At 46.3% G+C, this 72,089-nt stretch overlaps 1 long non-coding RNA gene across 1 annotated transcript; it reads left to right on the top strand.

Annotated features, from left to right (window-relative positions):
- Positions 1 to 34,283: 34,283 nt before the first annotated feature.
- Positions 34,284 to 44,027, top strand: LOC146036545 (uncharacterized). The gene is made up of 4 exons (XR_014460837.1): positions 34,284 to 34,385; positions 34,605 to 34,793; positions 41,838 to 41,901; positions 43,619 to 44,027. It is a non-coding gene; the product is annotated as an uncharacterized LOC146036545 (long non-coding RNA).
- Positions 44,028 to 72,089: the final 28,062 nt, after the last annotated feature.

Genomic DNA, 72,089 nt, shown 5'->3' with positions numbered 1-72,089 from the left:
TCGCGGGGTGCCGCGAATCGCAGGAGGGGGGTGTCACGGGGTGGGGCCGCGAATCGCGGGAGTCACCGAGGGTGCCGCGAATTGCGGGGGGTGTGCTGCAAATCACGGGAGGGGGGTTGCGGGGGGTGCCGCGAATCGCCACAAGAAAGGTCAACACATGTAATTGTTGACATAAGTGTGGCACTTCATTGGTGTCCATGTCGACACATGAGAATGAATATGAAAACATTGAAAAAGTGAAAAATAAATCTTGTCAACCTTTTTCATTGTCGACCATAGCCATGTCAGTGTTTTGCATGTGCCATTTAATCGTGGGGATGCCGTGAATTGTGGGAGGGGGGGTCACGGGGGGGGTGTGGGTGCCACGAATCGTGGGAGGGGGGGGCGCGGGGTGTTGCAGTGAATCGTGGGAGGGTGGGTCACCGGGGCGGGTGGTTGGCGCAATGACAGGAGGGGGGGTCAGGGGTGGGGAATCGCGGTTGGGGGGGTCGTGGAGGGCACCGTATACCTCGCGAGGGGGGGCCCAGGGGGTTGGCGTGAATCGCGGGAGGGGGGGTCGCGGGGTGCCGCGTATCGCAGGGGGGGTGTCACGGGGTGGGGCCGCGAATCGCGGGAGTCATCGGGGGTGCCGCGAATTGCGGGGGGTGTGCTGCAAATCGCGGGGGGGGGGGGTTGCGGGGGGTGCCGCGAATCGCCACAAGAAAAAATCAACACAGAAATGTCAACACATGTAAATGTTGACATAAGTGTGGCACTTCATTGGTGTCCATGTCGACACATGAGAATGAATATGAAAACATTGAAAAAGTGAAAAATAAATCTTGTCAACCTTTTTCATTGTCGACCATAGCCATGTCAGTGTTTTGCATGTGCCATTTAATCGTGGGGATGCCGTGAATGGGGGGGGGGGGGGGGGGGAGGGAGGGAGGTGCATACCCAACATGACCCTCTCCAGGAGGGACACATTGCTCTGTTTCTGGACTTTCTTCTTACTTTATGGATTACCATCACCTGTGCTTAAACACCTTTCTTATCAATTACCCTGTTTAAAACAGGTGATGACAATCCTAAATTAAGATGGAAGTCCACAAACAGAGCATTCTGTCCCTCCTGGAGAGGGTCATGTTGGGAGGTATGTGGGGCGCTCACCTGGTGTGTCTGGTGAGTAGCTGTGTCTTTGCTGGGTAACATGGGGAGGCAGAGGGTGTCTGGCACTGTGCCAGGAGGGACACAATGCTCTGCCGTTGGACTTTCTTCCTAATGTATGATTACCTCCATCTGTGTTGAACAGGTTAATTGATAGGAAAGGTGCTTCAACACAGGTGATGGCAATCATACATTAAAAGCAAAGTGCAGGAGCAGAGCATTGTGTTCCTCCTATGACTGTGGGCTCACTGGGCTGGTTCTCTGTCATGTGAGTCAGAGGCTCCACCCAGCGTTACAGCTTCAGACACACTTTGAGTGACAGATGTAGCCAAATATATAAGAGATTACATGCTCCTGATACATAATGATATTAGCCATCGTTGATATGGTGCTGGGGGTGTCACACAATGTCTTGTGTGTCTCCGTTTCTCCTTGAATTACTATAATGTATTATATATATTATGATTTCAGATCAAAAGGACAGTCATTCTCAGGATGATTATAGCTGAATTAAGTGCTCTGGTTCACTGCATATCGCGTTGGAAATTTCGCTATTTGTGTGCAAATAAAAGTGATTGTGAATATGTGAGTGTGTGATCTCTTTGTTGAAATCTCTCACTTTCTGAATCTCTTAATCCTATTAGTTTTTCACCCATTGTATATGATGGCATCAATATCATACCGTGTAGCATAATGTATCATGGGCATTATGATATGTGCCATAAAGTATTAGTGGTATTTTTGAGGAAAAATAAATAATTTAAGGGGCATGAATCAGAACTTATTTTTTCATTTGGTGACCAATATCTGGGCAAAACTGGGGTGTAAAGTAGTCTTTTTCAGCAAAGCCACACCCCCATCCAAAGTCACCCCTTTCTAAGAGGCCACCCCTTTCTAAGAGGCGCAATTTAGAACTTCACCCTGGGCACCAAATAGGCTAGAAACGGCCCTGCGCACCCGCATACTGTAGTTATCTGGCTGTATCCCAGGAGCCCTGCTAATACCTGTAATACCGGACAGGACGGCTCCTTCCAGGTACCACACAGCCTGTGTTTGCAGCAAGTGACGGTGCACCTGAATATGCTTGAGTCTGATCCACCGGCCACTCTCTCATAGTGTAGCTGGAGCCCTGCCATTCCACTGTGAGCTCCGGCACTCACACTCACACGCACAAAATATTTGTTTACTTTTCTTTTAAGGAGGAGGGCGGCATTAAGTCTAACTTTGTTGTAATGAACCTTAGGCCTCTGCACCTGGGGGAAGTTACCTTCACTGATCAGGTACTCCAGAAGCTCTGCCACGACTGCCGCCGCGTCATCTGTGACCAGAGTAGTATCCGGCTCAGTGGGATGTTCGCCAGACACATTGGGTACGGGGGGCTGCACGCTGGTGTGGTGCTTGGCCACTCCGTTCTTCAGCCTCGCAGACTTGCTTGGCTGTAAGGAGCAGAGGAAGAGACATCATGAGCTGTGACTACAGAACTCTCCGCAGTACAAGCACTTTCTACCATGGAAGCAATAGAACAGATTAGGGCAGTGGAACCAGCTGCAACGTCACCATTGTGAATAAATATATGTATATACTGTATATATACTGTATATATATGAAAACTGGTTGTAATCCAGTTGAAATAGCCTGTCGGGTCTGTTTGATGTTCTAAAGATGGTTGCCATGCTGTAAATTTCTTCAATACACTTAGGGCCCCATTTATCATTGATGGCATTTACAATGCGATCTGGGCGGAATATTACCGCTCAGGATCGCATTGTAAAATGCGATCATTTCGCCCCAATGTATTATCAGCTGTGCGCAGGGACAGGGCTCTGAAAGGAGCCTGTCCCTGTGATACCCGGTGCCGGAAGTCGGGGGGTCTGCGCATGTGCGGTTATGCGCTGACCCCCCCGCGACCCCGCTGACCGCACTGCCGCTCAAGCAGTACGTTATGTAGCCATAGGCTACAATGAGCTATCGCCATATCAGAATGGCAATAGCCCAGGGCTGCGATGCCGGGCTGCCCGATGTTGATACATCGGCAGCTTCGCATCCCCCATAGAAACCTATGGGGGATGCGGCCGGCGGCGCTGCAGGGAGGGATCGCAGCGGGGATCGGAGATTCCTGCTGCGGTCCCCTTTAATACATCTCAGTGCTACTTAATATTTGCCGTGGATTTAACCGCAAATATTACTTGATAAATGGGCATATATGTAATGAGGAATAGGGGTTCAGCGACTTTTATCCTGCACGTATATCAGACTTTTTTAATAAAAAGTAATAAATATTTATTAAAAATGTGCACAATAGCACAGCATGGGTTTTAATGATACAAACAGTATTTGGAAACATAGGATAGAAAAAATATACGATAGAACCAATATAAAAATACAAAAGGTTTTTTTTCCAAAAATATATAAAAATTTTAAGAATTAAGGTATGAGAGAAGTACTTATCTAAAAGGCAGGCCCAACGCATTTCGTCTGGTTGACTTTATCAAGCAAAAGCAAAACATCAGTTTTGCTGTGCCATCGATGGAGGGAAACCATCTGGTTGTCCCCCATCGATGGCAAAAGTATTCAATATAGGCCATGAACCATGGATGATTTGGAATCATCGATATTCGATGGCATCCCTGTACTGTTGTACACATATTGTATACAGAGCACAGGCCGGGCTGCAGTCACAGCAGCTGCTGCAATCTGAGCTCTCAGGTGATTGGCTTATAATTGGCAGCATGCCAAAAGGAGAATCGTTACATTTGCAGAACTGCAGGGAGGGAGCAGTAACTCCTGTATAGGAGGAATCCACATTACATGCAATGCTGACATATCTGAACTCACAGAACACATGGGATAGACATGAGATAATAAGGCAAAGAGGCAAAAATCATACTTTGTCTACTCTCCCAGATAGGCCAGTAGGCTCCCATAAATCCCTAATTGCCCCCAGGACAGCAGGTAAGTCTCCTGCAATGCCTTGCCCCTCCTGCCAGCACATCCCCATGTTACACCTGCCCCCTGCAGTGCACATGGTTTTGTCCATCTTAGAAGGAATTTGTCAGAAAGAATGAACGAGAATAACCCCCATAGTCTGCTGAGCCCCCTTACCCATGCAAAGTGGGTGGGGCAATGACGTGATACATACCTTCAACTTGACCCAAACAAACGCTCTATTCTTGGATGACCATCGGTGTAGTTGCGGTATCGATGGCGATGTTGCATGTAGTCATCGATAGTAGCCATCTACAGTATGTAACTGTGGTTTCAACAGCCAATGGTCATCCCTTTTATGTGACAGACTGGCTCATGGACCAATCAGTACCACGGGCAGGGCATCACAGGTGTTATGTTGCACCATCGATGAAGGCAAACCATCTGATTCTCCCCCATCGATATAAAAAATGTTTCATTCTACATCAGCCATAAACCATCAATCACAATGAATCATCGATGGTGGTTGTCCATCCCTGCTCTTATTTTAGGATTACTATCACCTTTCTTAACAAGTATCTAGTTCAACCCAGGCGACAGCAATCATAATATCAGAGGGAAGCCCAGGAACAGAGCATTGTGTCCCTCCTGGAATGGGTCATGTTGGGAGAAACCCCCCTCTTAGATCCTGCGTTTCCCCTGGTATGAGGGTCACCAGCAGGGGTGCCAGATCATCACTTTAATAAGCGCACATATGAATTACACAGGTCACAGGAGTTCATACCAACAATCATTACATCCAATAAACAGTCAAGATTTTTTTCACACAGTTTCTGGGGCTAAACTTGACAGCTCATTGGACATAATAAAAGTTGGTATTAACTCTGACTCCTGAGACCTGAGTATTTCATATGTGCGCTTATTACATTGATGATCTGACAACCCTGGTCACCAGGGCGCATGGGCAGTTAGTGGCAGTTATAGTCAGGCAGGAGGCAGCTACTGGCAGGAGAAGGAGCACACTGCACACAGCTAAAAATGGGAGAGGGGTCTCCAGGTGGGACCGTGCGACAGCAGCAGAAGTGCTGACGAACTACAAAGCCCAGCAAGGTGGCGTGATAGACGCTTCAGTGCTGATAATGTGAGAGCCTGTGAGGCTAATGGTGAAACGTAAGTGTTACTACACAACATGCCCACATTATGTACCCCCTAATACTACATACAGGTAGCGTCACCCACCCACGTACCCCTAATACTACATACAGGGAGTGTCACCCACCTGTGTACCCCCTAATGCTACATACAGGGAGCATCACTCACCCATGTACCCTTAATGCTACATACAGGGAGCGTCACCCATCCATGTACCATTAATGCTAGATACAGGGAGCGTCACCCACCCATGTACCCCTAATGCTACATAAAAATAATGTCCCATCTAATGGTCACCAGCATGCAAAACAATTGAATTCCCCCATAGAGGTGAATAGCAGTGTTACATGGATGTTCAATACAAGTAAAAAAAACTTAAGTTAAAGAAATTTATATACATTGAGAATAACATTACAATATGCCTATCACCCCATATTTATGCTACATAACTGGACAAATCACCCCCATATCTTGCCCAGAAACACCCAATATCAGGTGAGCTCCCCCTATTACGGCCTGTGATGATGTACAACCCATAAATACTGGAGAACAGCGCACTTACCTTCCTGCTGGGTGCAGGGATGCACATTTTACTGCATAGACAGCCCATAATGTCAGCTGTATTAGGCAAATAATCCCCAAAATTTGGAGATAAAGCACACAGGGTAAAATAAGCTTCTTCTCCTGATGCTGCCAGAAAGTCTTCTGCCACAGAGCCTTTGTGATGTCAGCATGATGTCATAGAACAAGATGGCCGCTATGCAGAAAAAATTTAAGAGTCTCATATTGTGTTTAGGGATAAGTGGTGCAAACCTATGGATTTACAATTCAGCGGTTTGGAGAGAAATTGGCAGGTGGATGAAGGCGATATGTAACCATTTCAATAAAAATGTGTTTTTATAATGGAGGAAAGTTTTATGTCCTATTGACATATTAACAATGTTATTGTTCATGTTGGTAATTTACTGATATATTTTTTGTATAAAAGGCTATGTCCAATTCTTACTTCAGTGTTAATGGGTATTACTGTATATATCTCAGTGTCTTCTAACCATAACATAACACCGTTATACACTCACCTCTATATACTGATAAAACATTGGGATATGTGCAGCAGTTTTACAGTTGGCAAAAGCAGCACAAAAGTAGGGATAATACAGTTACTAAAAGGGCGACAGAGAAATGGGGGCGTAGCCCGAGACTAAAGGTGCCCATACACTAGTAAGGTTTATCTCCAGATCTGGCTGGGTGGAACAAAAACATGGTTATGGATGAGTGACAGTTTGTCAGTTTTCCAGCATTTCCAAGCAAATGGTCAACTCTCATGTGCTCTCATCCATAACCATGTTTTTGTTCCAACCAGCCAGATCTGAAGATAAATCTGCATGTGTATGGCCACCGTTAGACCCTGTGACTCCTCCCATGAGCTGTGAACCCGCCACTATGAGCCGTGACCCCACCCCCTTTTGGCACATTTATATGCTGTTAAGGAGGTAACAAAAATTATTAGTTTTTACTAATTAGTAATTAATATTGCCCCCATGGTAATTAGTTTTACCATGGGGGCAATATTATTTTATGAATATATTGAGGGAAGCAAGTAAATGTATAATCAGAGATAACGGTACTTTATTAGAGTATTAGAGATTAACGGGGCAATATTAATTGATCACTAATGTGGGTCAAACAAATATATTTTTATGATAGGCCAATAATTATTATTACAGAAATATAAATGGTGGTCACATTACCTCTTATATATTTGGCTACATCTGTCACTCAAAGTGTGTGAGTGTGTGTATAACAGGAGGGACACATTGCTCTGTTTCTGGACTTCTCCCTTAATAATGATTGCCAGCACCTGTGTTGAAGCACCTTTCTATTATCAATTAATAACATGTGTGAAACAGGTGATGGCAATCATACATTATGAGGGAAGTCCAGAAACAGAGCAATGTGTCCCTCCTGGAGAGGGTCATGTTGGGAGGTATGTGACTGACTCACATGACAGAGAACCAGCCCAGTGAGCCCACAGTGCCAGACATCCTCTGCCTCCCCATGTTGCCCAGCAAAGACACTGCACCAGGTGAGCGCCCCCCGCCGCCCCACCCACGATTCGCGCCCCCCCCCCCCTGTGACCCCCTCTCCCGCAATTTGCGGCACCCCTCTCCTGCAACCCCCCCCTCCCACGATTCGCAGCAAAACACCCCCCCCCGCGACCCCCTCCTCCCGCGATTCGCGGCACCCCCCCTGCAATTCACGTCACCCCCGCGACCCCCCCTCCCGCGATTTGCGGCAAACCCCCCCCCTCCCCATGGCTATGGTCGACAATGAAAAAGGTTGACATGAGATTTTGAGATTTATTATTCATTTTTTGAATGTCCTCATATTCATTCTCATGTGTCAACATGGACACCAATGAAATGCCACACTTATGTCAACATTTACATGTGTTGACCTTTCTGTGTTGATTTTTTCTTGTGGCGATTCGCGGTACCCCCCCCCCGCGACCCCTCCCGCGATTCACGGCACCCCCCCTGCGACCACCCCCTCCCGTGATTCGCGGCACCACCCCACCCTGTGACCCCCCCTCCCACGATTCGCCGGCAACCCCCCCTCCCACGGTTCGCGGCAACCCCCGGAACCCACCCCTCCCGCGATTCGCGGCAACCCCCTGCGCCCTCCCTCCTGCGATTCGCGGCAACCCCCCTGCCCCCGCGACCCCCCCCCTGCAATTCGCTGCAACCCCCCGCGCCCCCCCTCCTGCGATTCGCGGCACCCAACCCCCGTGACCCCCCTCTCCCGCAATTCACGTCACCCCCCCGTGACCCCCCCTCCCGCAATTCGCAACCCCCCCTTGCCCGATTCACGCCCCACTCCTGCCCTTTGCGGACCCCCGTCCCCTCCCGAGATTCACCGACACCTGCGCCCCCCCATCCGCAATTCTGCCCCCTCCCTCGACTCACGGCACCCCCCGTGCCCCTCCCACAATTCACGGCACCCCTGCTCTCCTCTTTAGTCCCCCGTATGCCCACACACCCCTATCACTACCCAGCTTCCTGCTCTCCTGAACCATAGCTTTCACCACTGGGGAGTCGCTGACACTGTGTTGCCCACATACCCCTATCATGCCTCATAGCCCAGCCTCCTGCTCTCATGCACCCTAACTCCCACCCAGTAGGAGGAGACACTGACTCAGGGCCACCGTCCTGTACTCCTGTACTGCCACGCTGGACCCTCACCCACTGGCAAAAGCTGCACTGTGTCTCCCACTCTCCTCTTTAGTCCCCCTTATGCCCACACACCCCTATCACTACCCAGCCTCCTGTTTTCCTGTGTTGTGACCTCCGCCAGTGGGGAGCCGCTGACTCAAAAACACCCTACTATACTATTGCACACAAACACACCCACAAATGTCACTGTACCATCCACACTATCAATGTACATCTTACTCTGTAACTGCTTTTTAATTAAACAAAACAATACACACCCCCTTCCAAATCATATGCTCTCTATTTAACACATTTCACCTATAACTCAAGTTGCAATACAGGCATCTTTCATACAATTCTAACCATATTTCTCACAATACAAACGTTCACAAATTAAGGGGGCGCAGCCCCTTACGACGGTGTGAAGTGCGCCCGTAGGGCGCGATGAATCACCTAGTACAATATTAATTGTGGCTCCCATCATACAGACTATTATTGCCCGTGATAGCAAACAGATAACATTGGGGCAGATGTATTAAGCCTTAACAAGAGATAAATGCAAGGGTGATAAGGAGAGATAAACATCCAGCCAATCAGCTCCTTACTGACTTTTTTCAAACACAGCCAGTGGCAGTTAGCAGGTGATTGGCTGGACGTTTATCTCTCCTTATCACCGTTGCATTTATCTCTTGTTAAGGCTTAATACATCTGCCCCAATGTCCCTTAATCATTTCTTAATAAATAATATTGCTCTCTGACTCAACTGGGAGTAGGTTACGTACATTTGTAATAAAGTTCCTGCCCTTAGTATCTGTCACTGACAATCGCACAGTACCCTGTCTGTAGTCATGTGAAATGGGTGTAATTCTCAGTATATGTTGCTGACAATTGCACAGTACCACTTCTGTAATCCTCTGCAATAGATTTAGTTCTCATATGGGTTGGGATCATTTGGTCTACAGCATGATGATCGACAGTCATTAGGTCAACACCATTAGGTCGACATGGGAAAAGGTTGACATGGGTCTAGGTCGACGTGGGAAAAGATCGACATGGTTCTAGGTAGAAAGATCATTAGTTCGACAGGTCATTAGTTCGACAGTGTCTAGGTCGACAGTCAAAAGGTCGATATGGGGTTTTTCACAGTTTTTTTGATCGGAATGTCAACGGACACAGTGTAAAGTGCACTGCATCCCCTCGCATCACTCGCTGTGCTCGCAATGCTTCGGGGATGGTGTCTCGCTGCGCTCGGCACACTATTTTATTCTCCCACCATGCCCTAGTGGATGGTAGGGCATGAAATACCGCCTGGTGGCACATGTCGGCTCAAAACATAGTGAAAAACCCCATGTCGACCTTTTGACTATCGACCTAAACACTGTTGAACGAATGACTTTTCAACGTAGCACCATGTCGACCTTTTCCCATGTCGACCTAGACCCATGTTGACCTAATGGTATCGACCATCATGCTATAGACCAAATGACCACATCCCCTCGGTATATGTCACTGACAGCTGCACAGTACCACTCATGTATTCCTGTGCAATGGGTGTAATTCGCATTATATGTCACTGACAATTGCACAGTACCACTTCATGTAACAATGGGGCGGGTGGAGTATACAGCATTATAGAAGTGGTACTGTGCAGCTGTCAATGGTACTTACTGGGAATTACACCCATTATACAGGAATACAGTAGTGGTACATTTTAGGATAGTATGGCCTCCATTTTGGTTCGCAGAGTTGCGCAAATAAAGTATAATACCCGAGTCTGTGTAACAGTGGATCATAAGCGCAGCCATACTAATACACATTCATAATATCACACTAACACAAAATAAAATATAGTTAATTAAAGGTTTAGTATGCTACACATAGTTTAATTAGAAATACACGATTGTTTCTGTACATGTTTGGTATCTTTATGTTCTGTGTCCCGTGCGCAGCATTCCGGTCGCAGCCAAATATTCGCAAGTCCTATGGTTTGATAATTACGGACAAAATACTTATTATATGTACTTTTGCCATGTGTCCTGTGTAAGACAAAGGAATCAAGTTGTAACCAGTTCTTGTTGCTGATTTACGACCCTGACGACGATGCTAACAAACAAAGGACACCAAAGTACCCTCCCCCCTGCACCAATCCAAACCAGGTGCAATACCTTGCCCCAATCACTGAAGACTGGATATTTGAACCCTTGACCAATCGTAAGGGCCTTCTTGGACCCTATAAAATAGCTATCCCTGAACTGGTTCGGTCTCTTTTGCACTGCATCTCTCCCTACATCTTGACCGGGCTAAGTTCAGTTTGAACATAGCGAGCTCCGACCGGACTGCGCTGCGATATTCTCTTTACGGTAACATTTGTATTCCTGTTTGTTCAATGTGGCTGATTATATTATGTATCTGTTTCTGTTCCTTTGTTAGTTTAAAGTATACTTATTATTGTTAGTTAACTGTATCAAGTGTAACACTGTGTTCTTACTTTCTGTAATCCCCTTTTATCCGCTAGGGCAGTGGTTCCCAAACTGTGTGCCTAGGCTCCCTGGGGTGCCTCGGGACACTTGCAGGGGTGCCTTGGATTAGTGGTCTAGAGGCAATTGAAATTATTTATTGTCATTGTAAAAGGCAAAAACATTGCTGGTGGGCTATCAGTAATAAAATATGTGGACACCAGAAGCTAATCCTGTCCCTCACCCATAAATAAACCCATGTATGACATACAAATCAATTTACAGACTAAGAAACTTTTGGACTAGGGGTGCCATGAAATTTTTTTTGATGCTCTAGGGTGCCATGATTTTAAAAAGTTTGGGAACCACTGCGCTAGGGACTAAATACACTATTTGGAGAATCTATCTCCTCACTTTGTTATATCTTTGTCTCGTCTATTATTCGCATCTAGCGATAAGGTATATTACGGACATTGTCCATAAAAAGTATTCGCAGTTTAAGTACTAAGTACTGCGAAGGGATTTCTTATTACTGGAACTGATCCAGCGTGTACAATACACGGAAAAGGTCCGCTACGCTGCGCTACGCTTTGTTTGCACGTAGCTAGAGATAAAGGGTACGCAAGTTACGGAAAGAGTACGTAAACTGCGCATTTCACTTATTGTTCTTCTGGTTATATTAATATCGGTTTTAACAATACAAAGCACAGGCAATACCACAGTACAGCACAGCACACAGCAGCATGCCCCTATATACACAGTCACTATATACAGAGCACAGCCAATACCGCAGTACAGCGCAGCACACAGCAGCGTGCACCTATAGATACAGTCACTATATACAGAGCACAGCCAATACCACAGTACAGCACAGTATACAGCAGCGTGCCCCTATCTACACATTTACTATATACAGAGTACAGCCAATACCACAGTACAGCGAAGTACACATCGGCATGCCCCTATATACACAGTCATTATATACAGAGCACATCCAATACCGCAGTACAGCGCAGCACATAGCAGCGTGCCCCTATATACTGTACACATCACTATATACAGAGCACAGCCAATACCACAGTACAGTACACAGCAGTGTGCCCCTATATACATAGTTACTATATACAGAGCACAGCCAATACCACAGTACAGTACAGCACACAGCAGTGTGCCCTATATACACAGTCTATATACAGAGCACAGCCAACACCACAGAGTACAGAACAGTACAGCACAGCACACAGCAGCATGCTCCTATATACACAGTTAGTGTTCATTCTAGCACCCGTTATCTTTAAAAACCCATGCAGTTCCTCTTCTCTGCCTGGGGTGTCGCTGTCTGCTGTAGTGCTTCTAGCACAGTGTGGTCTGTATATCATCACTGATATGCAAATCAGACATGTGTGAGAAACACCACAGCAGACAGCGACACCCCAGGCAGGGAACAGGAACTGCATGGGTTTTCAAAGATAGCGGGTGCTAGAATGAACACTACACAGTCACTATATATAGAGCACAGCCAATACCACAGTACAGCACAGCACACAGCAGCGTGCCCCTATATACACAGTCACTATATACAGAGCACAGCCAATACCACAGTACAACACAACACACAGCAGCGTGCCTTATATACACAGTCACTATATAGAGCACAGCCAATACCACAGTACAGCACAGCACACAGCAACGTGCCCCTATATACACAGTCACTATATACAGAGCACAGCCAATACCACAGTACAGCACACAGCAGCGTGCCCCTATATACACAGTCACTATATACAGGGCACAGCCAATACCACAGTACAGTACAGCACACAGCAGCGTGCCCCTATATACACAGTCACTATATACAGAGCACAGCCAATACCACAGAGTACAGTACAGCACACAGCAGCAGGCCCCTATATACACAGTCACTATATACCATACCTCCCAACTGTCACGATTACAGCGGGACAGTCCCGATTTTCGGGTCCTGTCCCGCTGTCCCACCCGTGGCAGGCATTGTCCTGCTGCGGGGGGGTGGCAGTTGGGAGACCCCCCAATCTATTCTCGTATGAAAATGAGGTTGCGACTAATTAGCATAAGCCACACCCTCATTTGCATACGCCCGCCCCCTTTCCGGGAGCTCGCACGAGTGTCCCGATTTCACCAGACCAGAAGTTGGGAGGTATGATATACAGATCACAGCCAATACCACAGTACAGCACAGTAAAGCACGCAGCGTGCCCCTATATACACAGTCACTATATACAGGGCACTGCCAATTCCACAGTACAGTACAGCACACAGCAGCGTGCCCCATACACAGTCACTATATACAGAGCACAGCCAATACCATAGTACAGCGCAGCACACAGCAGCGTGCCCCTACATACACAGCCACTATATACAGAGCACAGCCAATACCACAGTACAGCGCAGCACACAGCAGCGTGCCCCTATATACACAGTCAGTGACTGTCAGTCACTATATATAGAGCACAGCCAATACCACAGAGTACAGTACAGCACACAGCAGCATGCCCCTATATACACAGTCATTATATACAGATCACAGCCAATACCACAGTACAGTACAGCACACAGCAGCAAGCCCCTATATACACAGTCATTATATACAGAGCACAGCCAATACCACAGTACAGTACAGCACACAGCAGCTTGCCGCTATATACAGTCACTATATACAGAGCACAGCCAATACCACAGTACAGCACAGTACACAGCAGCATGCCCCTATATACACAGTCACTATATATATAGAGCACAGCACAGTACAGTAAAGCACACAGCAGCGTGCCCCTATATACACAGTCATTAAGATCTTTTTCTGTCTCAAGGGTCAGAGCTATTACAGTTGTCTGACTTTGTGGATTATTATTTTGTGTTTGTGTGTTTATCTGTGTACAGGTGGTGATATATTATCTGTGTATAAGTGGTGATATATTATCTGTGTATAGGTGGTGATATATTATCTGTGTATAGGTGGTGATATATTATCTGTGTACAGGTGGTGATATATTATCTGTGTATAGGCGGTGATATATTATCTGTGTATAAGTGGTGATATATTATCTGTGTATAAGTGGTGATATATTATCTGTGTATAAGTGGTGATATATTAGCTGTGTATGGGCGCTGATATATTATCTGTGTATAGGCGGTGATATATTATCTGTGTATAGGTGGTGATATATTATCTGTGTATAGTTAGTGATATATTATCTGTGTATAGGTGGTGATATATTATCTGTGTATACTGTAGGTGGTGATATATTATCTGTGTATAGGTGGCGATATATTATCTGTGTATAAGTGGTGATATATTATCTGTGTATAGGCGGTGATATATTATCTGTGTATAGGCGGTGATATATTAGCTGTGTATGGGCGCTGATATATTATCTGTGTATAGGCGGTGATATATTAGCTGTGTATGGGCGCTGATATATTATCTGTGTATAGGCGGTGATATATTATCTGTGTATAGGTGGTGATATATTATCTGTGTATAGTTAGTGATATATTATCTTTGTATAGGTGGTGATATATTATCTGTGTATAGGTGGTGATATATTATCTGTGTATAGGTGGTGATATATTATCTGTGTATAAGTGGTGATATATTATCTGTGTATACTGTAGGTGGTGATATATTATCTGTGTATAGGTGGCGATATATTATCTATGTATAAGTGGTGATATATTATCTGTGTATAGGCGGTGATATATTATCTGTGTATAGGCGGTGATATATTAGCTGTGTATGGGCGCTGATATATTATCTGTGTATAGGCGGTGATATATTATCTGTGTATAGGTGGTGATATATTATCTGTGTATAGTTAGTGATATATTATCTTTGTATAGGTGGTGATATATTATCTGTGTATAGGTGGTGATATATTATCTGTGTATAGGCGGTGATATATTATCTGTGTATAAGTGGTGATATATTATCTGTGTATAGGTGGTGATATATTATCTGTGTATAGGTGGTGATATATTATCTGTGTATAGATGGTGATATATTATCTGTGTATAGGTGGTGATATATTATCTGTGTATAAGTGGTGATATATTATCTGTGTATAGGTGGTGATATATTATCTGTGTAAAGGTGGTGATATATTATCTGTGTATAGGTGGTGATATATTATCTGTGTACAGGTGGTGATATATTATCTGTGTATAGGCGGTGATATATTATCTGTGTATAGGTGGTGATATATTATCTGTGTATAGGTGGTGATATATTATCTGTGTACAGGTGGTGATATATTATCTTTGTATAGGTGGTGATATATTATCTGTGTATAGGTGGTGATATATTATCTGTGTATAGGCGGTGATATATTATCTGTGTATAAGTGGTGATATATTATCTGTGTATAGGTGGTGATATATTATCTGTGTATAGGTGGTGATATATTATCTGTGTATAGATGGTGATATATTATCTGTGTATAGGTGGTGATATATTATCTGTGTATAAGTGGTGATATATTATCTGTGTATAGGTGGTGATATATTATCTGTGTAAAGGTGGTGATATATTATCTGTGTATAGGTGGTGATATATTATCTGTGTACAGGTGGTGATATATTATCTGTGTATAGGCGGTGATATATTATCTGTGTATAGGTGGTGATATATTATCTGTGTATAGGTGGTGATATATTATCTGTGTATAAGTGGTGATATATTATCTGTGTATAGGTGGTGATATATTATCTGTGTATAGGTGGTGATATATTATCTGTGTATAAGTGGTGATATATTATCTGTGTATAGGCGGTGATATATTATCTGTGTATAGGTGGTGATATATTATCTGTGTATAGGCGGTGATATATTATCTGTGTATAAGCGGTGATATATTATCTGTGTATAGGTGGTGATATATTATCTGGGTATAAGTGGTGATATATTATCTGTGTATAGGTGGTGATATATTATCTGTGTATAAGTGGTGATATATTATCTGTGTATAGGTGGTGATATATTATCTGTGTATAGGTGGTGATATATTATCTGTGTATAGATGGTGATATATTATCTGTGTATAGGTGGTGATATATTATCTGTGTATAAGTGGTGATATATTATCTGTGTATAGGTGGTGATATATTATCTGTGTATAGGTGGTGATATATTATCTGTGTATAAGTGGTGATATATTATCTGTGTATAGGCGGTGATATATTATCTGTGTATAGGTGGTGATATATTATCTGTGTATAGGTGGTGATATATTATCTGTGTATAAGCGGTGATATATTATCTGTGTATAGGTGGTGATATATTATCTGTGTATAAGTGGTGATATATTATCTGTGTATAGGTGGTGATATATTATCTGTGTATAGGTGGTGATATATTATCTGTGTATAGATGGTGATATATTATCTGTGTATAGGTGGTGATATATTATCTGTGTATAAGTGGTGATATATTATCTGTGTATAGGTGGTGATATATTATCTGTGTATAGGTGGTGATATATTATCTGTGTATAAGTGGTGATATACTATCTGTGTATAGGTGGTGATATATTATCTGTGTATAGGCGGTGATATATTATCTGTGTATAGGTGGTGATATATTATCTGTGTATTGGCGGTGATATATTATCTGTGTATAGGTGGTGATATATTATCTGTGTAAAGGTGGTGATATATTATCTGTGTACAGGCGGTGATATATTATCTGTGTATAAGTGGTGATATATTATCTGTGTATAGGTGGTAATATATTATCTTTTAATGATAATTGAGTCACATTTTAATATACTAACACCATCAGAATATTGGCCCTGATTCTGATTATCTTGCAAAGCAGTTTTCCGCTGCTTTGCGAGCCAACAAATGCCACTTGCCAGGTGTGTGAATGCCCCCTCCCCATGCTGGCTGCTGAATGTCCCCACAGGCTTTGAATAAACATCCATTCGCAGGCTTGTGTCGGTGGCAGAAATCATTAGACAGTCACCAACCATCCAATGATTTCTGAAGCGCTCCCTAACCTAAGTCACTTACTGGCAACCTAGATTAACGGCGCCCTGCTCCGAGAACAGCGCGGGCAGCTGACATCCAGTAACATCACCTGCCCGGCCCCAGAAGGCAGGAAGCCTACCATGTTTGCATGGGGGCACCCAGCGTTTTTGTGGGTACGGCCAGGAAATGCTGGACGTTCGTATGTGACTTTCACGTACAGAATACATACACCTGAGGACTTTTTTGATTGAGTGCTATTCCCCCCCAAAAAGAGTCTTCTGTTCTACCTGTACAATTTATTTAGTTTCTGACTCTGGGAGCACCACCAACCACTATAATTCATGGGTAATAAGATTCCTCACACCCTTGTCAGGGGCACGACTGTCGAGCTAGCGCGACAGCCGTGCCCCAGTCCCGTTCTCGGTCAGCTCGCCTGGAGCTCGGCAGTCAGGATTCAATGTTCCGGCCGCCAAGCGGCGAGAAGGGGGCGTGGCCACGAGATGAGGATGGAAATAGACGAGCTCCGGCCTATTTCCGGCTTTTCACGGCAGAACGAGCCCGACAGCTAGTGATGTCGGGCTCGTTCTGCGCAAAACCCCTGTTCAATGCTGTCGGGGAAGACAGCATTGAATAGGGCCCCGCAGCCATCTCCCCCATCGGGAGATGGCTGCGGGAGGTCGACAGACATTGCATACCCCCCTTTATCTTTCCTTGTGAACTTGGGTAAATGCTGTGAGGAACAGAAAGGGTTTGTGTGTTCTGTGTTGCAGAGTATTGCCAGTGTGCAGTTGGGAATAGGCCAAGAACACATGTACGCTACCTTTGCTAGGTGCATTTAATATATGCTACCCTAGAAACCCCTATGACCATATATACATGTATGGTCACAGCAAAGGGTCCTAGTAGCAACAAGAAAACAAGATTGTCATGTTTCTTGTCCCTTCTGTTTTCCCCCTTGCAGTTCCTAAGCGCAAGAAGAAACATAACCATGCAGAGGAATTGGTGAATTCCAGGGCGACAGTCATCGTTGGACAACATCGTGAGATGGATACCGCCATGGAGGTCCACAAACATAAATGGCAAGAAAGATTCCTGGAAGCAGAAAAAGAATCAAAGCAGTTATTCATCAGATGATGAGAATGCAAGAGCAGCTCAATAAGGAGGCACAGACTATGTATATGGTGCTGCTGGAGCGCTTAGCTACAACACAGACACACCCACAGTACCATGCCCCTCCCCCTGAGCATGCTCATCCCTATTAAAATAGAGGGCCAAGTTACTATGACCCTGCTGCCACCCCGTCACATTCCCAACACTACTCTATATGCAGACTACTGCCCTAAGTGCTGCCAGGACAGATTTGTTTGCCTACTAGTATTATATAGTGGTTTTATCTATCTATCTATCTATCTATCTATCTATCTATCTATCTATCTATCTATCTATCTATCTATCTATCGATCTATCGATCTAACACATGTTCATTTTAGCTATGATGTGCAAACAGTTGTCAGGTTCCCATGAAAACCAGTTGTTAGTGTAGGACTTGCAGTGAAATGAGGTCCCTTGGCGATGGGCTGCAAGCTTAAATGCATTGATCAATTCATGAACTAAAACCCCATTATTTATTTAATTGATTATTTGAATGTTAAGGTGAGTTAGTTTGTTGTAGTGAGTGCTGGGCCCCCTGTGTTTGTATCTAGATAGATAGATATCTTTTTATTATTATTATTATTATTTTATACAGGCCAGATTTTATGTTACGGTGTAGTAGCACTAAAGCTGGGTACACATCTATACAATCCCTGTCTTCTTGCGACCGTTCGACCGACCGTAGACGCGTCGGACCGTCCACAAACAACAGCCGATACGCGCATACACACCTGTACAATTTTAATTGCGATGTCCGATGTACTCCCGTCCAAACATTTGCAACAAAAAGATTGTACCACCGTACACACTCTCTCGATTTGGGCTTTTGACACAACATATATAAACAAATTATCATAATGGGCTGGGTTAAGGGCATAGCAAAACAAAGAGGCGTGAGCACAGAACCTAAACAAAATCAGTGCTGGCTGTGCAGAGAACACACACGTACGTTCATTCATTCCATTTGTTTTCTACCACTTTCATCATGAGCTTGAGAAAAAGAAAGGTTCGTGCTTGCATTCTTGCTGCTATGGCCACAACATTACAGTCTATAAAAGAGGAGCAAGAATCGCGTCAGCCGGCAGGGTGACTAGGGACAGATACGGCGACCTGCTATAAAGATGGGGTGCATGTATAATATTATTAATTTAAATAAACATGGGAATAGGTGAACGCTTCTTGTGCTGTAGGAGAGATCATGCAGCTATGGAACGCCCACATGGGCGTTCCAGCTTTGGCAGCATAGTCGCAAGAACGGCCTGCATATCGATCGAATGTGCGTACACACTGCACTTTTGTACCGATATGGGCCCGTCCGGTCGGATGAAAATTAAACAGCACTGAACCTGCGACCGACCGAGTATGGACGGACAAGACCGTTTTTTGGTCGTTTATCGCTTGTACAGAGGGAGTCGGGACAGCGTACACACATATACAATTGAACGGCCGATCGACCCAGAACGGAAGAACGGCCCGACGATTGTATAGTTGTGTACCCAGCTTTACTTTGCAGCGCATTTTTTTTGTTGTTTGTGTTTTAATATTGTAATTATTTTTTGCTTTGTCTTTTACTATTTGTGTGTTATCATATTTCTGCAGGAACCCTGCGTCAGATGTAGGAAGCCTGGTGAAGTGATAAAGTTGTAACACACAAGGTAACACAGCTCACAATCACCTCCAAACTGTCAAGTTACAGGCGGGACTGTAAAAATGACAGTTTCACACATACAGTAACAGTGATTCAGGTCTTCTTCAGTGGCACCCGCTTGCCAGGAATAAGAATGCACAGCATGCTGTGATGGCAGGCGGACCAGATATTGAGGAGGAAGCATGCAGTGTGCCGCACCGTGTTCTACTTGAAATCCTGTAGTTTACAATCACTGCATGTGACTCCCCACAGTCTCCTTCCTGTGCAGCGGTTGCCACTGAATGGGAACTACACTGCTAGTTGTGTGGCACCAGCCTTAGAAGCTGACTTGCTTCCTGAGCTTATCAACATCACCAGATTTGTCACCCAGGCTTTTAGCACCATTACAATGGCAGCACCTATAGTGCACATCATAGCCGGGTAGAAATCATTAGATGGACTGCGACCATCGAATGATTTCTCCAGCGCTCGCAGACACATCGGCTGCCCCCCGCGCGCACCCGCGTCACCGGACGATTACCATGGGAACACCCAGCATTTTTATGGGAACTCCCATGAATCGCTGGGTGTTCCATGGGGTGTGCCCCCCGCCGCTACCTCATGCTCCCCGGATGCACTGCTAGGTGCGAGTGGGATGGCGAACATGTAGTACTTCGCCATACTCGCTCGCACCCTGTGTCTGCATATGACGCAAAACATCAGTCCCGGTGTGAACGCGCGTGGGATTGATTGAATTAGAATAAGTCTTATATGTGGAATGCAATGCAGGATCCTTAACAGGTTTTGGAAATAACATCATGGAGGATTCAGTACTGAAAAAAGTAATTAATATAAATAAACTTCATTCATGGTTATATATCATGTCTGCACCTATTTGTGTTTATTACAAATAAAATCATTGTTTCTATCTTCAGTATATTAGTGCATCATTTCAGTTTAATAGTGCAACAATCCGTTCTCAGGGTTTAGGTACCACAACACACACTTCAGAAGGTGAGCGCAGGGCCACCCCCATATTCTGCATTACTTTAGGAGTGTGGACACACTCCAGCCCCACAGCCCCTTCGCTCATACTGGTATCTAGAGCGCGGACAAACCCACACCTTACCCTTTAATCGGATCAGGTCAGCCGCATTTGCTTAAGAAGAGAGTTGTCTTATTGGAAACACATACATTTTCAGTATTAAATCACCATAAACATAGATGCAACCTTTCCATCCGCAGGATTTATAAGGTAAGTAGGGGGTATTGGGACCAGAGCGGAGCTTAGCTTACAGTACTTCATCAGTGGAGATAATTACTAAACTTAGTTCTAAGGGATAATATATTACTACTGCATACCTCCCAACTTTCGTCCGGAGGAAATAGGGACACTCGCGCGGCGAAGCCGCGCGAGCGCCCGAAAAGGGGGCGGGGTGTATGCAAATGAGGGCGCGGCTTATGCTAATTAGCTGCGACCTCATTTTCATACGAGAATAGACGCTGTGCGCATGCGCACAGCGTCTATTCTACTAGATTGGGGGGTCTCCCAACTGCCACCCCCCCGCAGCGGGACAATGCCTGCCGCGGGTGGGACAGCGGGACAGGACCCGAAAATCGGGACTGTCCCGACGGAATCGTGACAGTTGGGAGGTATGCTACTGCAAAGTATTACATTAGAAATGGTCACGCAAATTACAAAAACATAAATATAGCCATAATGAAATATAATAGGGTGCGTCTAATTTCTTAAATAATAATACTAACGTATGTACTTGCCTACTCTCCTGGTAGTTGGGCAGCCACCCGAATGGGCAGGCAGATCCGCCGCATCCTATTAATGTGGGCAGGATTATTTATTTATTACCAGTTATTTATATAGCGCACACATATTCCACAGCGCTGTACAGAGAATATTTGTACAATCACATCAGTCCCTGCCCCAGTGGAGCTTACACTCTATATTCCCTACCACATGTACACGCACACATAGACATTCTAGGGTTAATTTTGTTGGGAGCCAATTAACCTACCAGTATATTTTTGGATTGTGGGAGGAAAGCGGAGTACACGGAGGAAAGCCATGTAAACACAGGAAGAATATACAAACTCCACACAGTTAGGGCTTAGAGACAAACACAGGAAAATGCTGGTTGCAATGAGGGGGCGGGGCTAAAATGACATGAATCGCATCCTTTTGTTATTTTAGCTCCACCCCCTTTCAGCAGAACAGTGATTTTGAAGGAATGGGGATGGGGTTTGTGGATGTCAGAGTCCGCCCTTGTCCTGGGAATTGAACAGCAGCGTCTTCTCTGTGGGCTTCTTGGGGTGAGGAGAAAATATAAATAGGTACATATGACACATTAGGAGGTACATTTGATAATGCATCTCCTAGTGTTAAATCTAATGATATTATAAGTCCTACACAGGGGATTCCTGAGACCAAACTCCACAAGGTTTTCAGACTGTGGATGGCATTAATGTTTGTGCTGGTGTAAGACACCACAAAAATAACCAGGAGGTGCAAAGACTCCAGGACCACGTAATAGAGCCAATGGGATCACATAACCATTAGGTGGCCCTTAAGCTAGGATTAAAGGGCCGTTATAGTAGTAACACTACTGTTTGTAAGCAGCTCTGAGTTTATGGCCGATTTGAAGAAGGGGCACGTAGGAGACATCTCGGTAAAGAGACACCTCCTCCTCATACTTGCCATACTCCCCGAGAGAGGGCAGCCAGCTCCGGCAAGTGGGAGGGGGCGCTTATGGGGAGCATGGCCAGGGTGATTGTATTATTGTTGCCACAAACCATCGTGGTGCAATGCCGGTATTTCAAGTATTGCACAGCCAGGGCCGAGGCTTATGATGTCATGTGGTTCCCGCGGGGGAAAAAGGGGGGGGGGGTTGTGGGAGATTGGTTGCAATACTGGGGACTTGCCCACCTTTCCAGGGGGACTGGGAGGCGGACCTGATATTGGGAGCCTCCCGGCCATTCCTGGAGTGTAGGAAAATATGCACCTCCTGTATGTAACTGCGATCCCAACACTGCGACCTGGGATCCAACATCGCAACCAACAGCATTCTCCACACAGCCAGCCAGCTGAGTAAGTGTGGGGTGCAAGGGCAGGAAGTCTGCATGGTGACACACAGACCCCTGGCTGTCCACTCCCAGAAAACAGGAAAGACCTGCCCCTTGTTTCTTGGAGGCGCCCGTTCTCCCCACTCCGGGAAACATCACAAGGTCACAGAATACCGATAATCTGGAACCTGCTAGGTTACCCAGACCCGATTACTAATCCGTATTCAAAACATTTGGAATCTTTTTTTGGGATGTTATTTGGGATGCCTAGTTCATTTACTGCAGTTTCAGGTATGCCACGTTCCCTCTAGTCCATAAATAGGAGCTTCCCGGGTATCTCCCACTGTTGTGCCACGCTGAGCAGCTCAGCCCGTGGCCCAACACTGCGTGCTAAATGCTTATTATCAAATCTTAGCAATGCTTAACAACAGGGTCAGCAAAAGTCAGCAAGTAAGATCTGTATGCTACAGTATATAAATGTAATTACTTGCAAAATAGCGATCGATAACTGGACTAAATCAATTAGAAAACTCAATAACAAGCCTGGGTATTGTAACAATATTCTGTTTAAGATAAAGAGGAAACACAATGGTGAGTATTTTTGGATTTGCAAATATTGACTTAACAGCCTTATTTCAAGCAAACGTTGAGCGTTTTATAAGTGTTGAACGTGACAACCACCTGTTATCATGAAATAATCCAGAGGCCGGCTTCCCCTCTGTCCAGGAACGAGAAGAGGCGCAAAGGGAAAATTGTGGCACATAAGTGTTGCACGCTGGTCACAACCTGTTTGAACTGGTCCCATCAGGCAGATGGTTTAGGTCCATTCCCGCTAAGTTGACCAGAACAGGGGCGGAACTATAGCCGGTGCAGACGGTGCAGTGCACCGGGGCCCAAGGGGTTAAAGGGGCCCGGTGCCGCCATCTGCCCGGTATGTCAAAGTTATGTATTGTTTTTTTTTTAATATGTGGCACTACACGCGTCCACGGCCGGCGGGGGGTATGCGGCCGGGCAGCAGGGGTGTGTATGCGGTTGGGCAGCAGGGGGTGTATGCGGCCGGGAAGCGGGGGTATGCATCCAGGCAGCGGGGGTATGTGGCTGGGAAATGGGGGGTATGCGTCCGGGCAGCGGGGGATATGCGGCCGGGCAGGGTGGCTGTTAAACAGATATATGGATGTAGAGGCAGCAGCGCTCTGTACCTCCGCATCCATTTCCGTCCGGTGACTGTCAGCTGGTCTTCAGTAGCCACAGCAACAGGCAGCCAATCGCAAGGCTGCCTGTTGCTGCTCTCAGTCTCTGAGTCAGACAGGAAGTGATTTCCTGTCTGCTCTGAGGCTGAGCTCGGGAGGACTCGAGGAGGAGCAACAGGAAAACAGCAATGGCAGATGAGGTAAGTTACTTTAATGGGAGGGGAGGGGAGGGCAGTGGCACTGCTGACACACCTCAAATATTGGGGGGCTGGGGGCACAGAAATTAAAATACAATGGGGGACATTTCTAAAAATATGATGGGGCCAAAAAAATATACTTAAAATATAACAGTGAACAGGAGGGCAGAAAAACAAATGAATAATATAATGGTGCATAAACCTTACACCCCCCCCCCCCCCCCCCACACCACCAGGCTAACTTTAACCATACACCCCCTCCCCTGCAGCTCAGCTCTCACTATACACTCCTTACCTCTGAAGCCTAACCTTCATTATACACCCCCCAGTAGCCTAAACCTATCTATACACCCGCAGCCCAATTATTCACCAACCACCTGCATCCTAAACCCACCCATCCCCCCTCCACAGCCTAAACCTAGCCATACACTCCCCTCCGCAGCCTGACCATACACCCCCCTGCAGCCTATAACACTAACCACACACACCCCGCAGCCTATAACCCTAACCATACACACACCCAGCAGCCTATAACCCTAACCATACACACACACCCCGCAGCCTATAACCCTAACCATACACACACACACACACCCAGCAGCCTATAACCCTAACCATACACACACCCCGCAGCCGATAACCCTAACCATACACACACACCCCAGAGCCTATAAACCTAACCATACACACACACCCCGCAGCCTATAACCCCAATCCCACACACATTGCAGTCTATTTTTGGCACACACTGTTCCCATTTTGAGGGGGGGGCCCAAAGCATATTTTCGCACCTGGGCCCACAATGCGCTAGTTCCGCCTCTGGACCAGAACCACAAAAAGCTTCTTCCCACTAGTTGTCCACCAACTGAACAATGCCCAACATGGCTAATATGTAGGGCCTAACTTACAGAGATGCAATGTACACTGTTATGTATGAAATGTATGCTATGTATTCCCCCTTGTGTTGTTATGCGGTGATGCATTGTTCCTAGTATATGCCAGTATAGCTGGCCAGTAACGCTGATTCTGATTGAACAGGAGCATTTTCTGCATGACACAGACCTTGCTTTTGGAGCAGAATAGGGATCAGGCCTGGTAGACTGACCACTATTTGATGACATGGTCAATAAATCGATGTGCTAAAGGTCAACACAAGTTTTTCACGCTCTTTTCTTTATTTATTTTTGTTTAATTGGTATTCGACTAAGACAGAGAGCCATGCGCCACATGTCCGTGATTAGTATTTCTGCGATGATGGACTATCGAGTGAGCATCACAGTAGTGGTGATGGCTCCTCCTCAGATGGCTGTATACTGTATATGAAAGACATACTGTATTCAAGAACTTTCACATATAGCCCTAGAGCAGGCCTGGCCAACCTGTGGCTCTCCAGCTGATGTGAAGTTACACATCCCAGAATGCCTTGCCACAGTTTTAGCATTCCCTAATAGAAAAACTGTGGCAAGGCATGCTGGGACTTGTAGTTTCACAATAGCTGGAGAGCCACAGGTTGGCCAGGCCTACCCTAGAGCATCAGGCTGCAGGGGGAGAAGGCTAGCAGGCAGGCCTTAGGGGGAGGAGGCTGGATGCAGGGGCAATAGGCTGTCAGGCAGGATGCAGGGGGAACAAGGGGCAGGCAGGACGGAGGGGAAACAGGCTGGAAGGCAGGATGCAGGTGGAGCAGGCTGGCAGGCAGGGTGCAGGGAGAGTGGGCTGGCAGGCAGGGTGCGGTGGGAGTGGGCTGGCAGGCAGGGTGCAGGGGGAGTGGGCTCGCAGGCAGGACACAGGGGGAGCAGGCTGGCAGGCAGGGTGCAGGGGGAGCAAGCTGGCAGGCAGGACGGAGGGGAAACAGGCTGGCAGGCAGGATGCAGGGAGAGCAGGCTGGCAGGCAGGGTGCAGGGAGAGCGGGCTGGCAGGCAGGGTGCAGGGGGAGTGGGCTTGCAGGCAGGACACAGGGAGAGCAGGATGCAGGGGAGCAGGTTGGCAGGCATGGTGCAGCGGGAGCAAGCTGGCAGGATGCAGGGAGAGCAGACTGGCAGGAAGGGTTCAGGGGGAGCAGGCAGGACACAGGGAGCAGGCTGGCAGGCAGGGTGCAGGGAGGGTGGGCTGGCAGGTAGGAGACAGAGGGAGCAGGCTGGCAGGCAGGGCACAGGGGGAGTGGGCTGGCAGGCAGAACAGGCTGGCAGGCAGGGTGCAAGGGAAACAGGCTGGCAGGCAGGGTGCAGGGGAAGCAGGCTGTCAGACAGGATTCAGGCAGGACGTGCATGCCGGTTGAGCCCCAGGCCTGTAATATGAAACATTCACTACAATTTCTATTTCATAAAGTAAGAAAATTCAAGTAATACAAGACGTGTGATACAAACTTTTATTATGAAAAATGCATTAAGCCAGCAACATTGTGGAAGAAAATCGCCCCCTTTGATTCCTCATTATATAAATAAATCCTCTATTCCTCAGAATAAGTCCTGCCTAGACATTCATAGGCCCCATAGCAAAAGTTTGTATGGGCCCCCTATTTAGCAACTGTTGGTAATAAATGAATATAGCACATATACCTTAGACTGTAAAGATGGGCCCCCTTCAGCTCTGGGCCCCATAGCAGTTGCACCCCTTGCACCAATGGTAGTTACGCCTTTGCTGCCGGGTACAGAGCAGCAGTGGGGTCAAAATAAAGACTGATTACAAGACAATGTCAGACCAATGAACAACACATGCAGTAGTTACATCACCCAATCACTGTACCAGAATGAGTCACATACTGTACAATTATAAGGAACATCTCATAGAGCAGAGCTGTGGGGGATATACACCGTATGCTCAGCAATTACTGGAGATAATTCTATGTAACGTGCATAGTTCTGCTTGTGGCATACAGTACAATGGACGGCATATTCTCACAGTAATATTCTGTACTAGTACATGTGGAGATTTTTTATCACACCCTATGTTTTTAATGGATTCACTGACACAGAGCAGTGAATACATTATATAGGAAAATCGCATCGCATCGCATGCCATACAATAATGGCATGCGATGCGATGCAATTTCACTACCGTGAATAGCCCATTACGCAAATGCCGTAGTGGGCGCCATGATAATACACAAGTACCTATTGTTTTTATTTTATATCATTTTAGGCTCAATAAAATGTAAAAAAAAAAAACTGATAAAAGATGAAACCAGTATTACAAGTATATAAGTTATAATGGATAAATGGGTGCACCCATAGCACTATGCATGCAGCAGGACGCCCCCCCCACCCCCACCCCCCCCACACACACACAATCCCCCACCTTTTGCAGGAGGCACCATTTATCATGTGATTTGTTGGGAATGATGGTGCGGTTGGTAGAAAGCAGCCTGGCATTGTGCCGGAGCCTTTTCTACCTTTTGCACTGCAGAAGAAATCACAGACGTTGCTTCCACTAAAAAGCAGGTGGGGTGGGTCCTACTGTATGAGGGGGGTACTGCACTTGGGCTCCACAGGTGTTAATGATGAGATCTGTAGTTCTACAATAACGGGAGAACAAGACGCTCAGCTCAGGGCACTGTCAGGCAAACAAAACATTTGTACATTGCTACGGCTAGGAGTGGAGCTGTAAGAATAAGATGAATACCTATGGAGCTGCCATTTATTATTTCTGTGCGCTGGTACACTATACGCTCTCCTGGTAATAGTTCCTGCTGAAGTAAAGGCACAGACATCATCTAACTAGAAGACTACACAGAGAGTAGCGCATCGCTCTCAGGCCGTCTTCTTGCCGTAGCTGTGACAATGCGATGACAGTCTTGAGGGCTAATCAGATCTATCGGCGGTTTCTCCTGGATGGCGCAGCGCTCTTACAGGGCTCAAACTCATCCTGCAGTGACAAAGAGATTGTTTTATTACGTTTACACAGGGTGAAGGTTCTTACTTGTTTCCAAATGATAAATGTATAACAATTAGATATAGGAATATTACATCATAATGTGAAATAAAGTGTGTGTGTGTGTGTGTATACAGTATACATATATAGAGAGAGAGAGAGAGAGAGAGAGAGAGAGAGAGAGAGGAGACAAACTAATAACATTTAAAGCTATATAGATGATGTCCTTATACAGATGGAGCGCCTCTCAGCCAGCGCCGGGGCTCGCCAGATTGCCCCCTCTGGTGAGACGGCGCTCCATCGGACCTATACGCGCGAGCGTCCCAGTTTCCGGGTGGCATGGGGTTCAGTTTCTGGACAGGGGTAGGAGCAGGGAGGTGGGATCGGGCGGTGAGGACTATCGGCAAAGCATCGGTGAGATCCTTAGTAAGTGGATGCACGCGCTTCCCCTACCGGCGGCTGCTGATCCGACCGCTAGCCCCTGCAAGAACCACAGGCGCTCCATCTGTAGTTTGGAATGGAAGTAATGATGAATTTGAAGTATTTATGAATTATATTTATGTGAATAACTATAATCTAAAATTCACACATAATATAAGTGCCAATAGCATAGAATTTCTAGATCTAGTAATAAATACAAAAGATTTCGAGCTGCTGGGACAAATACAAACGCAAACACTTTAAACAGGTAGACGGTAATAGCTACCTGGACTTACAAAGTTGCCATCTTAGTAAATGGAAACAAAATATTCCCCTTTCTCAGTTCATGAGATTACGCAGGAACTGCACTAATGTACTTATGTTTGACATACAATCAAATATATAGAAACAGATTCAATGAAAAGGATATCCAGAAAAGTTAGTCCTGGAAGCCCAAAATAATTCAAAAGAAGCAAATACATAGATCAGATCTTTTGATGTATAATAAGAAGGCAGAGAGGGACAATAAAACATTATTTTGTCCTTTTATCACCCAGTACAGTGACACTGAAAGAGATATTAAAAAGGTACTTTGTAAAAACTGCCATATCCTTAAATTAGACCCGGTACTAGCAGAACATCTGTCCCAACAACCAAACATCATTTATAAAAAAAGCAAGAGATATAAAGGGGGAAATTTACTAAGAATACGAATACGATATTTCGTATTCGTGTTCTTAATACAAATGAATACAAATGTATATGGCTGTTTTAGCCATATGCAAATTCGTGTTCCGGAGGGGAATTTACAAAGCAGTCAAATACGACTGCTTTGTAAACTCCGATGGCGTATTCATTCATATTAATTTGTATTAGTGGGCGTATAAAACCGGCGTGAGGTCCCCCCTACGGCCGTAACCAGCACCAGGCTCAAAGAGCCGGGGCTGGTTTTAAAAGATCAGGGAAACATTTGAGTAGGGTGCCGCTGATTTTTTTTAAACCAGCCCCAGGCCCAACCAGCCAGCGGGGTAATGCCACAGCCGGGGGGAGACTTTTTATACAAGTCCACCCAGCCAAAGTATTAACCCTACTGACCAGTCAGCCTGGCCAGGGGTCCTGGGGAAGTGGGGACCTCCCCCCAATAAAGCCCCCCCTCCAGGAATTACCTGGCCAGGCTCAAGCCTGGTGCTGTCCCCGGTACACCTGGGCGTTGGGTACTGGGCTGATTAAAGTGAAAAAATTAGAATGAAAAACTATTGTCTAAAACTGTGGATCTATGAGTCCCAGCAAGCCTCCCCCACATGCTGGGATTTGGAGAACCACAAGTCCCAGCATGCGTGGCATTAAAGGGCCCGCTGGCACTTGTAGTTCCACAGTAATAGAAATAGTTAAAAAAAACACACACTGAAAAATAAAAGTTTAATACATCCAAATCACACACATACTGATACTTACCTTTCTTGAGCCCGTAGGTAGCCCTGGGTCAGGTGTCCTGGGGTCCTCTTGGGTCCGTCGTAGTCCACGGGATCTTCAGAAAATACCAAACCGCAAGCGTCCCCGTAACCATCGCATAGCGCTAGTTATTTGCTATTCACTACAGGGACCCCGCCGGCCGCAGCCAGCTTTATACACATGACGGCGCCACAGGTACCCCTACAGCACGGACACCCCTGACCGCCCCAGCACTGCAGGGACGCCGGGGCAGCAAGTTTTTTTCCACAGTTCGCTGGGGGTGAGGGGTGAAATGCCGCCCTCCAGGTGCCGGCGCCCTAGGCAAATGCCTAGAGCTGCCTAGTGGTGGCGCCGGCCCTGCTCCTACCTCCAAGTCTGTCTGTTGTTACCCAGTTTGTTTTATCACGGTCTACTATTGTAAAGCGCAACGGAATCTGCTGCGCTATATAAGAAACTGTAAATAAATAAATAAATGTTATGTTTTTGCTAACAGGGGCAATACAAGTCTTTATAATGGGAGCAACAATTAATATTTTATTACTTGACCACCAATTATATTTCTGTAAAATAATAATGATTTTTTGCACACATTAGTGATCACTTCATATTGCCCTTCAATCCAATAAAGTATTGCTACTTCTGATTATACATTTATCTGCCCCCCCCCCCCAATATGTTAATTAAATAATATTGCCCCGATGGTATAACTAATAATGTTTGGTGACTCCTTAACAGCATATAATTGCGCACAAAAAGGGGTGGAGTCACGGTTCATAGGGGCGGGGTCACGGCTCATGGAGGCAGTCACGGAATATAAGCCTTGCGCTACGCCCCCTTTCTCTGTCGCCCTTTTAGTAAGTGTATTATCCCTACTGATAATGATGATTTTGCCAACTGTAAAACTGCTGCACATAACCCAATGTATTATCAGTATATAGGGGTGAGTGTATGACGGAGTTATGTTATGGTTAGAAGATACTGAGATATATACAGGAATACCCAATAGCACGGAAGTAAGAATTGGACATAGCCTTTTATCCACAAAATATATCAGTCAATTGTACAATAACATTGTTGTCAATAGGACATAAAACTTTCCTCCATTATAAAAACTAATTTTCCTTAAAATTGTTACAAATCCCCTTCATCCACCTGCCAATTGCTCTCCAAACCGCTGAATAGTAAATCCATAGGTTTGGAGGTAAAATCGCAGGCAAAGGTGATTATTTGTACATTTCCCTATTCCCCTTTGAGGCCTGTGAATCAGGACAGTTGGGATGTGCGCTGTTCTGCCCCCACTTATCCCTAAACATAATTTGAGACTCTTTTGCTTTAATTTTTTTCTTCATGGCGGCCATCTTGTCCCATGACATCATTATGACATCACAAGTGCTCTGTGTCACAGGGACTTGATCACCTGAGACTCTGGAGTTGTCAGGACAAGACGTGCATTATATGCTCTCTTGATTTATCGCTAAATTTCAGCAGTTACCTCTAATATTATGGGCTGTCTTTGCAGCAAAATGTGCATCCCTGCACCCAGGAGGGAGGTAAGTGCGCTGTTATATGTATGGGTTGTACATTACACATAGAAGATGATCACAGGCCGCAATAGGGGGAGCTCACGCAATATTGGGTGTATCTGGGCATGATTTGTCCAGTTCTGTAGCCTAGATGGGGGGATAGGTATATTGTATTGTTATTCTCGATGTGCACAAATTTCCAGACTTTTACTTAAGTTTTTTTTACATGTATTGAACATCCATGTAACAAAAATGGGGGCAATTCAAGTGTTTTGCATGCCAACGACAGATGGAACATTATTGTTATGTAAAATTAGGGGTACATGGGTGGGTTATGCTGCCTGTATGTAGAATTAGGGGGTACATGGGCGGGTGACACTCCCTGTATGTAGCATTGGGGGTACATGGATGGGCGACGCTCCCTGTATGTAGCATTAGGGGGTACATGGGTTGGTGACACTCCCTGTATGTAGCATTAGGGGGTACATGGGTTGGTGACGCTCCCTGTATGTAGCATTAGGGGGTACATGGGTTGGTGACACTCCCTGTATGTAGCATTAGGGGGTACATGGGTTGGTGACGCTCACTGTATGTAGCATTAGGGGGTACATGGGTTGGTGACGCTCCCTGTATGTAGCATTAGGGGGTACATGGGTTGGTGACGCTCCCTGTATGTAGCATTAGGGGTACATAATGTGGGCATGTTGTGTAGTAACACTCACGTTTAACCTTTAGCCTCACAGGCTCTCACATTAACAACACTGAAGCCTCCGTCTCCCCACCTTGCTGGGCTTTGTAGTTCTGCAAGCCCTTCTGCTGCTGTCGTACATGTAGGTTCCCCCTGGAGATCCCCTGTCCCATTTTTGGCTGTGTGCAGTGTGCTCCTTCTCCTGCCAGTAGCTGCCTCCTGCCCATTCTCCTCCTGACTAACTGCCACTAACTGCCCATGCGCCATGGTGACCAGGGTTGTCAGATCATCCCTGTATTAAGCGCACATATGAAATACACAGGTCCCAGAGTTCATACCAACTCTCATTGTGTCCAATGAGCAGTCAAATTTAGTCCCAGAACCTGTGTTAAAAAAAATCTGGACTGCTCATCGGATGTAATGACAGTTGGCATGACCTCTGACCCCTGTGACCTGTGTAATTCATATGTGCACTTATTAATGGGATGATCTGGCACCCCTGCTGGTGACCCTCATACCAGGGGAAATGCAGGATGTAAGAGGGGGGTTTCTCCCAACATGACCCATTCCAGGAGGGACACAATGCTCTGTTCCTGGGCTTCCCTCTGATATTATGATTGCTGTCATCTGGGTTGAACTAGTTACTTGTTAAGAAAGGTGATAGTAATCCAAAAATAAGAGCAGGGATGGACAACCACCATCGATGATTCATTGTGATTGATGGTTTATGGCTGATGTAGAATAAAACATTTTTGCTATCGATGGAGAATCAGATGGTTTGCCTTCATCGATGGTGCAACATAACACCTGTGACACCCTGCCCGTGGTACTGATTGGTCCATGAGCCCGTCAATCACATAAAAGTGATGACCATTGGTTGTTGAAACCACAAATGCATACTGTAGATTTCCACCATTGATGACCACATGCAATATCACCATCGATGGCAACCACACCGATGGTCATATATAATTAAACTAGTCCAAGAACAGAGCATTTTGTCCATTCTGGAGTGGGTCAAGTTGGAAGGTATTTAATTATATATATCTATACAATCACATACATATACACACACACACACACACACATATACATATTCATCTAGTGGTCGTCCAATTAGCAGTGCTGCTCTGAATCTATGACTGTCACTCCCCTGCACAGTGGGAGGGGTTCTGATAAGTGCCTTGAGTCCTATTGGAGATAAAGATCACAGACCCGCTACTCATGAAATTATGCTGTGACGGGCGGGGCTTTGATTGCCGAAGTGAGCACAGATGTTTAAAGGAAAATCTGGGGGGTTCTAGTTACTGAGTACCCCCCTTTGTGTGCTAGTGCATACCACCTGGTGCCTAGGGACATGGGGGTTTATTCTAGTTCATTCTTTCTGACAAAATCCTTCTTAGATGGACAAAACCATGTGCACTGCAGGGGGGCAGATGTAACATGTGCAGAGAGAATTAGATTTGGGTGAGTTATTTTGTTTCTGTGCAGGGAAAATACTGACTGCATGATTTTACACTTCAATATAGATCTCACTTTGAAGAAAAACCCCACCCAAATCTAATTCTCTCTGCACAAGTTACATCTGCCCCACCCGCAGTGCACATGGTTTTGTCCATCTAAGAAGGATTTTGTCAGAAAGAATGGACTAGAATAACCCCCATGGTCACTTGGTCCCTCCAGCGAGTGTTACCCTAACGACTGTTATATATTACTGACAGTATATGAAACTTAGTGAATATACAGTAAGAAAGCTGAGTGGACCTTCTCTCAGTCACTATACATTGCTATAATATTATTATACCTGCTGACGCCGCTACTAATAGTTATAACAATAAATTATAAGCCACAATGGTGAAGTTACAGCTGGTTCCACTGCTCTGATCTGTTCTATTGCTTCCATGGTAGAAAGTGCTTGTACTGCGGAGAGTTCTGTAGTCACAGCTCATGATGTCTCTTCCTCTGCTCCTTACAGTCTGCGAGGCTTAATAATGGAGAGGCCAAGCACCGCACCAATGTGCAGCCTCCGACCTGCGTGCACCACCCCACCGGCGTGCAGCCTCCGACCTGCGTGCACCCCCCCACCAGTGTGCAGCCTCCGACCTGCGTGCACCCCCCCACCAGCGTGCAGCCTCTGACCTGCGTGCACCCCCCCACCAGTGTGCAGCCTGCCGTGCCCTGCGCCAATGTGTCCGGCGATCTCCCAGCTAAGCCCGACCTGACGTGAGAGGCATATGTAGCAGCAGCGGTGGCAGCAGCCATACATGAAGTGGTGGCATCCTACTTCCCTATTGATGGTAAGTGTGCCCCAGGTGTTATGTATGGGCTGCTTGTTTCTGATCACTTTTCTAATTCTAGTGTTGCTATGTTCAGGCGCACTACAGAGGAGATTGCGCCTCCGCACAGAACTCACACCCTATTACATAGAGCCCATAGACAGTACGGGGTACATATACTACAATGGAAAGAGGTGATGTTGCCAAGGCAATCAATCAGATTCTGTCTCTCATTTTTAGATGATACGAGCAGTGTGAGCAGCAGCAGTGGCTATTCGGGACTAATGTATATGCCCCCCACCAGTGCGCGGCCCCCCTTGCCCGGCAAAGTGCCAGCCAAGCCAGATATCAGACTGGCGCAAGAGACGAATGTGGCAGCAGTATCAGCAGCCATCACGGAGGGAGTGGCATCCTACCTGCCCTTTGATGGTAAGTTTCCCCCAGGTGTTATGTATGGGCTGCTTGTTACTCATCACTTTTCTAATTCTAGTGTTGCTTTGTTCGGGCGCACGCACAGGTGGTGCCAACATTACTGTTATCATTGTGACAGGCTGGTAACTAGTATATATGTAATAAGCTGGTAAATCTGTGACAGGCTGGTAACTAGTATGTACAGTATGTAATAGGCTGGGAGTTCTGTGACAGGCAGGTAACTAGTATATATGTAATAAGCTGGGAGTTCTGTGACAGGCTGGTAACTAGTATGTATGTCATAAGCTGTGAGTTCTGTGACAGGCTGGTAACTGGTATGTATGTAATAAGCTGTGAGTTCTGTGACAGGCATGCAACTAGTATATATGTAATAAGCTGGGAGTTCTGTGACAGGCTGGTAACTAGTATATATGTAATAGGCTGGGAGTTCTGTGACAGGCTGGTAACTAGTATGTATGTAATAGGCTGGGAGTTCTGTGACAGGCATGCAACTAGTATATATGTAATAAGCTGGGAGTTCTGTGACAGGCTGGTAACTAGTATATATGTAATAGGCTGGGAGTTCTGTGACAGGCCAGTAACTTGTATATATGTAATAGGCTGGGAGTTCTGTGACAGGCCGGTAACTAGTATGAATGTGATAACCTGGGAGTTCTGTGACAGGCCGGTAACTAGTATATATGTAATAGGCTGGGAGTTCTGTGACAGGCCGGTAACTAGTATATATGTAATAGGCTGGGAGTTCTGTGACAGGCTGGTAACTAGTATGTATGTAATAGGCTGGGAGTTCTGTGACAGGCATGCAACTAGTATATATGTAATAAGCTGGGAGTTCTGTGACAGGCTGGTAACTAGTATATATGTAATAGGCTGGGAGTTCTGTGACAGGCAGGTAACTAGTATATATGTAATAGGCTGGGAGTTCTGCGACAGGCTGGTAACTAGTATATATGTAATAGGCTGGGAGTTCTGTGACAGGCTGGTAACTAGTATATATGTAATAGGCTGGGAGTTCTGTGACAGGCCGGTAACTAGTATATATGTAATAGGCTGGGAGTTCTGTGACAGGCTGGTAACTAGTATGTATGTAATAGGCTGGGAGTTCTGTGACAGGCATGCAACTAGTATATATGTAATAAGCTGGGAGTTCTGTGACAGGCTGGTAACTAGTATGTATGTCATAAGCTGTGAGTTCTGTGACAGGCTGGTAACTGGTATGTATGTAATAAGCTGTGAGTTCTGTGACAGGCATGCAACTAGTATATATGTAATAAGCTGGGAGTTCTGTGACAGGCTGGTAACTAGTATATATGTAATAGGCTGGGAGTTCTGTGACAGGCTGGTAACTAGTATGTATGTAATAGGCTGGGAGTTCTGTGACAGGCATGCAACTAGTATATATGTAATAAGCTGGGAGTTCTGTGACAGGCTGGTAACTAGTATATATGTAATAGGCTGGGAGTTCTGTGACAGGCCAGTAACTTGTATATATGTAATAGGCTGGGAGTTCTGTGACAGGCCGGTAACTAGTATGAATGTGATAACCTGGGAGTTCTGTGACAGGCCGGTAACTAGTATATATGTAATAGGCTGGGAGTTCTGTGACAGGCCGGTAACTAGTATATATGTAATAGGCTGGGAGTTCTGTGACAGGCTGGTAACTAGTATGTATGTAATAGGCTGGGAGTTCTGTGACAGGCATGCAACTAGTATATATGTAATAAGCTGGGAGTTCTGTGACAGGCTGGTAACTAGTATATATGTAATAGGCTGGGAGTTCTGTGACAGGCAGGTAACTAGTATATATGTAATAGGCTGGGAGTTCTGCGACAGGCTGGTAACTAGTATATATGTAATAGGCTGGGAGTTCTGTGACAGGCTGGTAACTAGTATATATGTAATAGGCTGGGAGTTCTGTGACAGGCCGGTAACTAGTATATATGTAATAGGCTGGGAGTTCTGTGACAGGCTGGTAACTAGTATATATGTAATAGGCTGGGAGTTCTGTGACAGGCATGCAACTAGTATATATGTAATAAGCTGGGAGTTCTGTGACAGGCTGGTAACTAGTATATATGTAATAGGCTGGGAGTTCTGTGACAGGCCAGTAACTAGTATATATGTAATAGGCTGGGAGTTCTGTGACAGGCCGGTAACTAGTATGAATGTGATAACCTGGGAGTTCTGTGACAGGCCGGTAACTAGTATATATGTAATAGGCTGGGAGTTCTGTGACAGGCCGGTAACTAGTATATATGTAATAGGCTGGGAGTTCTGTGACAGGCTGGTAACTAGTATGTATGTAATAGGCTGGGAGTTCTGTGACAGGCATGCAACTAGTATATATGTAATAAGCTGGGAGTTCTGTGACAGGCTGGTAACTAGTATATATGTAATAGGCTGGGAGTTCTGTGACAGGCCAGTAACTAGTATATATGTAATAGGCTGGGAGTTCTGTGACAGGCCGGTAACTAGTATATATGTAATAGGCTGGGAGTTCTGTGACAGGCTGGTAACTAGTATATATGTAATAGGCTGGGAGTTCTGTGACAGGCAGGTAACTAGTATATATGTAATAAGCTGGGAGTTCTGTGACAGGCAGGTAACTAGTATATATGTAATAGGCTGGGAGTTCTGTAACAGGCTGGTATCTAGTATATATGTAATAAGCTGGGAGTTCTGTGACAGGCTGGTAACTAGTATATTTGTAATAGGCTTTTAGTTCTGTGACAGGCAGGTAACTAGTATATATGTAATAAGCTGGGAGTTTTGTGACAGGCTGGTAACTAGTATGTATGTCATAAGCTGGGAGTTCTGTGACAGGCTGGTAACTAGTAAATATGTAATAAGCTAGGAGTTCTGTGACAGGCTGGTAACTGGTATATATATATAATAAGCTAGGAGTTCGGTGACAGGCTGGTAACTAGTATATATGTAATAGGCTGGGAGTTCTGTGACAGGCTGGTAACTAGTATGTATGTAATAGGCTGGGAGTTCTGTGACAGGCTGGTAACTAGTATATATCAGGGTTGCCGACCCTCCCGAAATTTCCGGGAGTCTCCCGAAAATCGGGGCCCCCTCCCGTCCCCCCGGAAGGGTGGGCAACCCTCCCGGATTCAGGGGGACCCCCGCTGTCCCTCGGATCGCGGCATTAAAATACCGCAATCCTCGGGTCTCAGAGGAGGGGGCGGAGCTAAAATGACACAATCGCTCCATTTTAGCCTGCCCCCTCCACGGAGATCCCTGAATTTGCTGGTTTAACAGCATGGGGGCGGGGCTTAGTGATGTCACGCTTAAGCCCCGCCCCCTGAGCGGCTACTGAATCTCTCCTCTCCGGGAGTAAGAAAGTCGGCAACCCTGGTATATATGTAATAGGCTGGGAGTTCTGTGACAGGCTGGTAACTAGTATATATGTAATAGGCTGGGAGTTCTGTGACAGGCTGGTAACTAGTATATATGTAATAGGCTGGGAGTTCTGTGACAGGCAGGTAACTAGAATATATGTAATAGGCTGGGAGTTCTGTGACAGGCTGGTAACTAGTATATATGTAATAGGCTGGGAGTTCTGTGACAGGCTGGTAACTAGTATATATGTAATAGGCTGGGAGTTCTGTGACAGGCCGGTAACTAGTATATATGTAATAGGCTGGGAGTTTTGTGACAGGCAGGTAACTAGTATATATGTAATAGGCTGGGAGTTCTGTGACAGGCTGGTAACTAGTATATATGTAATAAGCTGGGAGTTCTGTGACAGGCAGGTAACTAATATATATGTAATAAGCTGGGAGTTCTGTGACAGGCTGGTAACTAGTATATATGTAATAGGCTGGGAGTTCTGTGACAGGCTGGTAACTAGTATATATGTAATAGGCTGGGAGTTCTGTGACAGGCAGGTAACTAATATATACCGTATTTATCGGCGTATAACACGCACTTTTTCCCCCCTGAAAATAGGGGGAAAAGATGGGTGCGTGTTATACGCCGATATGCGTGCTATACGGCGGTAATTTCACCCGGCGGGTACCTGTAATGCCTGTAATGCCGGGTGTTGCTGTTATGCGCGTTGCTGTCATCCACGGGACGCCTACTAATCGCGCGTTCTCTGCTGCTGCTGCTGCTGCTCAGCGTCGGGTCCTCGCAGCAGCAGCACGCTTAAAACTCCTCCCTGTCATCCACGGGGCGCCTACTAATCGCGTGTTCTCTGCTGCTGCTGCTGCTGCTCACCGTCGGGTCCTCGCAGCAGCAGCACACTTAAAACTCCTCCCTGCACAGTGACTCCTTCCTCCCTGGCTACAGCAGCGTCATCAGCCTTCCCAAGCGCTGGCTGTAGCCTGGAGGAGGAGAAGGATTTCTGTGCTAACTGTGCTGCCCTGCTTCTGTTATTCAAGGTGGATTTTTTTTTTTCTTTTACAGATAATCAATTATGTTAATAAACACTGTAATAAAGTTTTTATTTAGCATATTGGACAAAGAAAGAAAGGGGACTGCTCGGAGGGGAACGCACTAAAGAAATAGAGTCATAAAAAATAACTTTTAATACATCATAATTAATATTCCCACAATTAGCTTGAATGGGAGTGCAGCGAAAAATGAGAGTTTAAAATATTAGACATACACACATATACACACAATGTGCACAAAAAGACAGAAAATAAGTGCTTTAAAAAATGACACTTGAATCCTGACCAAAAATAATGCTCACACAATAATAGCCAAAGATGTGGTGTTATTGATCCAGGAAAAATGTAGCCCTATTTAATAATTGTTTAATCTCCAATTGATAACTGTAAATTTCAAATTTCAACTCAACCTTTTTGTAGTAGCACTGCCACCTTCTGGCAAATCAATGACAAATTATGAATGGTTCAGGGACCTTTCTCACTAAGGACCTCTGATACACTATCCTGTTGCACCATCTAGTGGTGATTTTAGGGATATTATTTCAACTTTTGTCTGATGCAGAGGATTTTCACAAAATTTAATTGGCAGCCCAGAGGGGCATGATTATAGCATGGTAATTATGGTTGAACAATTTGAAAAAAGAGGAGAAAAAACCATAAAGAAATGAGAGCATAAATTGTTGAGGGCTTTCCTAACATCAAGGTTTAAAGTGCTCAGGAGGATATGATAGGCTGAAAATCGGAGTTATAATTATCTCCTTGGATTTTTATTCAGCAACTCAGGCACATTTGTAGGGTATCTGCTACCTACTTCATCCAAGGTGTGGGTAATTTGACACCTGGATGGTCTGATAGCGCCCTTTAAAGAACCAACATCATTTTAACATACATTAATCAGGCTAGTAAGCATATTTGGACAGGTTTAACCCGACACTAGTGTTTCGCTTTCTAGTTCAGCTTTTTCAAGGCCTTGAAAAAGCTGAACTAGAAAGCGAAACACTAGTGTCGGGTTAAACCTGTCCAAATATGCTTACTAGCCTGATTAATGTATGTTAAAATGATGTTGGTTCTTTAAAGGGCGCTATCAGACCATCCAGGTGTCAAATTACCCACACCTTGGATGAAGTAGGTAGCAGATACCCTACAAATGTGCCTGAGTTGCTGAATAAAAATCCAAGGAGATAATTATAACTCCGATTTTCAGCCTATCATATCCTCCTGAGCACTTTAAACCTTGATGTTAGGAAAGCCCTCAACAATTTATGCTCTCATTTCTTTATGGTTTTTTCTCCTCTTTTTTCAAATTGTTCATCCATAATTACCATGCTATAATCATGCCCCTCTGGGCTGCCAATTAAATTTTGTGAAAATCCTCTGCATCAGACAAAAGTTGAAATAATATCCCTAAAATCACCACTAGATGGTGCAACAGGATAGTGTATCAGAGGTCCTTAGTGAGAAAGGTCCCTGAACCATTCATAATTTGTCATTGATTTGCCAGAAGGTGGCAGTGCTACTACAAAAAGGTTGAGTTGAAATTTGAAATTTACAGTTATCAATTGGAGATTAAACAATTATTAAATAGGGCTACATTTTTCCTGGATCAATAACACCACATCTTTGGCTATTATTGTGTGAGCATTATTTTTGGTCAGGATTCAAGTGTCATTTTTTAAAGCACTTATTTTCTGTCTTTTTGTGCACATTGTGTGTATATGTGTGTATGTCTAATATTTTAAACTCTCATTTTTCGCTGCACTCCCATTCAAGCTAATTGTGGGAATATTAATTATGATGTATTAAAAGTTATTTTTTATGACTCTATTTCTTTAGTGCGTTCCCCTCCGAGCAGTCCCCTTTCTTTCTTTGTCCAATATGCTACATGCTTGACTGCCGGGAACAGCACCCCCTTTAGTCCATTTAAGAAAATTTGGGGTTCCTTCTCTAAAAAATATCTTTAATTCTGGTGTGCAGGAGTGCAATAGGCTTCCCAGTGGAGCCACCACATGCTACAAAAGTTTTTATTTAGAAATCCCCTCTTAAAATTAAGGTGCGTGTTATACGCCGGTGCATGTTATACGCCGATAAATACGGTATGTAATAAGCTGGGAGTTCTGTGACAGGCAGGTAACTAATATATATGTAATAAGCTGGGAGTTCTGTGACAGGCTGGTAACTAGTATATATGTAATAAGCTGGGAGTTCTGTGACAGGTAGGTAACTAATATATATGTAATAAGCTGGGAGTTCTGTGACAGGCTGGTAACTAGTATATACAGTATGTAATAGGCTGGGAGTTCTGTGACAGGCTGGTAACTAGTATATATGTAATAGGCTGGGAGTTCTGTGACAGGCAGGTAACTAATATATATGTAATAAGCTGGGAGTTCTGTCACAGGCAGGTAACTAATATATATGTAATAAGCTGGGAGATCTGTGACAGGCTGGTAACTAGTATATATGTAATAAGCTGGGAGTTCTGTGACAGGCTGGTAACTAGTATATATGTAATAGGCTGGGAGTTCTGTGACAGGCAGGTAACTAATATATATGTAATATAATTGTACGGGGTACAATTACTACAATGAAAAGAGGTGATGTTGCCCATAGCAACCAATCGGATTCTGTCTCTCATTTTCAGATGATACAACGTCTCTTGATAGCGCGGACACCAGCTCTTTTACGAGCAGTGACTCCTCCCCCTGGTAGGTTGCCGGCACAATCCGCGCGTTCTCCCTGCTCTGGTCGCTGGGGTAGATTTCAGGTCTCTTGTCTTACACACATACTGTGATGTAGAACCGGTATCTCCATATCTGCTGCAGCTGGGGGGGGGGGGGCTACACAAGTTCTCTCACACAGCGCTGATGGGCTGGTATCCTACTAGTATGACATGCATATATATATCATTATACTATTGCCCCTTTCAGACCGCACTTTAAAAACGGTATATTGCCGTTTTTTTACCGTTTTAAAACGGTAATGTGTGCGATCTGAAAGGTGCAGGACCACTTAACCGGTTAGAAAAAAACGTTTTTTCTAACCGGTTAAAATGCAGGGTCCTACCCGTTTCAGAACCGGTATTTTAGGCTCAAAATCGGTTCTGAAACAGTATTTAGGACCCAGCCAATGAGCTGGGTCCTAAATTCAGCACAGTGAATACTTAATGAGCGCTCATTAAGTATTCACAGCACTGGAGCCCCCCCCGCGCGCGTCGACACCCCCGCGCGCGTGTCGACGCCCCCCGCGTGTCGGCGCCCCCCGTGTCGACTTACCCCGTGCCGGTATCTCCGCTGTGGTTCCCGGCACTGCAGCTCAGTATGCTCGGAAAGCACTTATGAAAAAAGTGTCTTTCAGAAAATGGCTGCCCCCATACGAAAGACAGTTTTTTTAAACAGGGTTTCCTATGGGGCAACCATTTTCTGGAAGACACTTTTTTCATAAGTGCTTTCCGAGCATACTGAGCTGCAGTGCCGGGATCCACAACGGAGGTACCGGCACGGGGTAAGTCGACACGGGGGGGGGGGGCGCCGACACGCGGGGGGGGGGGTGGGTGGGGGCGCCGACACGCGCGGGGGGCGTCGACATGCACGGGGGGCGTCGACACGCGCGAGGGGGGGGGGGAGGAGGGGGGAGCTGCACGGAGGGGAGGGCTGAAGGCTGCACTGGCTTTGACCCTGTATTTGGAAAGTTTCCAAAAACGGGTCTGCCAGTGTCAAAAAATCGGCACTTAAACGGTAATATACCGTTTAAGTGCTGCGGTGTGAAAGGGGTTTTATCTGGCAGACCCGTTTTTGGAAACGTTTCCAAATACAGGGTCAAAGCCAGAGATGCGGTCTGAAAGCAGCATATGAGGGTAACAATATAAGAAGAGAAATGCTACAGCAGGAGAAATGAAGTCATGTAAATTATGGGGCCCACACACACGTAGTGATATTATTTATTATTTATTTATTTATTAACAGTTTCTTATATAGCGCAGCATATTCCGTTGCGCTTTACAATAGCAGACAGTGAAACAAAACAGGGTATTTACAGACAGTCAAAATGTTATCAGTGATCTGAGCGATGCTAGATCGCTCAGCACTGATCGCTAAGCATACAGCGCAGCACCAGTGCTGTGTGCTGAGCGATATGTCACTGCCCATGTTCTCAATAGAGAGAACACAGACGATGACCAGATTTATACTGCGTGCAGTATCTGATTCTCCTGGTAATAACGACACACGGGGACACGCATCACTATGGGCCCCACACACACAGCGTTGCGTGCTTCATTTCTAGTCAGATCACTTAGAAAATAGGCCACAATCGCTCGGTGTGTATCCCCATTACAGGGATCTCACATCACTGTGCACTGGGCTTCCTGTATGGGGCCGTCCTTGTCATGTCTTTACAATAACTGATCAAAATTTGTTTTTATAGGAAGGTCACCTACAAGAAGCGGGTGGATGTCGGCTTCTTATGGCAGGAGGAGGAAGGCGGGATGCCCAGTTTTTACATCTAACCTGGACATTGGACTCACTGAGCCCTTAAGTTTAACATTGATTTGACTTGTGTCACTGCATCAAACTAAATCATTACAGTTTATGCAACTTGTTAAAGCCAGTCCCGTTGACGGCTCATCCCCCTACCTAAGCCTGTCCCGTTGACGGCTCATCCCCCTACCTAAGCCTGTCCCGTTGACGGCTCATCCCCCTACCTAAGCCAGTCCCGTTGACGGCTCATCCCCCTAAGCCTGTCCCGTTGACAGGTAATACCCCTACCCATGCCTGTCCCGTTGACGGGTAATCCCCCTACCCCCAATCTCTGTCTTCACAACTCCCTCTCTCCATATCCAGCAAGTCTGAAACATCATTTTGCTGTCACTTTCTATGGAGTAATTTTGTCGCTGCGCGGCCTCTATATGAATCTGTTGTGGTCATCAATAAAAAGCCTGACAAGCCGATCAGTGTCTGATGTGTTATTTCCCACTAATGTGAGTGTTCCCATTGTACTACTGTACTGGTCTGACCCATAGTCACGTGTTAACCCTTTGAGTGCCAAGTGAATTTGTCAAAATAGGTGTAAAAATTGCCAAACAACCATTTCTATCCATCATAGTGACCTGTAATTTTTGCCTTATATAGGAAACAATCTCTTTTTACTCATTATTTTTGATTTGAATCTATATAACAAATGTGAGTGACGCTGGTATTTTTAGAGGATATTTTGCACATCTCTCACACAGATGTTGGCACTCAAATGGTTAAATAGCTGTGATAATGTAATGTGTAATAACAAGTATATGGTAGGTCGGTGCAGTACTGTGGGCTATAAGGATCTGTGCAGCCGCACCATACTATTTTTTGGAAAACAGGGGGAGAGGTGCCATCGATGGGATGTAAAAGGGGTGTGATGGGGGTGGGACTTATGGTAATGTCTCGCACCGTGGGATTGGCCGGCGCAAACACATCATCTTGGCCATGCCCCCTGCTGTGCCATGCCAGTATTACAATTTGCATCATTTGGTCCCCACAGACCCGCCACAAAGGGTGGGTGAGGGAGACTGGCAGCAATGCAGGGGATATAAATATTTAATAGGAAGGGAGCGATTCAAAATATAAAGCCAATTTATTAAAACACATATTTAACCATTAAAAAAATATTAGACACAACATATAATGAAGAAATGACATATACATAATTATACAGGTTGAGTATCCCGTATCCGAGTATCCGTTATCCGAATTATTCTGAAAACCATACATTCCAGAAAGTGAAAAAAAAAATATTTTTTTTTGCTAAAAACTCTCTGGAGACATTTGTAACAGCACTACTGGTGACATGATATGTATATATGTGCAAGAAAATGATTGCTTGGCATTCAAATTCAATATCTGAGATAGTACACAAATTTTGTTCATGTTTTGAAACCTTGTTTTTTGAACAAATAAAATATATTTGTGTGTATTTTATGTGTTTATACAGCATACATGCAAGATACTTCAAAATACATAATTGAAATATTAAAATATTCCGAAATACGGAATAATCCGTTATCCAAAATTCTCCTGGTCCCGAGCATTTTGGATACGGGATACTCAACCTGTATTAAAAAAATAAATAATAAAGAGGTGTATCTCTATAAAAACACATATACATCAAAATTGCAACTCTGGTGTTTAAGCATAAAGGTCCGCACTTTATATTTAAGTAGGATACTGCACCTATTGGATACCTCAGGTCTGTAGTCTCCAATGTTCCACACAATCTCCCTTGTTGGAAGCAACTGTGTAGTCATTGCAGGATGGAGACTAACTAACCTGTTTCTGCTGATACCCCATGGGATGCCCTCTGTTACCTGTATCTGTAGATGCCCCATGGTATGCCCACCATTACCTGTATCTGTAGATACCCCATGGGATTCCCACTGTTACCTGTATCTGTAGATACCCCATTGGATTCCCACTGTTACCTGTATCTGTAGATGCCCCATGGGATGCCCACCATTACCTGTATCTGTTGATACCCCATGGGATTCCCACTGTTACCTGTATCTGTAGATACCCCATGGGAAGCCCTCTGTTACCTGTATCTGTAGATACCCCATGGGATGCCCACTGTTACCTGTATCTGTAGATACCCCATGGGATGCCCTCTGTTACCTGTATCTGTTACCTGTATCCATGGGATGCCCTCTGTTACCTGCATCTGTAGATACCCCATGGGATGCCCTCTGTTACCTGTATCTGTAGATACCCCATGGGAAGCCCTCTGTTACCTGTATCTGTATATACCCCATGGGATGCCCTCTGTTACCTGTATCTGTTGATACCCCATGGGATTCCCACTGTTACCTGTATCTGTAGATGCCCCATGGGATGCCCTCTGTTACCTGTATCTGTAGATACCCCATGGGATGCCCACTGTTACCTGTATCTGTAGATACCCCATGGGAAGCCCTCTGTTACCTGTATCTGTAGATACCCCATGGGATGCCCACTGTTACCTGTATCTGTAGATACCCCATGGGATGCCCTCTGTTACCTGTATCTGTTACCTGTATCCATGGGATGCCCTCTGTTACCTGCATCTGTAGATACCCCATGGGATGCCCTATGTTACCTGTATCTGTAGATACCCCATGGGATGCCCTCTGTTACCTGTATCTGTAGATACCCCATGGGAAGCCCTCTGTTACCTGTATCTGTAGATACCCCATGGGATGCCCTCTGTTACCTGTATCTGTTGATACCCCATGGGATTCCCACTGTTACCTGTATCTGTAGATACCCCATGGGATGCCCTCTGTTACCTGTATCTGTAGATACCCCATGTGATGCCCTCTGTTACCTGTATCTGTAGATACCCCATGGGATGCCCACTGTTACCTGTATCTGTAGATACCCCATGGGATGCCCTCTGTGACCTGTATATGTAGATACCCCATGGGATGCCCACTGTTACCTGTATCTGTAGATACCCCATGGGATTCCCTCTGTTACCTGTATCTGTAGATACCCCATGGGATTCCCACTGTTACCTGTATCTGTAGATACCCCATGGGATGCCCTCTGTTACCTGTATCTGTAGATACCCCATGGGATTCCCACTGTTACCTGTATCTGTAGATACCCCATGGGATGCCCTCTGTTACCTGTATCTGTAGATACCCCATGGGATGCCCACTGTTACCTGTATCTGTAGATACCCCATGGGATTCCCACTGTTACCTGTATCTGTAGATACCCCATGGGAAGCCCTCTGTTACCTGTATCTGTAGATACCCCATGGGATGCCCACTGTTACCTGTATCTGTAGATACCCCATGGGATGCCCTCTGTTACCTGTATCTGTTACCTGTATCCATGGGATGCCCTCTGTTACCTGCATCTGTAGATACCCCATGGGATGCCCTATGTTACCTGTATCTGTAGATACCCCATGGGATGCCCTCTGTTACCTGTATCTGTAGATACCCCATGGGAAGCCCTCTGTTACCTGTATCTGTAGATACCCCATGGGATGCCCTCTGTTACCTGTATCTGTTGATACCCCATGGGATTCCCACTGTTACCTGTATCTGTAGATACCCCATGGGATGCCCTCTGTTACCTGTATCTGTAGATACCCCATGTGATGCCCTCTGTTACCTGTATCTGTAGATACCCCATGGGATGCCCTCTGTGACCTGTATCTGTAGATACCCCATGGGATGCCCTCTGTTACCTGTATCTGTTGATACCCCATGGGATGCCCTCTGTTACCTGTATCTGTAGATACCCCATTAGATGCCCTCTGTTACCTGTATCTGTAGATGCCCCATGGGATGCCCTCTGTTACCTGTATCTGTAGATACCCCATGGGATGCCCTCTGTTACCTGTATCTGTAGATGCCCCATGGGATGCCCACTGTTACCTGTATCTGTAGATGCCCCATGGGATGCCCACTGTTACCTGTATCTGTAGATACCCCATGGGATGCCCACTGTTACCTGTATCTGTAGATACCCCATGGGATGCCCTATGTTACCTGTATCTGTAGATACCCCATGGGATGCCCTCTGTTACCTGTATCTGTAGATGCCCCATGGGATGCCCTCTGTTACCTGTTTGTACTAGGGACCTTATTCAGACCGATGTTTTGCGTCTGCGCATGTACAGATGCAGGGTGCGTGCACCCACGGCGAACTTCCGGGTGTATGCACCCTAAACCCCGAGTGGGGGCGGAGAAGGGCGGGGGGGCACCGGGCAGCTCCATTAGCATATGAGAACGCCCAGCATTTCATGGGCGTTCCCATAAGAATGCTGGGCGTTCTCAGGCTAATGAGGCCTTGACGGGCATGCGGGGGGCGGGCAGCTGACATCACCGAATGTCAGCTGCCCGCACTGTCCTCACACAGGGCGCCCGCAGTTTAGAGTGACTATATAGGTCTCTCAACTACCAGCATATTTTGGGATTGTGGGAGGAAAGCGGAGTAAACCAACGCAAGTACTGGGAGAATATACAAACGCTGCACAGTTACGGCCATGGTGGGAATTGAACCCATGACCTCACTGCTGTGAGACAGTAATGCTAACCATTACACAGTCCGTGCTGCCCATTAATAATACATATATATTTTAAACAAAACCCAGTGCACTGAAATGTTTTAAAATGTGGGTGACCTGTGAGGATGGAACAATGCTGTCAGGCATGAGACTACTCTCTTATAGAGGGATTGCTGTCTTTTGGGACAATTTTCATATGAGACAACTAGAGATGTGCGGGTTCGGTATAACTCGGATTTATTGGCTAGCCAAAACATGTAACAGCCAATAAGATCCGGATTTGAGAATCGAGTAAAATGGAACCCGCCCATCACTAGAGACAACCCACACAGATCCCTGCAGACAGACGCCGTCCTGTGTGGACATTATTCTAGAACATCTTACACAGTAGCCACATAACAGACCATTTATCAGACATGAGGGGGTTTATTTACTAAGATGAGAGGTCTATTCCAGATGGCATGTTGCTATGGGCAACAAATCACATTCTAATCTATTATCTACTAGAAGGTGCTAAATAAATAAGAATAAGATTCTGATTGGTTGCTATGGGAAACAGAACTCCCATCTTAGTAAATAACCCGCGAGATGTCTTAGGACACAGCCTGTTCACATGACGGGATATAATAGTGGTTGGGGGGCTGGTAGTACACAGACACAGGCACCACCAGGGGAAATGGAAAGTACGTTATGTAATGTTAATGCCGATGAATTATAACCAAAGAAACAATAAGTGAAAAGCGCAGGTTACGTATTATGTCCGTAACCTGCGTACCCTTTATACCTAACTACGTGCGAACAAAGCGTAGCGTACCTTTATTGTGTATTATACACCCAAGAACCAATACCTTAATAAGAGATCCCTTCGCAGTACTTTGTCTCTAATCTGCGAATATACCTTTTAAGGACAGTGTCCGTAATATACCTTTATCGCTAAATGCGAATAACAGACACAAACCACTGTATAGAAATAAGGAGATAAGAACTCCCAAAAAGGTTGTATTTAAGTCCCTAATGGACAAAAGGGGTTACAGGAATTAAAGATACAGGTATAACAGGTAATGCAATAGACTAACAATGAATACAATGATCAGGCTCTACTAAGGGAAGAAAAAACAGATACAGGATACAATCAGCCAACAATACAATAAGTATAAGTACCGTGAATGCAACCGTTACCGTCTCATCAAATATGCGAAGCGCAGTCCGGTCAGAGCTCGCTATCGTTCAGGGTTGAACTATAGCCCGGTTGAAGGTCAGGGAAAGAAAGATGTGCCGAAGTGACCGTGGCTGTTCTGTGTCGCCTATCTTATAGGGTCAGAAAGGGGAGGTCAAAGGCCATTCCCATTGGTCAGAGATCGTATGTCAGGTCCACTGTGATTGGGGGTTAGATGAGGCACCTGGTTTGAATAGGTGCAGGGGAGTGAACTTTAGGAGTCCTTTGTTTGTCGGTATCGTCGTCAGGAGTCGTAAATAGCTGTAGAAACCGGTTACATCTAGATTCCTTTGTTATATACTTTCAACCGAAACTGTCTTGGGAATATGGAATTATGTCCATAACTATCGGGCCGTGTCTATTGCGAAATATTCGCAATGACCGGGATACTGCGCATAAGAAACGGAACGGAACGGTACTAAAAACACTATACAGATAGATGTATGCAATGCTAACTAAACTATGTGTGGCGTTCCAAACCTTTAACTATATTTTATTTAGTGTATGTATGTTATTATGAATTTATGTGTGATAGTATGGCTACTCTTCTGGTCCACTTTGTCACACATATTGGGTATGGAAACTTTATTTGCGCAACTCTGCGAACCAAAATGGCGGCCATACTATCCTAAAATGGTGTGTGTGCAACTCGACTTCCACAGTCCACCCTTTAACAGTAAATATAAAACTGTTACAATACAAAACATTTTACACAGCAATACAGAAATTCATAATCCTAACAGAGAAATTGGGATACATGAATTAAACATATAAGGGGAGTAAACCATCTGCTCTCGGCCGATCCAGGATCATGGATAAATGATGGGCCGCATTTATCGAACAATCTACTCAGGGTCACGAAGGATAATGTACAATTTTGGGATAAAAATAAAAACAGGGGTGGTTACAACATATATACTTTCACAAATATGGTTTCTTTAAAGGGAGGTGGTTTCGATTCTAGGGTCATATACCAAACCCTGGTCTTCCTCTGTATCTCTCGTTCTTACACTCATGATTTCGGTACGTTTTGTCTTTCCCCGGGTCACCACCTTTAAACATTTGAACAATAGCACAAAGACTATGATGGCACCACCGATACAGAGAAGGAGTTTCCCTATGTTAGCGATGATTCCTTGCGCCCTGTGGCCGGAGAGCCCGGCACACGGGGTTAATGGCGGCTACAGCACTGAAGGGGTTAACTCTCCGTGCTTTGCCGTTATTCAGAACAAGGGCACTTGACATGTTTTAAACTGTATGAGTAGCACTGAGCTAGGACTGCATCATATATTGGGTATATTGTATTGAATATTGAGGAATGCATTCTGGACTTACAATGCACTTTGTACATTTCTGGGGGGAAGGAATTTAGCAAATCTTGGTGATAAGGAAATTTATGTACTATATGTGATGGGTCACTGAACCCAGGCCATCCTGTGTGCCAGGTGTTGGTAATGCAGACATTTGTGTTTCTTTATGTAAACATGTCCAGGAGATAAATATCTCCCCTGTTCCTGGAATTTATATATGCTAAGGAAATTGGACTCATCCTTTGTAGTATGTAATCTTGGTTCTTTATGCACTAGAAGTAACATGTCAGATTGAGATGCAAATTGTAAATGTATGGGGGAGGATCTGACAATGCCAGTGTGTTTTCTGTCCTTATAAGCAGGGCCTGTGAGCCCAAGTTGTTGTACTTCTGCCTGTATCTGAATGCTGTAACATCTGTATGCTGTATACCTCTGAAAGGAGAAGAGATCTTTTCAGATCTATTGGCAATAAACCATCTTTTGCCCAAAAAGTCTGCTTCATCTGCGACCAACAGAATTAATTGCAATAATTCCGTTCTCCGGCTGTTCTGGGCATAGCATCCAGCGTCTCCGAGTCTCCGCTCTGCCAGCTACCAAAGCAGAGGTCTGGTCTGTGACCAGTGGGGGACCAGTCGACACCAGCAGCGTGTCGACGCAGGTAGTACTCAGGTGCCCGCGGTTGGGTCTGAGGAGGTATCCGTGGTTCCAGACGCCACGTAGGAGGAGTCTGGTGGTGGCAGCGATAACCCCGCCCACTGCGTAGTGGGTGGAGTCAGTAACAGGTGGTTACTGACGGTAACAGGGAATCCCCTATTGGCCAGGTCCCGTGAGACCAGGAACCGCTATCTGTGGACCTGAAGGGCGTAGACAGAGCTAAGGGCAGGCGTCCGGTCACAGAAATTGGTGGCAGCGGTGGGATAACCCAGGCGGCTCTTCAGTCACCCAATTGGAGAAGCCGCGTTACTCAGGGAAGAGTAACGGCAGCCAGGAGAACGCGCAAGATGGCGGACTTCAATGGAATGTCGAAGGATGACCTCGAGATCGTGTGTCGGAAAAAGGGTGTGGATATCCCTTCCAGGGCAACTGTAAACGAAATGAGGGCGGCGCTCAAGCGCTTGGAGGAGTCGAGTCGGGAGGAGGTGCAGCACGCTGATGGTGACCGTGTCCAGGAGGACAGCCACACAGAGGACCTTCATCTGGACCCGGTGAGCCCCGCCCCCTCTAGCAGCAGCCATGTTTCCCAACATTCCCTAGCAGGGCCAGGATCCCCGCGTCCCAGGGTGGACGGCGCGGATAGCCTAGCGGATCGGCTAGCGGAATTAGGGGAGAGGGCAACGGAACAAGAACGCATGCTCATCATTCGGATGTGGCATGCGGAGCGGGCACCACAGGCTGTGGTACCCCGGGCGCCGTTGTCAGCTGCTACCCACCGAGTGGGACGAATTCAGTTTGCTAAGTTTGCTGACAGCGATGGGGACATTGATGGACATTTGCAAGTTTTTGAGAGGACTTGTAAACTACATGATTTGCCCAAACAGGAGTGGGTAAGACACCTTGTACCCACCCTGTATGGAGAGGCCTTGGAGGCCTATCGAGGAGTGGCCAATGAGGACTGTGGGGACTATGATGTTGTCGCCAAGGCCCTCCTCCAACGTTTTTTTGTAACTCCTGAGTCCTACAGGAAAAAGTTTAGGGACTTGCCAAAGAATCCTGGCAGCACCCACGAGCAGTTTGCCACCCAGCTGCGGCAGTATTTGGTGAAGTGGGTGAAGGAATCGGAGGCCACAACCTGGGACACCCTGATTGATGTGATCTGCAGGGAGCAGTTCTACCGCAGGTGTGCCCAGAAAGTGAAGGAGTGGGTACTAGATCGGGAGCCACCCAGTGTAAAGATGGCTGCCCAGCTAGCGGACAAGTATGTGGCAATTCGGTCACAGGGGCTGAAACGCCCAAGTAGCAGCCCACTACAAAGGACTGTGCCACCAGGGGGACACCCCTCTTCAGCTCATCGCCCCCCAAAGCAAGCATCTTCCAACCCGGGTGCTCTTGGCCAGCAATCGCCCCGCAGCGTCCCTGCGAGTAATCAGGGATCATCGGAGCCACACCTGGTCAAGAAGTGCTACAGCTGTGGGAAAATCGGACATCTGAGGATGAACTGTCCCACACTGCCGGCACCCCAGATTCGCGCTACCAATCCGAATGCTGGATCCCGGCTTGCTTGCTTGACCCGTGGAGATGAGCCCACAGAGACTGTACCCCCTCCAGTCAGTCCGATGGAGTGTAGTGAGAAGCAGGCACACTCTGCTGATAGAGTCACCTGCATGGCCATGCGGCCTCTACGGAATATGTGGCGGCACTTGCAGTTGGTCCAAGTGGGGCCCCTTCAGGGGGAAGGCCTGAGAGACTCTGGGGCCTCAATCACTGTGGTGAGCCCCAGACTGATTGATCCTGCTGCAATCTTGCAGGGTCGCACTGCCAAAGTTACAATGGCAGATGGAGCGGAGCGAGAGGTGCCCATGGCCAGAGTCTACCTGGATTGGGGGGCTGGACCAGAGTTGCGAGATGTTGCCATCATGGATGGCCTCCCAACAGATGTAGTCCTGGGGAATGATCTTGGGGGTGGAATCGTTACTACATTTGCTAACGCCATCGCCTGGAGTCAAGCTGCCAGACTACAGTCCTTACCATCGACACCAACACAGCCCAGCCCAGAGGAAAAGACCACAGCAGCCAGACAACTGCCAGCACAGCCAACCACAGCATCAACCAGCCCAGAGGAAAAGGCTACAGCGGCTAGATCAGCGCATCTCCCCAGCATGCCTTTTGCCTCTGGTGTGCCTACGTCCCCTAGCAACGCAGAGGATGTGTGTGCCAGCTTGTTGTATCCTGTGAGGATGCCCAGCGATGCTCCTGTTCCTAGTGGTTTGCCAACTCCAGCGGTGAGTATGAGTGACCACACTGACCTTTACATGGCTGACCCAAACCAGAATGACCCTAGACATCCCAACCTAGATGCCCCTGTAGAGTGTCCCCCTTTAGGAGAAAGTGAGGGGCACTGGCAGGGGGTTCAGGAGGCTCCGCTCTCTGACCCATCCCTGACAGGCATACGGTGCCAAGCTCGCAGCGGCCTTGATGGGGTGGGGGTGGGGAGTGTGCCCGGGCAGCAAGGGTTCAGGCCCAGGGTAGTCAGGAAGGTAGAAGGGGATACACCAAAGAGGGTGGGTTCCCCAAGACGTAGGTCCTTTGAGGAGGACAGGAGGGCAGGTCTGACAGTTGTTGCAGACGGGTGCCCAGGAGAAGTGACAGGGGTGCAGTGCCTGGAGGATAGTGTGGGAGGAGACAGGGGTAGGCCCAGACCAGGGAAGGTAGAGTCGACCAGAGGCTGTCCCCGGCCCACAACCCCCAGACAGGTACTGACCTTAGAAACTGTAAGGCCCTACAGACCAGTTGTCCCTGACTCTAGTTTGGTAGTGACGTCCCTTACAGTAGTGACTAGGAAGGGTCTTCCCAAGACAGTGGAATGTACACCTGCTTGTGAGTTGGCATTCCAGTCGCTGAAGGAGGCTCTGGTACCAGCTCCAGTGCTGATGACGCATATTTATTACCAGGACATTGTGGTACGGACTATTGCGTCACTGCACGGACTGGGAGCAGTACTGAGCCAAGAGGAGCCATATGGGCAGGAGCACCCTGTGGCTTGTGTGAGCAGAATACTGCTATGGTGGGAGGTGGGGTATGCCACAATTTGGACACACTGGCTGGCAATTGTGTATGCAGCAGACCAGCTTTGGCACAGATGGTGCCACTGGCACCCCACTGGGGTGAAGGAACACCCACCTGATGAAGGTTTGCCCCCTTCATTGGGGGAAGCAGACAGACTGTTGTTGTGGGGCCTTGGACTTGGACACTGTGTTGACTGTGTGGACTTTCAGCACCAACCGGATATGGCCCACTGCAGTCTGGAGGAACTGTCTAGGCTGGGGGCCAACACCCCCAGGCACTCCCAGTAACCCCCAAATGGGCTGCGGGACCAGGAGCCAAGTCGTTGGGACATGGCCCTCTGGTTTCCCGCTTGAAGGGGGGGGAAGAAGTGTGGCCGGAGAGCCCGGCACACGGGGTTAATGGCGGCTACAGCACTGAAGGGGTTAACTCTCCGTGCTTTGCCGTTATTCAGAACAAGGGCACTTGACATGTTTTAAACTGTATGAGTAGCACTGAGCTAGGACTGCATCATATATTGGGTATATTGTATTGAATATTGAGGAATGCATTCTGGACTTACAATGCACTTTGTACATTTCTGGGGGGAAGGAATTTAGCAAATCTTGGTGATAAGGAAATTTATGTACTATATGTGATGGGTCACTGAACCCAGGCCATCCTGTGTGCCAGGTGTTGGTAATGCAGACATTTGTGTTTCTTTATGTAAACATGTCCAGGAGATAAATATCTCCCCTGTTCCTGGAATTTATATATGCTAAGGAAATTGGACTCATCCTTTGTAGTATGTAATCTTGGTTCTTTATGCACTAGAAGTAACATGTCAGATTGAGATGCAAATTGTAAATGTATGGGGGAGGATCTGACAATGCCAGTGTGTTTTCTGTCCTTATAAGCAGGGCCTGTGAGCCCAAGTTGTTGTACTTCTGCCTGTATCTGAATGCTGTAACATCTGTATGCTGTATACCTCTGAAAGGAGAAGAGATCTTTTCAGATCTATTGGCAATAAACCATCTTTTGCCCAAAAAGTCTGCTTCATCTGCGACCAACAGAATTAATTGCAATAATTCCGTTCTCCGGCTGTTCTGGGCATAGCATCCAGCGTCTCCGAGTCTCCGCTCTGCCAGCTACCAAAGCAGAGGTCTGGTCTGTGACCAGTGGGGGACCAGTCGACACCAGCAGCGTGTCGACGCAGGTAGTACTCAGGTGCCCGCGGTTGGGTCTGAGGAGGTATCCGTGGTTCCAGACGCCACGTAGGAGGAGTCTGGTGGTGGCAGCGATAACCCCGCCCACTGCGTAGTGGGTGGAGTCAGTAACAGGTGGTTACTGACGGTAACAGGGAATCCCCTATTGGCCAGGTCCCGTGAGACCAGGAACCGCTATCTGTGGACCTGAAGGGCGTAGACAGAGCTAAGGGCAGGCGTCCGGTCACACGCCCATTCTCTTAAACCGGAGAACCAGTGCATTGGATTCAACCAGGAGGTCCATTCGCTAACTTTGTAACCTATTTCTGCCAGGCTGATATTATGTTCCCTTCTAAATTCCCATTTAAGCTGAAGAATCTCATCCATCCGATGATCGATGATTTCTTCTGGGTCTTCAGTATTGTTGGTGATATATGTACAACATTTCACCCCAAACTGTGTAGAGAGGGTGACACAATATCCTCCTGTCATAGCTGTCAGATAGTTCAACACCATCCGATGTTGGACTAGCTCTCTTTTATACGCTTGCAACTCCCTCCCAGTGTATCTAAAGGTGTCATCATAAATCTCAGTGATGTTATCTATCAAGCTGGCTAATGCTTGTATATATTTAAAATTTATGACTCCTCTGGCGGTATGGGTGATATCTAATGCAATGAGGAGTTGGATACCGAACGACTCGTGTATCATTTCAGAAGCTAGGGGTTCTTTCTTGATTGTTAAATCCCTTTTGTGGATTTGATCATAATGGGTATGAGTGTAAGGAGGAGGTATACCTCTGTGTATGCTCACCATCTCATCATGTGTGAGGGTCATCACTTCAGGTAATACTCTGCCTAAATAACAAATACCAACGTAGTTCATGGAGAGCCATTTGTACGCCCTTCTACCACAAATATAATAAACGTCGTCAGGGAGAAAATAAGGGACAGAGTATTTCATGATCTTGTCACACATTATCCATAAGAACATTCCCGTCCCCTGCTCCCTGACTTGTTCCTCACAAGTTTCTGGCTGTAGGGTCATATTACAGTAGCCGGCTGATACTCTGCCGGCCATCATTTTACTTTTCTTCACCATGTAGACATATTTATAGTGTCTCCCACTGGTTCGGATTTTTAATAATAATTCCTTATCAATAGGCTCTCCATCTGGACGCTGGGAGTAAGTTATTGTCTAGTTGTGCCATGTCACTTCCCAAGTACCAATCGTTCTGGAACTAGAGAAGTTCATACATACCAGGGATTTGTCCACTTGGTATGGGTGTAATCTAAGACTAGGGGACCTGGTATACAGGTATCTCTTATCCAGTGGCCTCCCTTTATTTAATACACTTATCTCAGAAATATTAAGCAGGTATGGGACTAGGCCTACACTACTCCTTTTATGTAGCACTTGTGAACACACCCAGCATTCTGTTTGGTTTAAGACCTTACCCACTAGTGAGTGGTAATCACTCAAAGGATGTCGGCCTGTAGTTGCCTTACTTGTCGACTGACATCGCTGGATGCATTCTTCTTCCATTTTAGGTTGACAATATCTACAGACACAGTACTCACCAGACAATAACTCATCACATAGCCCTTGAACTACGTTTTCCTCATACCTTTTACCTTCTCCTGTCATGGGCAAAGTGTCAAGCTGGTTTAGGGATTCTACCTCACCCATATCTGGGTCCATTATTACACTGTCAGAACTCCGCTCCGATCGCTCTAGTATGTGGCAGCCACCGAGTATCTTTGGATGAAGAAGAGGAAACAGAAAGAAAACAAGGAAATAGATGCATAACTGTGAACCTGTTGCTTGGAGTCCTTCCATCATCTCTACCAGGGGACTTTTATTTGCTCTGCTCTTGGACCTTTGCTCGCTCAGGTTGCTTGACCTTGGCTGCTTCTCAGTCTTCCCGGAACAATGCTTCTAGCGAGACTTCTTCTCTTTCGCTCTCTGCACACTGGGACTCTGGGTTACTGGCTTTCTTGCAGTGGGACGAATGTATCCAAGTCTCTCTCTCTGCGACTTTAATTGATGTAGTGCTGGTCAACAAAACTTGGTACGGTCCTTCCCAACGGTCTATCAAACAACCTGAGCGTAAAAAATTTTGGATCATAACAAAGTCTCCTGGTTTAAGATTATGACAATTCTCGGTAGGCATATCAGGGTTCAGTAAATTCAGCTGCTTTTGTTGTTTCCTTAGCTGTTTGTTTAGCTTTAGGATATACTGTACAGTTAACTCATTATTACATTTGAGATCATCCTGTGGGTCTATCATGATGTGTGGCTGCCGACCAAACAATATCTCGAAGGGGGACAAGTTGAGCGGAGTCCTGGGAGTGGTCCTAATGCTATACAGCACAATAGGCAATGCCTCTGGCCATAACAACCCTGTTTCAGCCATAACTTTACCCAATTTGTTCTTAATAGTACCATTCATTCTCTCAACTTTGGCGCTCGCCTGGGGACGATATGGAGTATGAAGTTTACTATTAATCCCCAGGAGTTTACACATGATTTGGAAGACCTCTCCTGTGAAATGAGTGCCTCTGTCACTCTCAATGACCTTTGGGATACCATATCTACAGACAAACTCCTGACATATTTTCTTTGCTGTAAAGGTAGCAGTGTTGGAGGCAGCGGGGAAAGCCTCCACCCAGCTGGAAAACATGTCAACACAAACTAATACATATTTCAAATTTCTACAGGGTGGTAACTGTATGAAGTCGATTTGTATTACCTGGAAAGGGCCTTCTGTAGAAGGGATGTGGGATGGCTCTGTTGGGATGGCTTTTCCAACGTTCTTCCTCAAACAGGTGAGGCATGACATTGCCACTCTACCTGCTTGAGAAGCGAACCCTGGTGCACACCAGTAGGCCTTTACCAGCTTGCACATACCTTCCTTCCCAAGATGTGTCAGCCCATGGGCCGCCTCGGCTAGACTAGGAAGGTATGCTCTGGGGGCCACTGGTTTCCCGTGTCCATCTCTCCAAAGTCCGGTGGACTCTTGGCCACATCCCTTCGACTTCCATACTGCTCTTTCCTGTGGGGAACACAAATTCTGCATGTCTATCAGTTTGGATGTGGATACCATGTTCAGTGTACAAAGGTTTGTAGGATGGGTGAAAATATTTACAGGGCATGCGGCCCTTTTCGCTGCCTCATCAGCGCGGCTGTTACCAAGTGACACCGGGTCCTTCTCTGATGTATGAGCTTTGCACTTGATAACAGCCACTCTGTCTGGAAGCTGGATAGCTCCCAGAAGTCTCCTATGTCGCATGCGCCACTGGTGTGCCAGCCGCCGTCATGAAATTTCGGAGGCGCCATAGGGCTCCAAAATCATGCACTACTCCGAAAGCATATCTGGAGTCGGTATATATGTTAACTGATTTTCCCTTGGCCAGTTCACATGCTCTGGTCAGTGCCACCAGTTCTGCTACTTGTGCTGAGTGAGGTGGTCCCAAGGGTTCAGCTTCCACAATACCTTCTCCATCTACTACCGCGTAGCCTGTGCACAGCTCTCCCGTCTCCGTCTGTCTATGACAGCTACCATCTGTGAATAAGGTTATGTCTACCTCACTTAATGGGCTGTCGCTTATGTCAGGACGTGCTGTAAAGGTCTGATTCAGGTAGGTCATGCAATCATGCTTATCCTCACCATCACTAAACTCTGCTTTACCATTTTCAGCAACATTCCCATCACTCTCCACCCTTTGTGCCTTGGAGGGCACATGAGGAAGGAATGTGGCTGGGTTTAGTGTGTTGCATCTTTTGATGGTAATATTTACTGGGGCCATCAGCGCCAGTTCCCACTTGGTGAACCGTGCTGAGGACACATGACGTGTTTGGGCAGAATTTAGGAGGGCAGAGACAGCATGGGGAGCATGAACAGTTAAATCGTGTCCCAACACCACGTCCTCACTCTTGCTTACTAGTTGTGCTATTGCGGCCACACTTCGTAAGCAAGTTGGGAGTGAGCGTGCTACTGTGTCCAGCTGGCCACTGTAGTACGCTACTGGTCGGTTGGCATCACCATGTTTTTGTACAAGTACTCCTGCCGCACACCCAGCTGATTCAGTTCCGTACAGTTCAAAGGGTTTCCCATAATCTGGCATTCCCAGTGCTGGGGCCTTTGTTAGGCTCACCTTTAGTTCCTCGAAAGCCAGCTCAGATTCCTCAGTATGAGAGACCCGATCTGGCTTAGTTGAGGAAACCATCTCTTGTAGTGGTAATGCCAGAATAGAGAATCCTGGGATCCAATTGCGACAGTATCAACACATGCCTAGGAACGTACGGATCTGGTGCTGGGTCTGTGGCAGTACCATGTTCTGAATCGCTTGGATTCGGTCGTCGGTGAGGTGTCTCAGCCCTTGGGTAAGGCAGTGGCCCAGATACTTAACCCTGGTCTGGCATAATTGTAGCTTATCCTTTGATACTTTATGTCCTGTCTCTGAGAGATGCATCAGCAGCTGTCTAGTGTCATCCACTGATGACTCCAGTGACTCAGAACACAACAATAAGTCATCGACATACTGTATAAGTATCGAACCACTCATGGGTTGAAAGGATTGCAAACAATCATGCAAGGCCTGGGAGAAGATGCTGGGGCTGTCTATGAATCCCTGGAGGAGTCGTGTCCAGGTATACTGTACTCCTCTGTAGGTAAAGGCGAACAGATACTTGCTGTCGGGGTGCAAAGGGACAGAGAAGAACGCAGAACACAAGTCAATGACTGTGAAATGAGTACAGTGAGGTGGGATTTGCATTAGGATGACAGCTGGGTTTGGCACTACGGGGAATTGGCTCTCAACTACTTTGTTTACCCCTCTTAAATCCTGCACTAGTCTGTAGCCCCTCCCCCCCGCTCTTTTTCACAGGAAAGATGGGACTATTGGCCGTGCTGGAAGTTCTAACTAGGATTTCCTGTTGGAGCAATCGTTGGATCACTGGGAATACTCCTAGCTCAACTTCAGGTTTTAAAGGGTATTGCGGTATTTTTGGGGCTATCCTGCCTTCTTTTAAGCAGATCTCTACTGGAGCTACATTTGCCATCAGCCCAGCATCCTGTCCATCTTTAGTCCAAAGGGAACCCGGTATTTGTGCTGTAATTTCAGCTACCCTAGATGGATTTGACTCTACAACAGTGGAATACAACATTAGCCTCTGAGGACTGTCCAGCATATCTTGCACTTCTTGTGTAAGATTTTTAGGAGTGTCCAGGAATACCCCATCGGGGGTGCAATAGATGACACATCCCATTTTGCATAGTAAATCTCTACCCAGAAGGTTAGTCGGGGCCACTGCAGCCAACAGAAAAGAGTGTTTGGTATGCAGAGGCCCGATTGTAACCTCTGCTGGTTTCGTCAGTGGGAAATGTTGTATTTTTCCTGTTACCCCAATTGCTGCTACTGATTGGTCAGTGAAACCCAAGTGAAGAGGAGTGTTGAGAACAGATCTGGCCGCCCCTGTATCAACCAAGAAGGTTTGCCTTACTCCAGCTATATCAACCTTCACCTGAGGTTCCTCTCTAAGGTGTTGTGTTAGTCTAACTGGCTGTAGGATACAGGTATGACCTGTTTCCTATTGTCTTACCTGGGTTGCCCTTAGTACAGTGTCAGCCATCAGATGGGGAGGAGGCATGTTGCGTGACCTGTCTGTCTCCTCCCATTGTCTAGGGGTTGGGTATTTCCTTGTCTCACCCTGGTGAGGCTCCCATTCTCGCCTATGTGTTTTGTAACTCCTGGGGTTTCCTGACTTACAATGAGCTGAGTAGTGACCTTCCCTATTGCAGTTGTAACAGATAATTGGCTTTCTACCTGTGTCCCTGGTGTTTCGTTGGTATGCAGCTTTATTTGGGGCATTTGTAAGGGCTTGGATGCTAACCATCATCAGTTTGTCAGTTTGCAGTTCCCTGTGCTTCTTAATGTTGCGGTCGTGGTCCACAGCAGATTCCCGTAGGGCATCCACTGTCATTCCACGCCAATTTGGGAAAGAAGTTTGGACTCTGGCTCTCAGGTTTTCCCTAAGCCCTTCCACCAGCACAGAGACAATCATCTCCCTCAGGTGGGGGTCGTCCTTAGGCTCGGAGACACCAGTGTATTTTGATACCTCCAGTAAGGCCTTAGTGAAATAATCAGCAGCAGTTTCGCCATCCTTTTGTTTGATGGTGAAAATCTTGCTATATTCCACTGCCGCAGGAAAATATACTCCCAATTGTAAGTTGATTAGGCGTATATTTTCCTGGTTGATCTCATCATTTATCTCCTTGTCCACTTTCAATCCACTATCCTGAATGAATTTCGGGATGTCTATGTGAGTGGGGAGACAGGCCCTCAACATGATTCTCCAATCCTTGTTGGTGGGCTCATCAGAGTTTCCCAGATCCCTTACAAATTTCCGGCACAATGCCAGATCTTTCCTAGGATCAGGGAAATCTGTAATGATGGACCGCAGCTCTAACCGTGTCCATGGGTTTAGCATGGTCATCTTTCTGGTAGGTATCACACCCTCTCTGTCTGCCTTACCATAGGGAACCTCCAGTGTGCGTACAGGGTATGTTTGTACCACATTTGCATTACTGGGACCTTCTTGGGAGTCGTCTGTGTCTGTGCTGTGCAGTGCTTTCTTACCTGGGTCCAATACTATGCTGTTGGCATCAGCCGTCTCCTCTTCCTGTGCTGGAGCCCCAGCAGCAGGTTTAGCCGGTTCAGCTTTTCCCTCAATCATGTTAATTGCATGGGAGATGGCCAGTGCCAACAGCTGCTTGTTTTCCTCTCGGGTTTCCTTATAAGGGGATAAGACAGGGTACAAGTTAGCAACAGGTAAATTACTACTCAGGTCTCGCTTATTAGTCATTAACCCCTTCGGCACATATGGGGGTGGGGGAGCTGTTGCGGCTACGGTTGCATTTTTATTGTGGCTGATTGTATCTGGCACTGCCAGACATCTGATTCCCCATTGTTCCTGCCCTTCCTTCTGCCACAATTTAAGAATTTCTATGTGCTTAACTCTCTTCTTACGATTGGAGAGTAGACATATTTCATCTTTTACTGCCGATAAGATTTCTGGATCGAAGCTACCAACACTGGGAAATTCTAACTTGCTGCCTTGTGTCATTTTTCTCCATTTATTTTGGTAAACAACTGCTCGTTCACCGTGCTTACAGCACATAATAAAAGCCGCCGATCCTTTTGGTCGGCTTGCTTCCTCCCTAACTTGCACGTTATCACAGCGTGACCCGTTATTACCCATAATTACAGGAATAAACGTTCACAGCTTAATAGATACCGGTGGGTTATTACTTGTCTGAGAGCTCCCCAAACACTCACTTCTTCAGCTTCCTAGAACAGTCCCACAATCAAGCGGGTGCGAAGGATACGAGGTATGATACTCAATCACCAAGTCTTTCAACTAGCAGCGAACTTCTAGTCAACTTGCAAGGTGCGGCCTAATTTTTCCAGGGTACAACAAACTTTTTTTCCTGTACCCCCAAAAACTGGATTTTCTAAAGTAGCTAATCGGATCACTGGGTTCCGATGTATCTTCTTGTACCCTCCTAGCGGATCAGTTCCACTGAAGGGGCAGTTCCTATGGGCACGTCGTCACGTGCACCCTGTCCTACCTGGACTGTCCTACACTGGACTACACTGCGCTTGAGTCGTGCCGTCACACACCCGTTCGCCTCAGTTATGTTTCACACTGGGCGCTAGTTACACCTTGGTCTTATGCTTATATTTGAAATATTTCTGTACAGAAAATCTTCCCAGGCTGGTAGCTTTTCACTAGATACTTATGCAGGTATAAATCCCTTATAAAAAGCTATAGGAATCTATAAAAATAATGCTTGAGTTGCTTGTTTTTGGAAAATGAACAAAAAGAAAAAAACTTATTTTCTTTTATTAATCACCGCCCTATCCACAGTATATTACTATACTGTTTTAAATAAGGCTAGTGGTTTAACACTGTTCACCTTTTGAGTTCCTATGTGTGCTGCATGTGCAGTGCCAATGAACAGCCACGTGTGTACGTGCGTTGTTCACAGGCCGCCGATGAAATCGGCCACCCACGTGTTCTATAGTGTATTTGCAAGGTTGCACTCGGGTTTCGCTATACGCAGTAATTGCGCCTAAATGTGGAATAAATCCCTTAACTCCGTCCGAAAGTTACGTATCAAGATGCGAAATAAATCCCGCACTTAATCCGTAAATCACGTACAAAGATGCGAAAATTTCCCGATATGGGCACGTGCGCGCGCACCTTGCGTAATACACAATAGACGCTTTACGTTACTGTAAAAGGCCCAGAACTTATCGCCACATGGCGGAGTCCCTGGCCCTGCAGTAACTAACAATAAAAGTTATAGTTTTGCACAGAAGGGATCCTCTATGTACTATAATAAAACACAGGCCTTTGTTTCCACGTGTGCGAACTTTATCGCACGTGGCACATATACTGTAATAAACAAGCAACCCAAGACACTATACCCCGTTAAACTACTTGTGGCAGGCAGAAGTACAGTTTACTAAACACTTAGATATGATATGCTTTAAAACACGTGGCTTTCACTTATTGTGCTTCGGGTTCAACGCTAGCACTTCCCGAACCCCGCACCGCCGCGGACCCGGCCTATCCAGCAATGGATAATAATACTTCCACCCTTTTGCTGGTATAGGTCGGGCCGCACGCCTGGTACTGAGTTCTGGAATGTGAAACGGACGGACGAGCCCTCAATTGTTAATGCCGATGAATTATAACCAAAGAAACAATAAGTGAAAAGCGCAGGTTACGTATTATGTCCGTAACCTGCGTACCCTTTAAACCTAACTACGTGCGAACAAAGCGTAGCGCAGCGTAGCGTACCTTTATTGTGTATTATACACCCAAGAACCAATACCTTAATAAGAGATCCCTTCGCAGTACTTTGTCTCTAATCTGCGAATATACCTTTTAAGGACAGTGTCCGTAATATACCTTTATCGCTAAATGCGAATAACAGACACAAACCACTGTATAGAAATAAGGAGATAAGAACTCCCAAAAAGGTTGTATTTAAGTCCCTAATGGACAAAGGGGGTTACAGGAATAAAAGATACAGGTATAACAGGTAATGCAATAGACTAACAATGAATACAATGATCAGGCTCTACTAAGGGAAGAAAAAACAGATACAGGATACAATCAGCCAACAATACAATAAGTATAAGTACCGTGAATGCAACCGTTACCGTCTCATCAAATATGCGAAGCGCAGTCCGGTCAGAGCTCGCTATCGTTCAGGGTTGAACTATAGCCCGGTTGAAGGTCAGGGAAAGAAAGATGTGCCGAAGTGACCGTGGCTGTTCTGGGTCGCCTATCTTATAGGGTCAGAAAGGGGAGGTCAAAGGCCATTCCCATTGGTCAGAGATCGTATGTCAGGTCCACTGTGATTGGGGGTTAGATGAGGCACCTGGTTTGAATAGGTGCAGGGGAGTGAACTTTAGGAGTCCTTTGTTTGTCGGTATCGTCGTCAGGAGTCGTAAATAGCTGTAGAAACCGGTTACATCTAGATTCCTTTGTTATATACTTTCAACCGAAACTGTCTTGGGAATATGGAATTATGTCCATAACTATCGGGCCGTGTCTATTGCGAAATATTCGCAATGACCGGGATACTGCGCATAAGAAACGGAACGGAACGGTACTAAACACTATACAGATAGATGTATGCAATGCTAACTAAACTATGTGTGGCGTTCCAAACCTTTAACTATATTTTATTTAGTGTATGTATGTTATAATGAATTTATGTGTGATAGTATGGCTACTCTTCTGGTCCACTTTGTCACACATACTCGGGTATGGAAACTTTATTTGCGCAACTCTGCGAACCAAAATGGCGGCCATACTATCCTAAAATGGTGTGTGTGCAACTCGACTTCCACAGTAACCATCACATGACGCTAGGAAACCAGGACTATATGGCGGCTCTCGGACATGGTGATTAATAGGTCTGGAAATGAAACCCACCCACATGAAAGCATTGTCATAGACATTCCATGCATAACGCTCGGTGTAATCCTAGTGTTCCCAATACGGTATTATCGCATTCATGTATTTCTGGCCAAAGGTTGGACAATATATCAATCTGAGCTGTGTACTGTACAGTACTCATAGTAATAATCCTACTTGGTCTATCTGTTATTACCTAGTGTTGTGTTAATACTGTGTTTCAGCTGTAAAGCACAATGTAATATGCTGGTGCTACACAAGCAACAGTCACCTAACCAATTGTCTATGGCCTACCTGCCATAGACAATTGGCCTACCTACCGGCCTACCTACCACAGCCCCACAGACACACACACACAGACAGACTTCTTCAACAAGAAGGTTCACACTGGATCAGATGTTGGCAATGTGTATTTTTTTAAACCTAGACTCACTTCTGTCTCCTCTTCTCCCCCTCCCCCTCTTTTTTAACCTCTCTTCTTTATCTCCTTCTCCCCTCCCTTTTTTTTGGACTGTTGAGATTATATATCGGCGGTGGCACTCCGCAAGACAATGAGACAACCAGCAAGAAGCCAACGTTTCAATGTTTTAACAATTTCGTCAGGGCAGTAACAAACATTAAAAAACACTCACCACCTTTGTAGTGCTCGCCATCACCAGTCCTTCCCTCTGGGTGCCTTTCTACCACAGCTGTGGTCACGCCCGGAAGTCGTCACCAAGTGCTCCCTTCACCCCCATATTGTTAACTGGAAACATCTAGAGTAACATACAGTATAGTAAGTACTGGCAAGAATGTTAAACATGTATTTACAGTATGTATAATAAACGTGCATAATCCTAACAAAACATCACAGGAAACAATGTAATCCCATAGTTTCATTCAGTCCCTGTGGACTGAGTGTATCGAATAAAAAATCCATTTTGCTTCCCTCCGCAGAAGTAATTTAGATCTATTGCCACCCCTCGTACGGAGTGGTATATGATCTATGATCATATGTCTAAGTGCTGTTGGGGAATGTCCTGCTTGAACATAATGATGCGCTACAGGTTCCGTGCTTGTACCTGACATACCGTATTTATCGGCGTATAACACGCACCGGCGTATAACACGCACCTTCATTTTAAGAGGGGATTTCTAAATAAAAACTTTATTACAGTGTTTATTAACATAATTGATTATCTGTTAAAGAAAAAAAAAATCCACCTTGAATAACAGAAGCAGGGCAGCACAGTTAGCACAGAAATCCTTCTCCTCCTCCAGGCTACAGCCAGCGCTTGGGAAGGCTGATGACGCTGCTGTAGCCAGGGAGGAAGGAGTCACTGTGCAGGGAGGAGTTTTAAGTGTGCTGCTGCTGCGAGGACCCGACGGTGAGCAGCAGCAGCAGCAGCAGAGAACACGCGATTAGTAGGCGCCCCGTGGATGACAGGGAGGAGTTTTAAGCGTGCTGCTGCTGCGAGGACCCGACGCTGAGCAGCAGCAGCAGCAGCAGCAGAGAACGCGCGATTAGTAGGCGTCCCGTGGATGACAGCAACGCGCATAACAGCAACACCCGGCATTACAGGCATTACAGGTACCCGCCGGGTGAAATTACCGCCATATAGCACGCATATCGGCGTATAACACGCACCCATCTTTTCCCCCTATTTTCAGGGGGAAAAAAGTGCGTGTTATACGCCGATAAATACGGTAACTGCTGCAGGAATCACCTGCATGTGCTGGGCCATCCTTACTTTAAATTGACAATCGGTCTTTCCGATATAAAACTTGCCACATGGGCATATCAGGGCATAAATCACAAATGTCGTTGTGCAGGACAGCCTATGTTGTATTTGAAAGGATTTGGGCAATGTAGGATGTTTAATGACATCACCTGTCCGCATGTACCCACAGGTAACGCATCCCACATATTTGTAGCATCCCAATTTAGGGGTACCAAAAAATGGGCTAGCTTTGTTCTTGCCCATATTAGTTACATCAGAATGAACTACAAAGTCTCTGATGTTTTTACCAGGTAAATAGCTATATATGATCCTTTTCTGATTAGTAGCTGTGAGACTCGCATCAGTAGATATAATGGGCCAAAAAAAAATGTTATGCCTTTTTTTGCCTCTGTACTAGCTGTGTTATAGAAGGAGAGACTGAGGCCCTTATTCTGATCTGTGCGGAAATTCCCGCATTCTTACGGAGCGGTCCGCACGCCACGGTGTTTTGCCGCATGCGGCCATCGTCCGTAGAAACGCCCACGTGTCCTCCGCATTCGGACGGACTCACTCTTTAAGAACAGGGCGTGTTTACGGACGACATACAAAGCATGCGTGTGCGGGAGAAACACTCCGATTCGGCACGGTATTACAGAGTATTACAGTGTATGCTCGGGAATACCGCATCCGAACGGGAGCCAAGCGGTGCTACCGCACGTAAGCGGAGTATTTACGCCAAACAACCCACTATGAAGTATCTTCTGCAATACATCACATGACCCACTTATTCAATTACCTATCCTCAGAAAAAACAGCTTATTTGGAATTGGAATCAATTAGATTCCAATATATCCTTACAAGCATGCCTAACACATGCATTGCACACATTAACCCTTACAGCAATGTAAGTGCAATGGTTTCAATTAAAGCACTGACAAGCGTCCTATTAGTGAGTAATGAGTAAAGGAGTCGATTCTATTGGGTTCAGGTGTTAATGGTTGTAGTCATTAGGCGTACGTTCGCCTACCGCATGAACGAGTGGTGTCCGCAAAGCAATAGTACACTTGTGGACACCGCACATTTCTGCCCTTTTTGATCGCGTGCATTCGGAGTGGTTTCCGAATGTACGCCCCCCAACATAAGTGTACTCCCCCGTGTCCGCCCATGTTTCCGCCCCGTTTTGCCCACTTTGAAACTACGCCCATGTGTCATTCCGCATGACGCCCATAATACGCCCCTATTTCCCGACTGATAGCGGTGAACAGTTTTGGACGGGATTTGGCCGAACTGGTACCGAGTCAAGGCGTGGCACATGCGCGTAGCGTTCTCCACGCATGCGCAGACGCCATAAAGACGCGATCCGTAAGTACGCGGTAAAGTCCGCGTCAATCAGAATAAGGGCCTGAGTGTGGTGATTGTGGCTGAGTAACATTGCTCACCTGCATTGTCGCACACACAGAGAGGATTAAACGTCTCCCATCCATTTCTATCCCCACTTATAAGGACAGCGGAACCTCTATAGTATTATTACATTATATAGTGATCATTCCAGCACCCTGCATCTGTCACAGGCCGACACATATTAGGTCAACCACTGAAGACCGACAGGGCTTAGGTAGACAACGGGAAGGTCGACAGTCAAAAAGTCATCACAAGTTTTTCACATTTTTTTTCCATAACAGGCAGTATTTCATACCCTACCATGCAGTAGGGCAGGAATGGGGAACCTTCGGCCCTCCAGCTGTTGTTGAACTACACATCGCAGCATACCCTGCAACAGATTTAGAATGGCCAAATAGCAAATCTGTAGCAGGGCATGCTGGGATGTTTAGTTCAACAACAGCTGGAGGGACGAAGGTTCCCCATCCCTGCACTAGGGCTTGGAGGGAGAATATAATACTGTGCCTGATGCTGTACACTGACGCGGTGTCCATGACGACACGTCGAAATTTGGGACAAAAAAAAAGTGAAAACTTGTGTCAACCTTTTGCCTGTAAAGGCCCATACACATGAGATTTTCGGCCCAGAGATTGCCTACTAGCGATAGCGATGATGCATGCTCCCGCATCATCGATAGGAAAGTGGTTGATTTTTCATCCATCATCGCCGTGTGTGTACGCCTGCCGGGCATGAAAGATTACCCACTTAGCCCGGTGGACCGCCCCGCTGCCTCCCCCTGCTCCCCCGCCTGTCATACTCACCCAGCTGGTCCACACCGCTCTTCCCCGCTCACCACCTTCTTTCTGGATGGCTGCTGCTGCTCCCCGAACGGCTAAGAAGCCTGATGGCCCCGCCCCCCCGCCCTGCTCCACATGGAGCAGATACAGTAGCACTGCTCCCCTGCCCATTAACACACCCTGCTGGCCCTGCCCCCTGCCCTGCTCAACACGGAGCAGCATAGCTGGCCACCAATGTACTGTATTTTTCACTCTATAAGACGCACCTGACCATAGGTTGAGGGGTTACAGGAGGCATAGGCTGGGATAGGAGGAGGGGAGGCTGTGTAATGTGTCTCACAGATGGCAGGGAGCTGGGAACAAGAGTAGGTGGTGGTGGGAGCTGAGGGAATGTAGGAATAGGCTGGTATTGGATTAAGAGTGCTGCGTATTAGAGGAGAGCTAGGACAGTATAGGTAGGGCTGGGGACTGGAGGAGTAGGCTGGCACAGGACACAAGGATGCTGCATACTGCCCCTCACATAAGAGAGTGAGGGAACTCCTTGGGCCAGGGCAGGCATGATACAATGCTGACACATTCCCCACTGACAGCAGGGAATGCAGGCTAGGGAAGAGAGCAGCATAGAGAGGGGGCGGAGCCACATGTGTACTGTTCCTGCATGCTGTGCTGCCATAGATGTAGAACAAGATGTCGCTCCCACTCCGCAGCCTCACATGCTGCGACCGGACTGTCACCCTTCCCGACCCGCCTCACAGTAGGACTTATTACCCACACGCACGCTGCCGCAGCCGCTGATGGACTCTCTGATTCTGATTTCATAAATGGCGCCGGTTAGCGACCGACCCGATCCACGGTCCCGTTCGCATTGGGTCGGAGTCGGGAGGTCGGATTTGTTAAATCTTATGTGCAGCCTGGAGGCGGGCAGGGGACGCAGTGTGTAGGTACCTCACCTGCGGCGGATGGAGCCGGGGACCGAGCGGGGCAGGGGGCTGCAAGCAGGGAGCCGGGCTGGAGAGGCAGTGGGCGCACTGTCAAGGGCGGTGAATGCCGAGTGCTGGGCAGGGGAGGCAGTGGGCGCACTGGTCCGGGCAGCAGTGGCGTAGCTAGCATGGAGCCACTGGAGCTCAAGCTCCAGGCGCCAGAGGTTGAAATGGCGCCGTGCACTGCTAATGGCACCTGCTCCATCTCTGACAAATATGTAGTTACGCCTCTGTCCGTGGGTGTGGGGGGCCACTGGCAGTGTGTGCTGCAGTATATGTATGGTTGTAGGTTTATATGCTGTGTGTGTTTATGCATGCTGTATGTGTGTATATGATATGCTGTGTGTGGGTTTTGTGTGTATGCATGCTATTTTTATGTTTGTAGGTATCCTGCATGTGTATGTATGCTGTATTTATGTATGTTGTGTGTCTGTGTATGTGTATATATGTATGCTGTGTGTATGACTTTATGCTGTATGTATGTATGTATGTATGTATGTATGTATGTACTGCATGCTGTGTGTGTATCTATCTATCTCGTGTGTGTAGGTATGCTATGTGTGTGTGTGTATGCATACTGTACATGCTATTTGTGTTTGTGTGTATGTATGTAATGCAATAATGTAATAATTGATTATAGGAAAGTGGGGAGGCCTGCTAAAAATTAGGTGGTGCGGGGGGGGGGGGGGGCACACACATACCCTTGCTCCGGGCACCATGTCACCTAGCTACACCGCTGCCGGGCAGTGAACACCGCGAGGGGACCAGTCTGGGTAGCGTAGGGGAAGCCGGGCAGAGGTGGGCGCACATAGAAATGAATGGACAGCCAGTGATTGGCTGAGAGCTCCCTGACTGAAAGAGCTCTCAGCCAATCACTGACTGTCCATTCATTTCTATGTGCACCCGCTGCTTCCCCTACGCTACCCGGTCTCTGGTCCCCTCGCAGTGTTCACCACCCGGACCAGTGCGCCACTGCCTCCCCTGCCCGGCTCTCTGCTTGTGGCATTCACCGCCCAGGACAGTGCGCCCACTACCTCTCCAGCCCGGCTCCCTGCTTGCAGCCCCCCTGCCCCGCTCGGCTCCCAGCTCCCTCCGCCTGCAGCACCTCGGGGACTGCATGTGATCAATCGCATGCGATTGATCACATGCAAAACTTGGCACATCAAGTGCAAAATCGTGTGTGACCACCCCAGGGGAGTTGTCAGTATCATTAGGTCCGACTTGTATGGGGGCCTTTACAGTTGCAATTTGTGGGCTCTGAACCACCATATACACTGCTTGGCATAGCACCTGCCAGTAATGTGCTGCTTGGAAGGGGTCTAAAGATGTTAGGCATGCCCAAACTCCAAACATATATATGCAAAGTTCGAAGTATCTAATGCATAAGCTAGGATTATTAAATGCCTCTTCCAAGACACATTATAAGTGTTTCTAATATATAATAAATAATGTTTGAAAAAAACTAAATAAACAATGTCACATTTATACAGTTGTCTAATCTACAGTGTAACTATTGCCAGCATACAGAAGGGGGCGCTGTAGTCACGAGACTGCATCCTATAAATTCACAAGACATT

Source organism: Crinia signifera, chromosome 9 (genome assembly GCF_055691185.1).
Source record: "Crinia signifera chromosome 9, ASM5569118v1, whole genome shotgun sequence".
In the NCBI taxonomy this organism is placed as follows: Eukaryota; Metazoa; Chordata; class Amphibia; order Anura; family Myobatrachidae; genus Crinia; species Crinia signifera.
Note: the sequence above shows the minus strand (reverse complement) of the source record. Positions and strands in the feature narration are given on the sequence as shown.